The sequence below is a fragment of the Phoenix dactylifera genome, chromosome 15 (assembly GCF_051530095.1).
Source record: "Phoenix dactylifera cultivar Ajwa chromosome 15, Ajwa_hap1_PhDact_Kaust_v1.1, whole genome shotgun sequence".
NCBI classification, from domain to species: Eukaryota; Viridiplantae; Streptophyta; class Magnoliopsida; order Arecales; family Arecaceae; genus Phoenix; species Phoenix dactylifera.
This window is the reverse complement of record NC_143204.1, coordinates 6228013-6300101: the sequence shown is the minus strand read 5'-3', so window position 1 is coordinate 6300101 and position 72089 is coordinate 6228013. Positions and strand designations below refer to the sequence as shown.

Here is a 72089-nt window from a genome sequence, read left to right as displayed (position 1 = left end):
GACATTTGGAGACAATGACCAAGGTCACATCGTTGGTATAGGTAAAGTACGAATCACCTCCTCAACCTTTGTTGATAATGTACGATTAGTAGATGGTCTTAAACATAACTTACTTAGCATAAGTCAATTATGTGATAAGGGTTTTGATGTTTTATTTAAATAATCCTTATGCATTATAACCAACTCAATTGATAATAGCTTAGTATTCAAAGGAGTAAGACATGGAAATGTCTTTGTAGTAGATCTAGATGATCTTGCTAAAAACAGTCCTTACTTAGTTGCTAGTGATACTAAGGAGAATGATGCAAGTTGGTTATGGCACCGTAAATTAGGACATGCAAGTATGGATACAATATCTAAGTTAGTTAAAAGAGATTCTGTAATAGATTTGCCAAAACTAAAATTTGAGAAAAATAAAATCTGTGAAGCTTGTCAATATGGCAAACAATCAAGGAACTCCTTTAAATCCATAAATTGTGTCTCTACCTCTAGACCTCTTGAACTACTACACATGGATCTATTTGGACCAACTAGAACCACAAGTCTAGGTGGAAACAAATATGGTCTTGTTATTGTAGATGATTTTTCTAGATATACTTGGGTCATGTTTTTAGCTCATAAAGATCAAGCATTTTCAGTATTTAAGAAATTTTATAAGGAAGTAACTAATGCTAGAGATGCTTCAGTCATAGCTATTAGAAGTGACCATGGAACGGAATTTGAAAATCATCTATTTGATGAATTTTGTAGTACAAAGGGGATAACTCATAATTTTTCTGCACCTAGGACTCCACAACAAAATGGAGTTGTAGAAAGGAAGAATAGAACCCTAGAGGAAATGGCTAGAACCATGCTATGTGAAAGTAACCTCTCTAAGTATTTTTGGGAAGAAGCCATTAATACATCATGTTATATATTAAATAGAGTTTTATTGAGACCCATTATAAAGAAAACACCTTATGAACTTTGGAAAAATAGAAAGCCCAAAGTAAACTACTTTCATGTTTTTTGGATGTAGGTGTTTCATTCATAATAATGGAAAGAATAACTTAGGTAAATTTGATTCTAAATCTGATGAAGGTATCTTTTTGGGATATTCTACATCAAGTAAAGCATATAGAGTATTTAACAAAAGAAATCTTGTTATTGAAGAGTCTATACACGTTGTTTTTGATGATACTAGTGATATCTCTTCTAGCAAGAGAGTTGTTCCTGATGATGATGCAGAAATTCTTGAAGAAAAGATTGATGAGATGACATTACAAGAAGATGAACAAAAACTAATTGGAAATGCATCAACAAGCCAAGAGGCAATTGTGGATCATGGGCTGATTAAGGCTTGGAGGTATGCTCATGGGCATCCTAAGGAATTAATTTTAGATGATCCATCTCAACCTGTTAGGACTAGAGCATCTCTTAAAAACTTAAATAATCATCTAGCATTTGTCTCACACTTTGAACCTAAACACATAGAAGAAGTTGAAAAGGATGTAAATTGGATAAATGCAATGCAAGAAGAACTAAACCAATTTACTAGAAATAAGGTATGGAACCTAGTTGAACGACCCCTGAATATTCAATAATAGGTACCAAATGGATATATAAAAATAAACTTGATGAAAATGGAATTGTGATTAGGAACAAGGCTAGACTAGTAGCAAAGGGCTATAATCAAGAAGAAGGTATAGACTTTGATGAAACCTTTGCTCCTGTAGCTAGACTTGAGGCAATTAGATTGTTACTAGCATTTGCATGCTCTAAACACTTCAAATTATTTCAAATGGATGTAAAAAGTGCATTTTTGAATGGGTATATTAATGAGGAGGTGTATGTAGAACAACCTCCTGGTTTTGAAAATCATCAATACCCCAATCATGTTTACAAACTAAATAAAGCACTTTATGGTCTAAAGCAAGCTCCTAGAGCTTGGTATGAAAGACTTAGCAAATTTCTACTAGACCATGAGTTCTCTAGAGGAAATGTAGATACAACACTATTTTTAAAGAAGAAAAATAAAGAAATGTTAGTAGTGCAGATTTATGTTGATGATATTATTTTCGGTGCTACTAACAATCGCCTCTGCGAAGAATTTGCTGACTTGATGTAGAGTGAATTTGAAATGAGCATGATGGGAGAGCTGAACTATTTCCTTGGGCTACAAATCAAACAATCTAAGGAGGGCATCTTCATCAATCAAGCTAAATACATCAAGGAGATGCTTAAGAAGTTTGATATGGAAGGAAACAAGTCAATCAGCACACCCATGAGTTCATCATGCAAACTAGACCAAGATGAATCAGGTAAATCAGTAGATCAAAAGATGTATAGAGGTATGATAGGATCTTTATTGTATCTTACTGCAAGTAGACCTGATATTATGTTTAGTGTATGCATGTGTGCTAGATATCAATCTATTCCTAAGGAATCACATTTAATAGCTGTTAAGAGAATCTTTAAATACCTAATAGGAACAAAAACCATAGGTCTATGGTACTCTAAAGATTCAAGCATAAATTTAATTGGGTACACTGATTCAGACTTCGCTGGTTGTAAACTTGATAGAAAAAGCACCAGCGAATCATGTCAATTCTTAGGAGAAAATTTAATCTCTTGGTTTAGCAAGAAACAAAACTCGGTTGCATTATCTACAGCTGAAGCCGAATATGTTGCTGCCGGGAGTTGTTGTGCTCAAATCTTGTGGATTAAACAACAACTTGAAGATTATGGCATTAAACAAGATAAAATTCCCATTAATTGTGATAATACAAGTGCCATTAATCTAACTAAGAATCCAATTCAGCACTCAAGAATTAAACATATTGAGATAAGACATCACTTCATAAGAGATCATGTACTGAATGGTGATGTGACACTTCAATTTGTGTGTACTGATGATCAACTTGCTGATATCTTCACAAAACCCCTATGTGAGGATCGATTTTGCATACTTAAAAGAGGGTTAGGAGTGATTGATCCATTCTCATGATACTCTCCTCTAATTCATGGATTTTGAGGATTAGTCTAAGGTAAACATAGGACTTCTTATCTATGATCATCAATTCAGCTCCTAAATCATGGATAAGTCTATAACTATCTCTAGTGGCACGAAAATAACATGAGTTTTGGGTGCGTGCCAGAGTTCGATGGCATCATGGGGGGAGTTGACTCGCGCATATTTTGGAGTCGACTCGAGGTCGAGTCGACTCGCGACTTATTGGAGTCGACTCGAGGTCGGAAATCCGATGTTTTAATCCTAATCGAAACGTTCAATCGACACTTCTGTTCACCGCCGTCACTATTTCAAAAACCCTAGAGTCGTCTCCGACCTCGTCTCCGACCCTTGTTAGGCCATTTCCGTCGAGTTTCCCTCCGTCCCTCGTGTCCTTTCCCCCTCCTTAGGTCTAGGATGCCTCGCAAAGCCATTGTCCCGAGCCGAAAAAGGACCCATTCCGCGAGCGGCACCGAGCGACGGTCAAAGGCTCGGAATGAACCCGCGAGGCCACAACCTCCGGTTCCTTCCCCGCCGAGGCCAGTTCCCTCACGTCCGTGCGCCGGAAAGACGGTCTCCACCGGAAGAAAAGTCAACTTTGACTTCCTCTCCCGGGAAGGCTTAACCCTAGGGCATCGGTTAAGGGCTCAAGGGTTAGAAATGTTTTGTTCTCTAGATCTCCCTACTTACCCGGGGTTAGTTAGGAAATTTTACGGTACTGTAGCTAGGGGTAATGGTAGTATTCAGGAAACTGTAGCGGGTGTCCCTATATTTATTTCGGAGGACTTCATTGCTCAAATCCTCCATCTTCCCCAAGTAGGGGTGTCTCCCTCTCACCCCGCGGATAGGACTGAGGCCCTTACGGCCATACTAGAGAGTCCACCTCAGTCCCCCCTAGAAGAGGTGTCTGCAAATCAGCTATCAGCTGAAATGCGGCTCCTCTTAAGTATCATATCTAGGACCCTCTTCCCCAAGACAGGCCGTTTTGACTTTGTGTCTGAGAGGGACCTAGCCCTGATGTTCTACATACTTCAAGATACTCCAATCAACTTCCCAAAACTCATCTACAAATACCTAAGTGAGCCTCTAGACAAACCTAGGCTCAGTCTTCCCTATGGCATGCTGTATACCTTGATCTTTAGGGAGTTAGAGGTCCCCATTTCTGAGGGGGAACCCTCTCGCTCACTGCGTCACACTGACCGAATGGGTGAGGGGACTCTCCATAGGATGGGGTTCCATAAAGTCGAGGGAGTCTGGGTACAGAGACCATCCACTTCCACACCTTCTGTCCCTACTACTCGACACTCCCCCAGCCCTGATCATGACTCAGATTTTCCCACCTATCCCTCCACTTCAGCACCATCTACTTCAGCCGGACCCTCCACTGCACCACCTTCTCAGCCACTGGAGGTCCGGATATCTTCTGAGCAGCTCCGGGAGTTGCGGCAGGAGATCGTGAGGGATCTCCGAGATGATCTACTGAGGGAGCTCCAAGGTCCTCAGAGTGCTCCCTCCACCCAGCTAGTACCCTCCTTAGCAGCCGTGACAGAGATGGTTGCAAATCTGAGGGAGGAGATATTCAACATCCGAAGCCTAGTTCAAGGACAATACTGGAACATAAGTGACGTCAAGGACGACACAAAGGAGATGCGAGATAGCATCAAAAAGGAACTAGGCAACCAGAGTCATGGTGCTGAGAGACTAGCCAACGCACTGATCTTCAAGCTCGACACCCTCCAAGAAAGTGTGAACAACATATCGAGGACTCAGTCTAGAACCACCTTGGAGATACTCGAACAACTGAGGAACATCAATGAGGGGTTAAGCATGGTCATCCAACACACTAGACTGAGCAAGGGAGCCACATCCTCCACCACAAAGAAACCCTAGTATCTTTTGTTCTTTTTACTTTATGATGTACAGTCCCTTGAGGACTCACTTGATATGTAATCACACTTGTACTTAATTTTGAATAAATACAATGAGTAGAACTTCTTTTCAAAAATTGTGCATTCTTGAGTTTTTGCATCTTACTGTGCGTTCTGCCTTTTTGCTATGATGACAAAAAGAGGGAGAAAATATATTGAATAGACATGTAAAGGGAATCAATAAAAAGAAAACTTTTAAAGCACAAAATAATTTGTTCTAAGTGGATTCGATACCTCGAGGCTCATTATCTCTCTGTTGGGGCTCCTAAAGGAGTAATCTCCAGAATCTATTCAAGGGATATTCAGAGATTAGTTGAATCATACTCAAGAACAAATTGGCAGATTTTTCCTCTAAAACCAAAAATTTAAGTTCAAAAGCTTCAATACACTAAAAGAAAATTCAGAGAATCTAAACAAAGTTGAATGCATGTGTTGAGGAGGAGAATCTGAAATCTTAAGAAAGCAAACTCATTAAATATATATAAGCCAAACAATTGATTACATGACATGAAGGCTTATATAATTCCAAATGAAAGGGGGAGCTTTAACTTCAGAATTTACTGTTTCACACCTTTCAGTTTTGGATAAATTAAATGACTAGACACTTGAATTCATTTTAAAACTTTACTATAAATCTCCTTTTTGGTTGAGCAATTTACTTTACAAATACTCAATGTTTTGTCATCATCAAAAAGGGGGAGATTGTGGAGTGATTGATTATAACCCTATTTGATTTTGATAAGCTCAAAGCATTTGAGTATATCTTATGTTATACTAATGAATTCAATCTAATGTTTCAGTCAAATATTTGTAAATTTATGTTCAAGTGTCTCTAGCTTTGGTTCAATACACTTTGGATAAGTAAGGAATTCAATTTGAACCAAAGTCTGAATCTCGAGTCGACTCCGGAAGATTACGAGTCGACTCCAAGCGTATCAGAAGCACTGGCACAAGCTCGAGTCGACTCCTGCACATTACGAGTCGACTCCGACTGAGAACAGACAGCCGGATAGAAAGATTCATCTCAGAACCTGTCAACGAGTCGACTCCTAAAGAATTCGAGTCGACTCCGATGCTTGTCGAGTCGACTCCAGCATTGTACGAGTCGACTCCATGGAGTAACAGACAGAAAGACAGAGAAGCCATTTTGGACTCTGAGAGCCGAGTCGACTCCCGAAGAACTCGAGTCGACTCCGACGGTTGGCAGGTCGACTCCTAAGGAAGCAAGAGTCGACTCCCAGAGAAATGCAAGGCTAAAAGTCAGAGAGCCAACTTCGATGTCTGAGAGCCGAGTCGACTCCCGCAAAGTCCGAGTCGACTCCAAGGCAGTTCAACTCCAAAGACAGAAGACCGATAGTTCGGTGTCTGAGAGCCGAGTCGACTCCCGCAAAGTTCGAGTCGACTCCGAGACAGTTCAAGTTCAAAGACAGAAGACCTGTCTTTCCGGCTTTGAGAGCCGAGTCGACTCCAAGAAAATCCGAGTCGACTCGAGGAAGTAAAATCGAGAGGATGAGTTTTGAAGCCCTGAAGATCGAGTCATCTCCAGAAGGGAAAGTCATCTCCAGACAATTGGCGAGTCGACTCCAGGTTCAGCCGAGTCGACTCCAGAACGGGACGGCACTCGATTTCAAATTTTGAACAGTGGCCGAGTCGTCCCAGTAAAGCATGAGTCGACTCCAGCAACACTCGAGTCGACTCCTGATTGAGCGAGTCGACTCCGATCCCAACGGGCATTTTGTCAGGAGTTGCAGAATGTGCAGAACGGCCTTGAATATGTGTCTAATGGCTATTTTTCTTTGGGAATGGTTTAAATAGCTTGAGTGAACAGTAATAGGGTAAGAAAGAGAGACTCCATTCAAAGCAAAAGGGATTTCCACCAACCAAAAGCTCTCTAGAGTGATTACACGAAAAAGAAGGAAGAAGTGCATTGAAGTCGACTCTCCAACTGTCTTCCTCACATTCAAGGCGCTCCTCCTGACAGCAAGTCTACATCAAATTCAAGAGGAGTCTAAGAGTTTGAAAAGCCCCTTCCTCCATCTCCAAAATCAGTTTGAGGGCTTCTTACTCTTCCTTGCTTACATTGTTTAAATACGCTTATTGAGAAGCTTCCTTTTTATTTATTTCAAACTATTTGTTTCTTACTTGATTCAATCAGGGGATTGAATCAAGGGTGTTAAGGTTTGTTGGTGAGCCAAGGTTAAAACCAACGGTGTAAGGGTTCGATTGTGATCTCGGGAAAACAATCGGGTGGTTCTAGTCGGTGAGCCTGTGAAAACCGACCGAGTTCGTTGTGATCTCGTAAAACAACAAGTTGGGTTGTGAACTTGTAAAACAACCGGCTGTAATCCGAGGAATTATAGTGAACTCCCAAGTGAGGCTTGGGGAGTGGACGTAGGAGCAAGGGTTAGCTCCGAACCACTATAAAATTTGCTTGTGTTTGTGATTGTTTCATTGACTCTTCCTTTCCCTTCATCCACTGCATATAGCAACTAATTAATCCACTTGCAAAAAGTTTTAATTAGTTACTCACAAAGTTTTTAATTGCAATAATTATTTTAAAACCCAATTCACCCCCTCCCCTCTTGGGTTGTCTATCTGGGCAACAAAACAGAAAGTTTTTACCGCCTGAGAGAAGCTTGAAGAGTCGACCCTTGTTCAAAATGAGTCGACCCCCAAAATTAAAGAGTCGATCCTTGTGTTTGAAGAGTCAACCCCAGCTCAGTTTAAGCGACAGTCGGAAAATTAAGGTATGAGTCGATTATTGCATTTAAAGAGGCGGTTCTTGAAGACGATGAGTCGACCCTTGTGTTTAAAGAGGCGACTCCTTATGAAGATGAGACGGCCCTTAAGAATTAAGAGCCGACCCTTTGAAGATGACACAGCAAAAGCTTTCTCCATATTTTGAAGTGTCGATCTAGAATGAACATGAGCCAACCCCTGAGTTATATGAGTCAACCCTTGTACTGCTGGGACCACAACGGAAAGCTGTGAACGACTTTTATCTTCTTCTGTAACGAAAAAAGATTCTCATCAGAATGGAAAAAAAGGAATTTAAATCCTGCCTAAGAATTTGTCTATAAATACGAGGAAACCTCAGAATGGAAACAAAAAAAGGGAAAGGGAACAGATTCTATTGAAAACAAAAGGTTTCCACTGAGAAAAAGAGAAGAAAAGCTTAATAGTTCATCATCCTCACCAGCATTGTAATCTGAAACTTTCTCTTGTGAGAAGATCAGTCGAAGTTTCTCCCTGCATCATGAAGAGCTGCTGTTCGAACATTGGAACATCCTTCCACAGCCAACTTCTTTATCGGCTTCAGCTTTTACTTTCATTGATTTATTCTTTATATGCTCTAAAGCTTTAAGTTTTCTAGTTACAACATTCTTTTAGTTGGATTAATTGCTGTTGTAACAGTTCCATTGATCTGAAACTTGTAAAGGCTCTTTCAAGCCTTGATTGGAAGTTGCTGAATCGGAAATATTCAGTAAGAAAAAAGTTTCTGGTTGGTTTATCTGAAAACCAACTGGGTTGTTTGTGAGCCCGGAAAAACAAACGGTATAAAGTTTTTGGTTGGTTTATCTGAAAACCAACTAGGTTGTTTGTGATCCCGAAAAATAAAAGATTTTCGGTTGGTTGCCTGGAAAAACTAACTGGGTTTTGATTATGAGCCCGAAAAACAATCAGGCTGTAATCTGCTGGGTTATAGTGAAATCTCAAGCTAGGCTTGAGGAGTGGATGTAGGTGTTTGAAGTGCACCGAACCACTATAAACTTTGGTGTTTGTGATTGTGGTTCTTCTCTTCCTTTTCTCTGCATATTCCTGACTGCTTTCCTTACTTTATTCACTGTCGTATTTATGCAATTTTATTTCCGCTGCTGAATCTATAAGATAACAGTAACTCGTACTCTCCATACGTTTTAACTTAAATTATTTTTAAAGAGACCCAATTCACCCATCCCTCTTGGGCTGCACCTCTGGGCAACAAAATTTTTAATTCTTGTTGTGAGCTTTCAAGGAATGTTCTGATGATCTTTTTAGAGTTCCGTTTCTTGATGTGGAGCTTCAGATAGATGATCTTCTCTTGAGAGTGGTGAAGGATTTCTTCTTGCTTTCTGAAATTTATCGCTTGAACTCAAATTAAATTGACTAGTCAACTTTTGACTCAACTATTTTCCATCATCAAAATCAACCCTTTAGGTTCAATAGTAGGGATTGGTGACAATGAATTTGGTGGATTCAGTGGGTTGGCTTCTCCTTTGGTGATTTGTGGACTCCAAGCAACGAGATGGCCCTCGGTAGTAAGGTAAGGTATTAGTTATCCCTAAATAGATTTTTAGTTTCTTAATTATCTTTTGCCTTTATATTTTAAAGTTTATATTTGCTTTTCAACTTCTAAGATTAGTTTACATTATTTACATAGCAAGTTAAGTTTTGTTATATCACTTTGAAGCTCATGCTATGCCTCCTAACCTGCACCGCTCAAGGATTACTTATAGTTTGTTTTTTCTAAGTAATTATTGTTATTATTGTTATGTGTCATTCTCCTTTTCTTCTTTCTTTCTTTCGCACTTTTTTCTTTCTTTCTTTCCTCTTTGAGAAGATGTAATTCATTCTCTTAATAAATTTAAGTCCTTCCTATTTATCTTAAAAAAAGTTGGTTTATGTTTCTCTTGAAAGTTTAATTTTCTTTAATTTTTTGCGTTTCTTTTTCTTTTGATTGAATTAGGTCTTATGGAGAAAATGTAGGCTACCAAACCTTATTCTCTAAGGATGTCAAATAGTTGCAACCCTTTATCAAAACCAAGGGAGGGAAAGGCTAAGTTCTTAAACTGATCTTAGTATAAGACTTGCCATATTCAACATCTGTCTGAAAACCATTCACCAGTGGTGGTTTATAGATCCAAGCCTGATCGAAGTGTCATAGCAATTTAAGGGGTATCAACTGTCATGAACTTATAGTCTAAAAGCTTAAGCTGTTAGGAGGAGGACTAGCCTAGGCTAACGAACCCATGGAGCACACCTTTTATTATTCAAGATGGGACTATGACAACCTCCCCACTTAAGCTCAAGATGCCGTTGCATGGTTGGCTCCTACTTAAGAGAGGGGAGCTGACCATTGGCTTGGGTAATAATCAACCTTATTGGATCCTCCTCGATCTTGGTATTGAGGGGCCCACATGACTAATAAAAATTGTGATGGACAAATAGGTCTATCTCTGATACTACTTATTACAGCTCAATGTAAAAGCTTAAGCTACTGAGAGAAGGATGGCCGAGGCTAATAAACTTATGTTGGACCCCTTTTATTAGTAAATGTAGGATATAGCACAACATTTCCATAGTTATACTATGAGATCTTACCCATATTTCGCAAACAACCTTAACATTATTCTTCCATTTTTCTTTTAGTTTTCTAATTTTTTATCTTAAAAATGTCCTTTTTCCTTTTTCTTTCCCTCTTTTTTCCTTATTTTTTTTCTCTATGAGAAGATGCATTTCATTCTCTTAATAAATTTTGGTCCTACCTATTTCTCTTAAAAAAGTTGATTTATATTTCTCTTCTTGGTAGTTTAATTTTCTTTAATTTATTGCATTTCTTTTTTTTCCGATTGGATTAGGTCTTGTGGAGAAAATCTAAGCTACAAGACCCTCTTCTCCATGTTAGATGTATGTCCTAGAAGCCAATCTAGCAGACACATTATTTATTCTGGGACATAAATTTATACTTGACTTTATTATTATTGAATAATAAATGGGCATCTTTTCATTCATATTGTTTATGAGTCTATGAATCGTCCAAGAAATTAATAAGATGATGATACATATTCTCAAGAGTTGAGAATTTGAGCCATGTATCATTGGTGATTAATTTCTAAATGCTCCTGATCAATGGATCATCACGAGGATGGTGATCGATCCGATCAGTGCACAGATCGCTTTCCTTATGGATGGACGAGACTCGAGTCCACAGTGTAGGGACACTGAAGTGAGAGTGCAGGTGCTTGTTAGAGAACAAGGGTACTGAGCGTGACCAAGACAAGAAGTCACTTGGATGTCTATCCACTCGTCAGTGACTTACTTGATGTTGCAGTAGTGTGACTGGTCCTTTGACCTGCGGTGCTTCGGCTACTCACAGTGAGGTTATTGTAGTTTGACTGCACATATACATGGTCTTTAGTCATATGGGTTCTTGTTGTGTAGATTGGCTGCAGTAGGTTCACTATAGGAGTAGGGTATGCACTTACATGGAATCTATCGACCTTGATAGAAGAGGAGTGATCCTATGTGATTTATTAGACAGAGTTCTAAGACCTTGGCCAGGGCAATAATATTCAGTAGAGAAAGAGTTTTCCACTATCGAACTCAAGTTGAATAAATCTAGACATATGACAGACGACGGAGTTTGACGAATTATCCATGACCTCCGGTCTGTAGGGATCCACGATAGAAGGACTGTATCATACGATAACTGCACCTAGAGGTTCATTATTCTATTCTACTGGGTGGCCACTACATACTGCTAGGTGTCACTAGTGGATGGTGAGACTCACAGGGATCATCTTGATGGTCGATAAACCCTGATGAGTTGAGTTGAAATTGTTTCAACCCATTGAAAAGAGTTTTCAATGATATTGTGATAGAGATCGCAATATATCTCACTACCAGTCAGAATGAAACCTATGGGGTCACACACATTAGAGGTAATGACCAATCCGATGGTTGAATGTGATTAGGAATCACAAATAATCAATTATATTGATAAATAAAAACCCGCTAAGAGTTAGTGGTTAGAAGTAGGAACAATTGCAATCGGATTGCAATTTAATTTAATTAATTAAATTTGATTAATTGGACTTGATCATGAGTCCTACTTGGAGTAGGATCGTTGGAGTCCTAATTGGATTAGGATTTCAAATTAAATTAAAATCCTATTTGGAATAGGATTTCTAAAGTCCTAATTGTCTTAGGGCTGAAATTTAATAAGTCCTAATTAGATTAGGATTATTTTAAGTCCTAATTAATTTTAAATTTAATCTAATTAATTTCATGACTCCTAATTGGATTAGGATTGAAGAGTTCAACAGAGTCATGGTTCAATTAAATCCTAATTAGATTAGGATTTGGAGGAAATTGAAATGGGTTCATAAAAATCCTATTTTGACTAGGATTAGACTCATGCAGTGGACCCAAATTAAAACCCCCTTTAATTTATTTAAATAGCAGATTTAAATGAACTTGAGGGAGGGGCCCACGCCCCTCCCCTTGGGGTGTGCGTGGGAGAAAGAGGAGGGGCGCACGCCCCTCCTTGTTGGCCAAAACAAAAGATAAAGATGAGTTCCTAAAAAATAGGAACTCATCCTTATCACTTTAGGGATTGAAAGAGGAGGCGTGTGACCCCTCTTCTTCATCCTTTTCTAATGCATTTCGACAGCAACCTTTCTCCTCCATCTTCCTCCTTTGAGCCGCCATCAAGAGAAGAAAAAGAAGAGCCTTGATCGCCCTCTTCCTTCTTCATTTCGGTTTTAAAAGGGAAGAAAAAGAAAAAGGCTGTAGGGCTTTGTTCTTGTTCCTTGTGATCCATCCTTCTTCCTCCTCCTCCCTAAGCATTTAAGAGTTGATTGAAAGGGAGGACTTCCGCCATCAAAAGCCATCTCTACAAGGGAGCTAGCACCCCAGGGAGATACGTAGGCTTCGATCGAATCATTACCTCGTGTGGATACCCGTAGAGGCCGGACACGTGTGCGGCTTCCATCGAACCTTCTACAAATCCACGTGAATCAGATTTGCGGAGACCATCTACCCGCACAAGGTGAAGATCTAATCTTCTTAATGATTTAAAAATAGTTTAAAATAATTTAATTCTAATCTATCTACAAACGAATGGTTTTAAAATACGTTCATGCGATGAACGGATCTCGCATAGATTTTTCCGCTGCAATCTGAAAATTATTTCGAATTTTCATGGCATATGTGGGATCCTAACACTCCAAGGATGTCAGGTAGCAACAACCCTTCATCAAAATCTAGGGATGGAAAGGCTTAGTTTCTCAGTTTAAGTCCTGTCACATTCAGCGTCTGTTGAAAAAACATTCACTAGTTGTAGTAAAAAAAAATAAAAAATCATTCACTAGTTGTGGTTTGCAAATACAAGCCAGACGAAGTATCCTAGCGACTTTAGGGGTGCCAACCTTTCCCTACTTATACCATGGGATCTTACCTACATGCAATCCTACATTCTTCCACCATTTTCTTTTAGCTTTCTAATTTTTTTATCTTAGAAAATGATGGTGGCTCAGTCCTCTTCGGACTGTGAGCCCCTACTTAAGGACATCTGTTGACCCCCTAATAGATTTTGATGAATACAAAACACTAGAGTAAAATTCTATTATATCTTAACAATTTAATTGAGGAATTCATGTGTTTTATTAAGAATACTGTTAAGAAATGTCTAGGCAAGTTCCCATAATTTTTATGAATTTATTGAAGAATATTTTGAGTTAAAGAAAACAGATCAGGGACAGCCGAGACGTCTCCGGATAGTTTCAGAGACGTCTCTGGCACAAACAGGAAGAACCGGCACACTTGGAGACGTCCCCGACACCTGCCGAGTCGTCCCCGCGTTAGCGGAGTCGACTCTCTCAGTAGCGGAGTCGACTCTCTCAGTGGCGGCAGAAAGGCAGTTTTCAAGAGATATGCGCGAGACGTCCCCACAGTAAGCCGAGTCGTCCCCGCAAGTAAAAAGGAGACATCCCGAGTCGTCCCCAAGATAGCGGAGACGGCTCTCTCAGGGTTTTCCAGAGAATAGTTTTTTTTGGTAATAAGAAAGCGAAGTCGACCCTAAGACAGCGGAGTCGTCCCCATGCATAAAGTGCAGACAACCCGAGACGTCCCCTGAAGGAGCGGAGTCGACTCTCTCAGGAAATTTTAGAGGACATGTTCTTCGGAGATAAAGAAGCGGAGTCGTCCCCAGATCAGCGGAGTCGTCCCCATTCAAAAAGTGCAAACAAGCCGAGACGTCCCCTGAAAGTGCCGAGTCGACCCCAGACAATGGAAAAAGTAAAATCTTGTAGCCGAGACGTCTCCCGTTGAAGCGGAGACGTCCCCGGAGCGACTGGAACGCGACTAACAGCTTTTCAGGTTTGGTTTGAATTTCAAATCCTTCTTTCTTTGTCTCTAACGGCTATATTTACTTTTTGGGCTATAAAAGGGACCTCTTAAGTGCTTCTCAACAACTCTTCACCAACCCAAAGCTAGATCATTCAAGAGAGAAGTAAGAAAGAAAAGTTCAAGGGAGTGAGTGCATTCAAGTGAAGAAATCAAGTGTTTTCAAGCTTCCCAAGTGATTTTCAAGCTCAACCACTCTCGTGCACTTGGGATTCAAAGCTCACACTTAATCCTACGCGCTCCACATCGGAAGAATCAATATCTTCCATGCTTCCAACGGCAAAACGATTCTTCCAGGTTCAATTGTTCATAATTGTTATATTTGCTTTTTAGAGCTTTTATTTTCTTTTGTAAACTCTTTCATTGTGGTGCTTATTCCAGTCAAGGGACTTGGAACAAGGGAAAGGCGTCCCAAGCCTAAGTGAAATTGGGGGTTTTGGGTTTGTTGTGAGCCCGGTGTAAAACAACGAGTTGGGTAGTGAACTCGCAAAACTACCGTACTGTAATCGTGGATTATAGTGGAAATTCCCAAAGGTGATTTGGGGAGTGGATGTAGGAGCAGTGGAAGCTCCGAACCACTATAAAATCTTGTGTTTGCGATTGACCTTTCTCATTCTTCCTTCTTTACGTTAGTGCATATATTCGTGTGTTTTATTTTTTAATTAGTCAAAAGTTTTTAAAACACCCAATTCACCCCCCTCTTGGGTGACCATCTCTGGGCAACAAGTGGTATCAGAGCGGGTGCTCTGTGTATTTCTTGAAAGACCTAACCGTCTTAGCCAAAGATCTAGATGACAACACCCTTTAACAATGTTCCTGCCGAGGGGCAAGCAACCAATAGACCTCCACTCTTCAATGGGACAAATTATACCTATTGGAAGACTAGAATGAGAATCTTCATTCAAGCACAAGACTATGCCTTGTGGAGGGTTATAGTCAAGGGACCACAAGAACCATCACATGTGGTTAATGGCATTCGAGTTCCCAAACCTGAGGAGGATTGGGATGAGAATGATGATAGGATAGCTCAACTCAATTCTAGAGCCATGAACTCACTATTTTGTTCTTTAGATGTAAATGAGTTCAATAGAGTCTCTACATGTAGTTCCGCTAAGGAAATATGGGATATGCTTGAAGTTACCCACGAGGGTACAAATCAAGTCAAAGAGTCCAAAGTGAACATTCTAGTTCACAAATATGAATTGTTTAAGATGGAACCTAATGAAACCATCACATGCATGTTTACACGTTTTACCGAAATTATTAATGGCCTAAAAAGCTTGGGCAAATCTTACACTAACCCCGAACTTGTGAGTAAAATTCTCAGGTCACTGCCAAAAGCATGGGAAGCAAAGGTCACGGCGATTGTAGAAGCCAAAGACCTCAACACTTTGGGGCTAGAACAACTCTTGGGCTCATTGATGACGCATGAGCTCACGATGAAGCAGCATGAAGAAGAGTTGCCAAAGAAAAAGACAATCGCACTCAAGGCTACCTCAAGTGTATGTGAAGAAGAGAGCAGTGAGAGTGAAGAAGAAAGTCAAGATGAGGACTTGGGTTTAATAGTAAGGAAGTTTAAAAAATTCATGAGAAGAAAGAAACCCTTCCCAAGAAAGAAATTTGGAGGGAGAAATGATTGGGAAAAAGAAAAGGAAAAGGAAAGAGACCCAATCGTATGCTATGATTGCAAGAGACCGGGACATATTCGTTCCGAATGCCCTCAACAAAAGAAGTATTTTGTAAAGAAGAAGAAGAAGGCATTGAAGGCAACATGGGATGATAGTGACACATCATCCTCCGAGGAAGAGAAGGAAGAGACCGCCAATCTATGCTTCATGGCGTTCGAAGACGACGAGGTATGTCAAAACCCAACCATAAATTTTACTTTAGAAGAATTATATGAGGCTTTTCAAGAACTTATGGGTGATTGTAGTATGTTAGGAGCAAAGAATAAAGAATTAAAAGCCTCCAATCAAAAACTAAAGGAAAATATTGAAAACTTATTAATTGAAAAGGAGAGCATTAAAAATATTGACACTACTAACCTAGAAATCAAAAATTCAAAACTGAGCATTGAAAATGAAAAGGCAAAAACACTAATTAAGGAATTAAATCTAAAAGTAAAATTCCTACTCGATAATAATACCTCACTTGCACAAAATGTTGAATTTCTTAAAAAGGATAAGGAAGAACTAGTCAAAGAAAATTTGAATCTTAAGAATGAGGTACATAAATACAAACCAATTGTTGAAAAATTTACACAAAGCTCTGAAAAATTAAATCTTATTCTTTCAAATCAAAGAGCTGTTTTTAATAAAGCCGGATTAGGATATAAAACTAATGAGCAACAAAAGTATCTAAAGAATTTCTTTGTAAAAGCAAAAGACGTAAAAACTGAAAAACCAACATGCTTTCTTTGTGGAAAGAATGGACATAAAGCCTACTCTTGTATTCAAAGAAAAATCCAAACTAACAAGAATACATTTGTAAAAGCTAAAAGCATAACTAAAGTATGGGTGCCTAAGGGAACCAACTACACTAACCACGAAGGACCCAAGAAAACTTGGGTACCTAAGAGCTTCACATGATCATTTTGCAGGTATGCCTTGCAGTCGGGAATAAAAAGAGAATGTGGTATCTTGATAGTGGTTGCTCAAGGCATATGACCGGTGACAAGAGTCTCTTCGTCACCTTGGAATCAAAAGAAGGAGGAGTAGTCACATTTGGAGACAATGCTAAAGGCCGAATTATTGGTGTTGGTAAAATCTCCATATCACCCTCCTCATTTATTGATAATGTATTGTTAGTTAATGGACTAAAACATAATTTGTTAAGTATAAGTCAATTTTGTGACAAGGGCTTTAAAGTATCATTTGAATCATCACTATGCATAATTAGTAGTCCATTTGACAATGAGATCATACTCACAGGACATAGGCATGGAAATGTTTACATGGTAGATCTTGATGATCTCACCATGAAGGATGGCCAATGTCTTGTAGCCATGAATCCCAAAGTCAATGAGACTAGTTGGTTATGGCATCGTAGGTTAGGGCATGCTAGCATGGATTTAATCTCAAAATTAATTACAAAGGATCTAGTCAAAGGTCTACCAAAAATAGACTTTGAAAAGAATAAAATCTGTGCTGCATGTCAATTAGGGAAACAAACAAGAAGTTCTTTCAAGTCTAAGAACATAGTTTCAACATCAAAACCCTTAGAACTAATTCACATGGATTTGTTTGGACCCACTAGAACTGCTAGTCTAGGGGGTAAGAAATTTGGTCTTGTAATTGTTGATGATTTTTCACGTTTTACATGGGTTTCATTTCTTGCACACAAAGATGAGTCCTTTTCCGCTTTTATCAAGTTTTATAATAGGGTTTCAAATGAACTCAATCTTAAACTAAAAGCAATTAGGAGTGATCATGGTACCGAGTTTGAAAATCAGTATTTTGAAAAATTTTGTGAAGAAAATGGTATCAATCACAACTTCTCGGCACCTAGGACACCCCAACAAAATGGGGTGGTAGAAAGGAAGAATCGCACACTAGCAGATATGGCTCGTACCATGTTGTGCGAATCGGATCTACCAAAGTATTTTTGGGCTGAAGCAATAAATACTTCATGTTATATCTTAAATCGTGCTTTAGTTAGATCCATCTTAAAGAAAACACCGTATGAGTTGATAAAAGGTAAGAAACCAAATATAAGTTATTTTCATGTTTTCGGTTGTCGATGCTTTATTTTGAACAATGGAAAGGACAATCTCAGTAAATTTAGTGCTAAATCAGATGAGGGGATCTTCTTAGGTTACTCCTCATCTAGTAGAGCATACAGGGTCTTCAACAAGAGAACTCTCGTTGTTGAAGAATCCATTCATGTTGTTTTTGATGAAACTAATGGAGATTCTTCTAGAAAAGAAGAAGATGGTGATGTAGGTATACTTGAAGACCAAATGAAGAAACTCTCCACTCAAGACAAACAACATGAGGATGAGATCAAAGAAGATACAAATCAGCGAGATGAAGAAGATCAACCTCCATCAAGAAATCAAGATCTTCCTAAAGAATGGAGGTATGCACATGGTCATCCAAAGGATCTAATCCTTGGTGATCCGTCACAAGGTATAAGAACTAGATCCTCTTTAAGAAACACTAGTAATTATCTTGCTTTCGTTTCACAAATAGAGCCTAAATCACTAGAAGAAGCTGAAAAAGATGATAATTGGATGAATGCTATGCAAGAGGAATTAAACCAATTCGAAAGAAATGAAGTTTGGACTCTAATGAAAAGACCCCCTAATGTTTCAATTATAGGCACCAAATGGGTATATAGAAATAAACTAGATGAAGATGGAATAGTAATAAGAAACAAAGCTAGGCTAGTGGCCAAAGGATATAATCAGGAGGAAGGAATAGATTTTGATGAAACTTTTGCTCCTGTTGCTAGGTTAGAGGCTATTAGACTGCTTTTGGCATATGCATGCTTCATGGATTTTAAACTCTATCAAATGGATGTAAAAAGTACATTCTTAAATGGCTATATAATGGAGGAAGTTTATGTAGGACAACCTCCAGGTTTTGAAAATCACTTACATCCAGATTATGTGTATAAATTGCATAAAGCATTGTATGGACTTAAGCAAGCTCCTAGGGCATGGTATGAAAGATTAAGTAATTTCCTAATTGAGAACAAATTTAAGAGAGGAAATGTAGACAAAACCCTCTTTATTAAAAGAAAAGGAAGTGACTTATTGCTTGTACAAATTTATGTGGATGATATAATTTTTGGTGCTACTAATGATAGTCTTTGTCAAGAGTTTGCCAAGCTTATGCAGGGAGAATTTGAAATGAGCATGATGGGTGAGCTCAATTTCTTCCTTGGGCTGCAAATAAAACAATCAGAGGAAGGCATCTTCATCAGTCAGACCAAGTATATCAAAGAAATGTTGGAGAAATTCAAGATGAAGGATGCAAAAGAAATCAGCACACCCATGGGCTCAAGTTGCAAGCTTGACAAAGATGAAAAAGGTAAAAGTATAGACTGCAAATTATACAGAGGTATGATATGCTCTTTACTTTACCTTACTGCTAGTAGACCAGATATATTATTTAGTGTTTGTATGTGTGCTAGATACCAAGCATGTCCTAAGGAATCACACTTGCAAGCTGTTAAGAGAATTTTTAGATATCTAGTAGGGACATCTAATGTAGGCTTATGGTATTCTAAACAATCTGACATAAATTTAATTACTTATTCCGATGCTGATTTTGCCGGGTGCAAACTCGACAGAAAAAGCACAAGTGGCACATGTCAATTCTTGGGTGCTAATTTGGTTTCTTGGTTTAGCAAAAAACAAAATTCAGTTGCCTTGTCCACAGCTGAGGCTGAGTACATTGCAGCTGGAAACTGTTGTGCCCAAGTTCTTTGGATTAAGCAACAACTTGAAGACTTCGGTATCAAAATGGATAATATACCAATTAAGTGTGATAATACAAGTGCAATTAACTTAACAAAAAATCCTGTCCAACACTCTAAGTCAAAGCATATAGAGATTAGGCATCATTTTATTAGGGATCATGTGCTGAAAAATGATGTGATGATTGAATATGTATGTACTGAAAATCAATTAGCTGATATCTTTACAAAGCCCCTTTGTAAAGAAAGATTCAATTTCTTAAGGAATGCTTTGAGCTTGTATGATCCTAGCAAATGAATTGAACTTGTATTGCATTGTTTGCTGCGCAAACTAGTAATCAACCTCAAGGTAAACATAAGTGAAAACATGAATTCATGTAAGCTAAATGACGAACTGTTTGACTTTCCGGAGGATGGTTACCCTCCCTTGGACTCTTCATGGAGATATTTTCAGAGCCTATTTCATAGGTATTCGAAATTTGGTCAAACACTCCTCATTTCAATATTAATAATTCAAAAATCATTATCAAATTATTATAGGATGTATCATTAAGGGGGAGGATCACAAACAAATTCGCTCTAAGTTTATCAAAAGAGATCATGTTGATTAGGATGATTTAACAGAAATTGGGAGAAGATAGAATACAGTCTGAAATTTTTCAGTACCGGAGACGTCTCTGGCAAATCGCAGAGACGTCCCCCCAGGGGAGACGTCTCGCCTTAGTCGCGGAGACGTCTCGGGGACCGAATGAGGGCTTTTTAAATAGGTCGAAATTGCTCGAGCCGACTCGAGCTTTCTCCTTCATTCCCGACCAAAACGAAAAACCCTAGCCTCCATTTGCTCTCCACCTCAAATCCTAGCCTCCATTTGCTCTACATCACAAACCCTAGCATCCATGGCACCAAAGAAGGCTAGGACGACCCGTGGAAGGCGACCTAGGGTAGCGGCCGACGGTGAGGAACGACGGGAAGAACCCTCCGCGTCGTCTCCTCCGGTTGCTCCGCCAACCACGACTATTTCCTGTGCAAATCGCACAGTCACGACAGGAAGGTACATAGATTTCTCCTTTTTAGATCATGAGGGGTTCTCTATTGGAGAGAGACTCCGAGCCCAAGGGTGGGAGCACCTTTGTACCCTAAATACCTTGACCTACCCCGGCCTAGTTAGAGAACTTTTTAGCAATATGGCCTTAGGGGACCTAGGGTACACTGGATATGTCCAAGGGACATTAGTAGAAGTCAATGAAGATGTCCTATCCACTGTCCTACAAATTCCTAGGGACGGTGAGGCTCCAACCTCACATCCCCAAAGGGAGTCAGCCCTAAATTTACTTTTAGGAAGAGAGGACTGCGGCCCTCTTGATGTTGTCAATTCCCAGGACCTAAATGCAGAGATGAGACTTCTCTTAAGTATTGTCAACCGGGTCCTATTTCCTAAAACCGGTCGCTTCGATTTTGTTTCGGAGCGAGACTTAGTTATAATGCACCACATCCTACTAGGGATCCCTCTAAACCTCCCTAGACTCATGCTAAATTACATTGCCCTATGTCATAGGTATTCTAGGTTTAGTATACCCTATGGCATGATCTTTACCTTAATCTTTAAACACTTCAAGGTTCCCATTCCAACAAATGAACCTGCAAAGCCCTTGAGAAACACCGACTATTACAATGAGGGCACAATGAGAAGAATGGAATTTCATAAGATAAATGGATCGTGGGTCAAGGTACCAAAGAGAAAAATCCAAATCCTAGAGCCTGAGATCCCACATCATGAGTCTGACCATCACTCTCCTCCACCTAGCCACATGGATATCCCTGATATTTCTTCCAGCTCAGCTGGACCTTCCACATCCATGCCACCACCTCCTCCAGTTAGTGGGCCCTCCTTTCTGTCAGAGGATCAGATGCGCACCTTAGCATCTGCCATTTGCCAGCAGATGAGGGAGGAGATGAGATCCATGATCTCCACAGAGTTGGCCCCCATCAGAGCTTCACATGAAGGGCTTCTACAAGAGATGAAGGATATTAGAAGTCAAATTGAAGCTACAACACAAGAAATAATTGGTGTGGGTGCCACCCAAACCATCAGATCATTAGAGCTCAAGGACAGCTTGAAGAGCATTTCCAAGAGTCTTAAAGAGCTAACAAACCCAGATGGCAATGTGAGCACCTTAGTTGCCCAACTCAGAGGAAGAATTGAAATGGCAACTATAGAGTTTGAGGCACTTGTGGCAGGTTTCCACAAGTCACAGGGAGATCAATTTAAGACCCTCATGGATTCCATCAACACATTCATAGATGCAGCTTGTAAAGTTTATGAACAAAATACAGCTGGTAGGGGCCATGAGCAACGTCGCCGATGATGGATATCTTGTAGGATCTTCTTTTTGTAAATCCTAGGCTATTTTGAAACACTTTTGTATTAGAAATCAATACTTGTAATGATTTCTTCTTTTTGACTATGTACTGACTTCAAAGGTTCACAATGATACATGAATACAATCTCTTTTGAAAACTGTGTACATTGCCAACTCTATATATGTGTTTCTATGAATGTGAATGTGCCTCTTGATGTGTCATAAGAATCTCATAACATACATTAAGTATTCAGATTTGGCACAACGTATCAAAGCATCTGAAACAGGGGGAGCACAACCTGAATATCAAAGGGGGAGTAAAATGAACACTGAATATATTGAATATAGAGATAATTTGTCCCCTTCATTGTTGATGACAAAAAGGGGGAGTAGATATTGAATGTAGAGATATTGAAAGGGGGGAGCAGTTATATATATGGATATTGAATATGGAATGCAAAATTTATAATCATACTCCAAAGTTGATTTAGAAAAGATAAAATTGAAGAATATTGACCTTAAGATAATTGCCCTTCTGGAAAAGAAAGGGGGAGTCAAAAAGAATCTAGCTTTCAATTATCCTCAGCATCAATACTTCATTTTAACTTGATTCAAATTCAGTTGATATGCTAAAATCATTTAAGAACTATAAAGATCAATCTTATGCACAAGGAAAGAACTGAAAATTGAATACTTTGAGTGATGCACATTGTATCTAGTTCTAATCAAAACATTATACTTGTACATCTGATCAAATACTGTGTATATGTTCAAATCTCAAATTTTGCATATACTCAGTGTTTTGTCATCATCAAAAAGGGGGAGATTGTTGACCCCCTAATAGATTTTGATGAATACAAAACACTAGAGTAAAATTCCATTATATCTTAACAATTTAATTGAGGAATTCATGTGTTTTATTAAGAATACTGTTAAGAAATGTCTAGGCAAGTTCCCATAATTTTTATGAATTTATTGAAGAATATTTTGAGTTAAAGAAAACAGATCAGGGACAGCCGAGACGTCTCCGGATAGTTTCAGAGACGTCTCTGGCACAAACAGGAAGAACCGGCACACTTGGAGACGTCCCCGACACCTGCCGAGTCGTCCCCGCGTTAGCGGAGTCGACTCTCTCAGTAGCGGAGTCGACTCTCTCAGTGGCGGCAGAAAGGCAGTTTTCAAGAGATATGCGCGAGACGTCCCCACAGTAAGCCGAGTCGTCCCCGCAAGTAAAAAGGAGACATCCCGAGTCGTCCCCAAGATAGCGGAGACGGCTCTCTCAGGGTTTTCCAGAGAATAGTTTTTTTTGGTAATAAGGAAGCGGAGTCGACCCTGAGACAGCGGAGTCGTCCCCATGCATAAAGTGCAGACAACCCGAGACGTCCCCTGAAGGAGCGGAGTCGACTCTCTCAGGAAATTCCAGAGGACATGTTCTTCGGAGATAAAGAAGCGGAGTCGTCCCCAGATCAGCGGAGTCGTCCCCATTCAAAAAGTGCAAACAAGCCGAGACGTCCCCTGAAAGTGCCGAGTCGACCCCAGACAATGGAAAAAGTAAAATCTTGTAGCCGAGACGTCTCCCGTTGAAGCGGAGACGTCCCCGGAGCGACTGGAACGCGACTGACAGCTTTTCAGGTTTGGTTTGAATTTCAAATCCTTCTTTCTTTGTCTCTAACGGCTATATTTGCTTTTTGGGCTATAAAAGGGACCTCTTAAGTGCTTCTCAACAACTCTTCACCAACCCAAAGCTAGATCATTCAAGAGAGAAGTAAGAAAGAAAAGTTCAAGGGAGTGAGTGCATTCAAGTGAAGAAATCAAGTGTTTTCAAGCTTCCCAAGTGATTTTCAAGCTCAACCACTCTCGTGCACTTGGGATTCAAAGCTCACACTCAATCCTACGCGCTCCACATCGAAAGAATCAATATCTCCCACGCTTCCAACGGCAAAACGATTCTTCCGGGTTCAATTGTTCATAATTGTTATATTTGCTTTTTAGAGCTTTTATTTTCTTTTGTAAACTCTTTCATTGTGGTGCTTGTTCCAGTCAAGGGACTTGGAACAAGGGAAAGGCGTCCCAAGCCTAAGTGAAATTGGGGGTTTTGGGTTTGTTGTGAGCCCGGTGTAAAACAACGAGTTGGGTAGTGAACTCGCAAAACTACCGTACTGTAATCGTGGATTATAGTGAAAATTCCCAAAGGTGATTTGGGGAGTGGATGTAGGAGCAGTGGAAGCTCCGAACCACTATAAAACCTTGTGTTTGCGATTGACCTTTCTCATTCTTCCTTCTTTACGTTAGTGCATATATTCGTGTGTTTTATTTTTTAATTAGTCAAAAGTTTTTAAAACACCCAATTCACCCCCCTCTTGGGTGACCATCTCTGGGCAACAACATCCATTAGAGAACACAATTTTCAATTGTTAATAATTAAAACACGAGAAAAGTGAAATTCAACGATGATATCACATAGTGTTGGATAATCAAAACATGCTCTACAGTCAAGTTATTATAAACATCAATTTAGATTGTAGAAAAATCATAATGAACATTACCATCTTCTCCACGTGGTAGATAAAAATTTATGTGGGGATGCCAATCTATGATACTTCATGTACAATGCAAGATGAAAGGGGCAAATATGAAAAATTGTAGATGTGTTATAGTTTTCTATCTACGTTACATGTTCTATCCCATATCCTCATTTTTTGTTTCACACTGCTAAGGTGCACAGCGCAAACATGCAAATTAGATGACTACTTCAGGGCATCATAGCTTATGATAAATCCGCTTAAGATTTGACAATTTGAGCACCGAGAAGATAATATTGATCAAAGGTGGTTCCTACTTTATTAAATTTTTCCAAATATTACTTGAGCAGATCAAACGTTTATACTGAAAATTCTATGCAAGATGAAAACTTGATATTTGGGAATGCTGGATAAGGACGAAAAGTCTAAAATGTTTACCACGGATAATGAACTCGTGATCATATGACAGATAAAATCTAGAAATGAAAGAAAGAAAAGTATGCAATTATTATATCCATGGGCAATAGACACAAGCTGCAATGCATGGGAAAGTAGAACAACAAAGATAAAGATTTTAGAAAATTAACTAATATATCTTCATTTCACAATATTACAAGTTGCCTATGTTTGATCACATAAAGTAATTTTTATTGCAATATATTATCGGAACTATATATTTGGACCAACAGATAGACTTCCGAGTTTTGATTGTCTCATACCATTACTTAAGCACTTAAATATACCGTGTCTCCTATTACATTAATAATAAACAAGACCATTTCATCCTAGAATGGCTCTGAACGGCCTCCAAAACCACCCACCCATTTAACAACCTCCGGCTAGCATGGTGAGACCTAAGAATTCCATGGGTTTCTGCTCCCCCTCCATCAGATTTGAGGCCCTACAAGCCATGGTTTTCCCAAACTACGGAACTGAAAGTAACATACCGAAATGACCAATCCCATGGCATCAACTCCATCGCTCTCACAGATCGAGACGAACACAGTTTTTCATTCAAAACCACAGTGGGTGGGTCCTACCTAAGATGAAGCCACCCGTGTGAGGGTAGGCGGATTCTTTTATCCGGCACCGCCACCAATGTCTCTTCGTGGCATCAGATTGTCGTATTCTGCGGCCTTATCCCGAGGGCCAGGAGATCGGCTTTCAATCGTTTCCCGAGAAATGCCAACATCTCGCTTAGGTTTTCTTCTCTTCATATATTTTTGTTTTGTTCGGTTTTCAAGCTCGTTTCCCGCGCATCGAGCAAGCTGGTCCGACTCGTTGGCGAGAAAAATCGGGCATAGACGTTGCTGACACCGAGTAGCGGTGGATCCACTCACCTATAGGTGACTTTAGCTTGCGACGTTTATGCTATTTTATACTGTTGGATGGAAGTCAAGGAGGTCTGATCTACTAGCAGGTCAGGTCAAGCTCCCTCTCGATTAAAAGCCAGATGCATACTGTACACCACCATTGTCTCAAAATTTTGGTTCAGATCCATCGTAAAATTGTATTGATTTGAAGCTCAGCTAAACCTTATTTTCCACAAGTTAGTCAAGCTCAAATCAATACAAAATTGAAGCGATGTAAGATCACTTTTAGCATGGAATTAGCTTGATCTATTAGTAAATTAGGTCTAGTTCAAGTTAGACACATTTATTTAGATAATACATGTTAGAGTTCAGATTCTCTTAATGCAAACTAAATTAAAGAAGTCTAGTCTAGCAGTTAATGCAATCCATATATTATTAGTCGAAATTACGTTAGTTCTAGGAATTCATATTATATATGTAGTTACACTACATTTAAAAATAGACCTAGGAATTCATGGTCATAGCATTATACATAATATTGATGATTGTAATGCTGGACTATCAAGATTAGTCTTTTTCTGGTGCTAGTCCTAATTGGTCCTTAACTAAAGAGGATTTTGATTCAAAAAGTTATGTATTATATGCCACCACTGTATTAAAACTTTAGTCGTAATCCATAAATCTGATTTATACTTCTATACTCAACTAGGATGACCTATTGTGACGCTATGGGATTGGGCATGCCTAGGCCACTATGAAGTTGCGCATGTAGGAGGTAAGAACACTTCACGGTGAGGGGATTCTTGCCCCACTTTTAACTTCCCTCCCTCCGCCCATCCTCTAAGGAGGCACATAATAGGTAACACATTGGATACTCCTATTGTCCCGGGCTACTCTAGGGTTTTGAAAAGGGTTTTCAAGTTCTGGAGGGACTAACTTCAAAGGATCCCTTGTTGCAGACGCTGGTTTTTTATAGGGTTTGTGCTGGCTTTTTATCTCAACCTTTCGAGCTCTCAAATGTTCGCTGATTTTGGCTGTTTTTGGCAACCTTTACAGAGGTATATCCAAAGGTTGTTCCACGGGTTCTGTCTTAAATTGTTAGGTTCCGAGGCTTAGTCATAGAATTCTTTAAGGATCCTGTTATTTGAGAGTTTTTGTCAATTCTTGTCCAGTGTTAGCGAAGGTTAGCTGCTTTTTTATTCACAATAGGGTTGCTTGTTGGGTTGGCCAGATTTGGTAGAGGTTTTCTCTAGCTAACCAACTAGCCCGTAAATAAGCAAAATTTCCCTCTCTTCTGCCTTCTTCTTTTGGTTTTTAGGTGGTTTTGCTTGGATTGTAGCATCGCTTATTAAGCTCTCAAGGTCTATCCATTTTAGAGAGCTCTTGACAACCTCATAGTGTATTTTTGAGGCTTAGCAGACTACATAGCTTGTGAGCCGAAATAATTTTGTTCCAAGAAAGCTTACTGGATTTTAGGGAAGTTGATTTCTTCTGCCACCATTGAAATGACTCCAAATGGTAGAGGAGGAAGAAGAAAGACCCACTGCAAGCATTTTCTTGTTCGGCAAAAGAAGACATCAAAGCCAGCCCAAGAGCTCCAGTCCGCAGCTGATGGCCCCTCCAAACCAGCAATGCTCGAAATGGGAGAGAAGTATGGCAATGATGTCTCCACTTCTTGCTCCACACCAAAAGCCCCGAGGTTCCGAATACCCGAGCACCTGCCGTGCCCTCCGGCGCCCAAGAAACGGCGGCTTACGACCCTCCACTGCTCCTCACAAAGCCCTTCCATCTCATTCTTCAATCCTCCTGATATAGAGCTCTTCTTCTTGTTTGCCCTCCATGACATCTCAGTCTAAATCATGTGTTTTATCTTTTTTATTTATTGTCCTTTTCGTTTTGGCTTTTAAGGTTGAGATTGTTGTGCTCGTAGAATATACTGAATCTCCCTTCTTTCCTTCTATTTTTCATGAGGGGATTAGGCTGTGGTGTGAGAATCTGAATTTCAAATGAAAAATGTTAGGAATGTAGCAGCTCTTTCTTTTTGTTCTTTTTTGTTCTTTTTCTTGTTTTAAGAGTTGGGATTTGGTTTTGGGCCCTCTTTGGCCTTAGTTGTGTATCTTTTTGCTTCCCTGATATATAATATGGAAGTTTGCAAGTGGTTTGCTATGTGAGACTATGAAGTTCTAATGTTGATGAGATAGCACTCAATATTAATGGCATTTTCCGAAGCCCTTTTGGCAGTAAAACCGGTAGAGCTTCCCCATATGCTTCTCCCTTTGTAATGTTTAGTGCTCACTTTCTTCCCCTTTTGCTTTTAAAAGTAATGATGTGGGGTTGTGCATTCTAAAACTAAATAAACTTCCGTGATCTTTAAAGCATATGGATGTGGGTCATGTACACACTTATGGCTTGTGTAAGTTTCAATCATCATGGTCGGCTCTTCATTGGACAGCGATTGGAATGAGCCGCAGGTTAAAAGTCCTAACAAGCGTGAGAAAAGGTGGTCCTTTACTCCGATGTGGATCATTGTGTTTGGGAGTTGAAGAGTTTTTGACACCAGACCCACCACCACTTCCTGAGAAAACAAAACCTGGGCAAGTAGGTAATCCCAAAGCACTGTTCTTCCTGACGGGTGGAACATGGTGCTCGATAAGAGTCTGGCACTCTTTAGCAATCCAGTAATAGAAAGAGCTAGGTGTACTTCCATCAAGAAGAATATCTCTCTTGTTTTGATTTCAATGGCAACTTAGTTCATATTTAATAAAGCGTAGTTCTCTACATAAGTTTGTTGCTAATCCTTTGTTAGATTAGATGGAAATACTTCGATCAGAATGATGATAAATCATGCCACTAATCCCACATGGATGATTATTTAGAATAAAATTTTCACATTGCATTTTTAACATTTTTTTTGCTAAGATCTTGTGATTAAATAAAAACAATTGAATAATGATGGCACAATGATACTCAGGCCCATGACCTAGATCCACCATAATCAAGCACTAGGCCTGTTCCATATGAGTAGGGCTAGAAATGGGCTTGAGCCAGCCCGATGCCCATAGGGCTGAGCTTTGGTCTAGGCCCAAAAGAGTTCAAATTGAGGTTGGGCTTAAATATAAAGCCCATTTATATTTCTGGCCAGATTTGGATATATCACTGGACTAGCTCGGCCCCGACCCGAGCCCGAGCCAAAACAAAGTCCGAATTTAGGCTTGAATCAATTTATTTTTGTATTTTGTTACTTAGAGAGAATAATGAGAAAGTAAAGAACAAATTAAATGGATTTAGCTGAGAATAATGTATCATTTATCATTTATTTGTATTGTAGAAGAGAGCCTAATTTTTAATTAGCTTATTTTCTTTTGAAGCAATATTATAGAATATTAAATTATGATCGGGTTTCGGCAGAACCTATTTTTGGCCCAAATGGGTAACTCAGGCCGGTCCAATCGGGCTTGGGCCTGGATTATCCAAAAAAAATTCGGCCAAAGCCCAGCCTAAAGAGCGAAAAAATACTTAGATTGGGTTTGGATAGGGGTATATCCCGACTCGGCCCACTTCGAGCCCTACATATGATGGAACCATCTTAGGTGATCCCATAGATAAGCGCAAAGGGAGAAGGGGTGCTCTCTTTTAAAATAGATATTGTCTCTTGCTCTTTCTCACTCTCTCCCTCTCTTCCTTGCTTATTCTTCCTCTTCTTCATCTTTTCTCTCTCCCCCCTTTCTCCCGATCTCTCTCCTATCTCTGTCTCCTATTGTATGTGTACATGAGTAGTAGAAGGGAAAGGGCTATCATGCCCTCTTCTATCCCTCTCACTCATCCTCTCCTTTAACCTTTCTCACCTCTGAACTAAGCCCTAGAAGGGTTTCATTGTGTTGCCCTCTCTCTTTTATCCTGCTAAGGAAACAAGGCAAGGTGAGTGCCCATTTGCCTATTGTAACCTTAGTAGATTACAAATTCAAAATTTTAGAAATTTTGGAGATTTTTAGAAATTATTTTAAAATATTGATATATACTTGAATTGATAGATTTGTGATTTAGGGATGTTAGGTCCCAAAGGAACTTTGGGAACGATTGGATTACCCAATTGTCAACATCTATATAGTAAGTAACATTTACAATTTGTAGTTTGTTAAAATCAATTGTGCAAATTGTTATCATGATTCCAAAATAAATTGCATATAAAATTCTCTAATAATATTAAATTTTATTTATTATTGTAGTTTTGATGATTAACTATATGATTGAATCATCACCATGGGATCAAGCATGTAAAATTATATTTGTGGCATTTTCGGTTGCAAGGTTTGAAGAGATCCTATAAAAGGTGTTGCCCAAGGTAACAACCCAAAAGGGGAGGTTAATTGGGTTATCTAAATTTGAGAATTTTAAATTTTATTTATAAATGAACAATTTGGGTTGAGTGAAGCGTATAAGTGTGTTGCCCAGAGGTGCAGCCCAAGAGGGCAGGTGAATTGGGTCTTTTAAAATTAATAGTGTGAAGAATGTGAGTTACTGTTATTTTTCAATAACTTGTAGATTTAGCAGCGGAATTAAAGTTGCACAAATAAAGTAATGGACGAAGAGAAACAAACCATACACACAAACACCAGAATTTATAGTGGTTCAGTGCACTCCCAGCACCTACATCTACTTCCCAAGTCTAGCTTGAGATTTCACTATAACCCAGTAGATTACAGCCTGATTGTTTTTCGGGTTCACAATCAAAAATTCAGTTAGTTTTGCCAGGCAACCAACCGAAAATCTATCACCGTTTGTTTTCCGGGCTCACAAACAACCCAGTTGGTTTTCAGACAAACCAACCCAAAATTTTATACCGTTTGTTTTTTTAGGCTCACAAACAACCCAGTTGGTTTTTAGACAAACCAACCAAAAATTTTTTTCTCTTGCTGATTACTCCCGATTCAGCAACTTCCAATCGAGGCTTGGATGAGCCTTTACAAGTTTCAAATGAATGAAACTATTACAGCAACAGTTAATCCAAAAAAATGAATATTGTAACCAGAAAACTTAAAGCTTCAGAGTATATAGAATGAATCAATAAAAATAAAAGCTGAAGCCGATGAAGAAGTTGGTTGTGGAAGAATGTCCCAATGCTTGAGCAGCGGCTCTTCTCGATTCAATGAGAAGCTTCGACTGATTTCCTCACAGAAGTAAGTTTCAGAAGAATGCCGGTGAGGATGATGAACTGTTTAGCTTTTTCTTTTCTTTTTCTTAGTGGAAACTTTTCTTTCTTAATAGAATTTTTTTCACTTTCCTTATTGTTTTTCTTCTAAGGTTCCTTTGAATTTATAGACGAGTTCTTCAGAGGGATTTGAATTCCTTTCTTTCTGTTTTGATGGAAATCTTTTCTACTACAGAAAAAGATAAAAGTTGTTGCAAGCTTCCCGTTGTGGTCCCAGCAGTACAGGGGTCAACTTATGTAACTCAGGGGTCGACTCATGTTTATCCTGGATCAGTACTTCAAGATATTGAGACGACTCTTACTGTGATAATTTCAAAGGGTTGACTCTTTAACCTTAAGGGTTGACTCATCTTCTTCAGGAATCACCTCTTTAAACACAAGGGTCGACTCATCTTCTCCAGGAGTCGTCTCTTTAAACATAAGAATCGACTCATGTAGTAATTTTTTTGACTGACGCTGAGACTAAACTGGGGTCGACTCTTCAAACGCAAGGGTCGACTCTTCAATTTCAGGGGTCGACTCATTTGAAATATGGGTTGACTCTCCAAATTTTGTCTCAGGCTGTAAAAGATCTTTGTTTAATTTGAACTATACACAGGTCGACTCATGTTTTGCGGGGGTCGACTCATTGACTATGCCACTTGAAGAAAACAAGCCAGAGTCAACTCAAACTTGTCCTTTTTGCTTAGGGTCAACTCAAATTTTTCAAAAAGAAAACTTTAGACTTCATCTTTAATCTCCATGGATTAGATTAGAATCATTTTCCTTTTAGAACTTATCCAATAAAGTATTTGCGAAGAACTTATGATATTGCAGTGCTTCATTTTTTCTAATTTTTCTTGACTTATAAAACTTCACAATTAAGCCAACATCATTAGTACACAACATAATCTCAAGTATTTTGTAATTATCAAAATTCATCCTTTAGGGTTGACAATCTTCCTCTTTTTGATGATGACAAAACCATTGAGTTTAAAAAAATTTTGCAATAAATTTCACAGCAATTATAAGAATTTTGTAATGAAGTTTAGAGCAAATATAACATTCAGAGATATATGCATAATTTCAACAAGTTAAGAAAAAAAAAATTTCCTATCAGTTACAAACATTTAAATTATGCAGAGTTCTTTTTCTTCTTCTTTTCTTAAGTTTTTTTAATAGTGCAGTACTACAGTACCATTACCATTCCATATCTGTATATTATAATTTAAATTTTCTCCTATATATTATCTTTAGTGTAGAGATTGGAATTCTGAATACTTTTCACATTTCTTATTTTTCATTTCTCAGATTGGAATTCTTTTCACATTTTTCCCCTTTTTGTCATCAACAAAAGGAAGAAAAAAAAAATTTCAATTTTCCTTTTTTTGTGAGCTTAAACATTAAGGATTAGTTAACAGTTATGTTAAGGAGAAAGAATATCAGATTCAATATATGTATCAGAGCAACATATAGTCCAAGAAAACATAATTTTCAAGATGGGTAAGTATTCATTGCAATTGATAAATGAAGTATACTTGATAAATCAAAAAAATACAAATGGAATCAATTGGTATTAGTTAGTATACAAGTGTGCCAAATAGACATGAAACAAAGTTGTGTTTTGAAAATATGGGGTTCATTATAAGTTCAGTCTAGGTTAAAGGTTTTGAGGATGAAGGTCCAGACTGATCTTCCTTTTGTTCTTCCATCAGCTTCTCAATCTTGCTATTTAGTGCAGAGATAGAGTCAGTGAGCTGAGTGTGTTCTTCCTTCAGTTTTTGGATAGAGCCTTGAACAGAATTTTTCTGAGACTTCAATTGCTCTTCAATTGCAGCAATTCTTCTTTGCTGATTAGCTGCTAGTTGCCTCAATTCTTCGTGTTCAGCTTTTACTTCTTGGGTCAAGTCACTACTAGAAAACACGCGTATAGTGACGGAAAATTAGTGACGGCCCATTATCAGTCACCATTTATGACGGATTAGTGACAGATAGAAATTTGGTCACCGTGGCGTGAACTTAGTGACAGGTTTGTGACCGACCGGTCAGAAAATACGCGGGTAGGGTGGGCGCCAAAACTTAGTGACCATCGTAGTGACGGAATATCTGTCACAAAATTGGTAACCGAAATTGCAACGAGACAGCGACAAATTCACCCGTCACAAAAATCGTAACCCAAATGTTTATAAATTTTTAAAAGATTATTTTTGATAGTGACGGATTATTGACAGAAATTTCCGTCACCAAATTTAATTTCTAATTCCAAAAATATTAAAAATAATATTTTGAGTAATTATAAATAAAAAAGAAAAAAAGATAAAAGGAGGAAATCTAAAATGAACTAAGTGTGCCGCACTTAATTTCTAATCCCCCCCCCGACCCGCCCGGCCGCCCGGCGCCAACACCAAAATTCTAATCCCCCTAAATCCTAGCCCTTGCAGCCGCCCCTCAACCCCCCCACACCACACCCACACCCCCCCCCCCCCCCGGGCGATCCCTAACCCCTCCTCCTCCCTCCCAACCCAAGTCCAACAAATCCCTAACCGAAAGGCCGTCTACGGCAGGGATGACCGTCCTGATTTTCTAACCCCTTCTCCTCCTCCCTACGCCGACGAGAGCTACCTGATCTCCTTCGAGTCTCCTCAAATACGGATTTCCGCTTCGAGAGCTCACGTCCGAGGCCAGCATCGCGGGATTTCATTCTGTATCTCTCGTGAAATGCTCGAGATCGGGGCGGTCTTTCTAATAAGATCTCTACGCCTCGGATTTTTGATGAAATGCTTGTAATATTGCTTGAGGTACCCGTGCTTGTCCCTTTGTTACTATTTTGATTTTTTTTTCTGGGTGATTTCGGTGTCTGGTTCATATAAAATGGTGGAACGTAAGCTTAATTTATTGGGTTTTTTTTTCTTGTGATGCAATTTGTGGATATACAGTAGAGATTTGGATGATTCTGTGGTTTTTGATTGAGGATGATAGTGTTATTTTGATGATTAACAAGCAATTATCTAGAGCATGCTATAAGTTAAATTGATACTTCATTTATAAGTTCATTACTCTCAGTATATTTGTTTAATTGATATAGATACATGTCTTTGTTCATTTGAATGAATCTAACCTTGAGAATGCAGCAAAGTGTGGATTGAGTCGACCCAAAGATTGTTTGAGTCGACCCCGGCACATCAAGAAAGCATTTGGCACACTTCTGCAAAAATGACACAGATGAACAGTGAGTTGGGTCGACCCAAGGAAAGCATGAGTCGACCCAAACATCAAGATCCTCAAACAACTCAGAAAATGGTTCTCTGGATTTACTGAGAGGGTCGACCCAAGATGAAGTTGAGTCGACCCAAGCTTGAGTCGACCCAAAGAAAGGTTGAGTCGACCCAAGTGAAGAAAGGCTGAAATTCAAGGTTCTGATTTTCCTGAGTTTGGGTCGACCCAAGAAAAATGTTGAGCTGACCCAAGGTTTGAGTCGACCCAAAGAAATGTTGGGTCGACCCAAGGCAACAGAAGGCTGAATTTCAAGTTTCTGTATTTTCTGAGAGGGTCGACCCAAGGAATGTTTGAGTCGACCCAAGTGAAGGTTGGGTCGACCCAAGGACAGGTTGAGCCGACCCAAACACGGGCTGAACATAACGGCTAGTTGTGCAGAAATGCTTTTTGGACTCCCAACGGCTATAAACGGCTAGTTTCTTCAATCCAACGGTCAGAAAGGACTATTTGGAGGTTGGAGAAGTATTTAAGAGGGAGTATTCATCAGAGGAAGCAAGCTTTTGGGGAAAATACATCAAGTGCATTCAAGAAAGAACCCTAGCAAGACAAGCTTCATCAAGAGCTTCATTCAAGAATCAAAGAAAGGGATTGAGCAGATTCAAAGAGGCATTAAGAGCTCCTTCCCCCATTGAAGAGTGAAGCTTCCTTGACCAAGAAGAGCAAAGCGACTTCAAAGCGATAATTTCTTTCTAACTCTTCTTGTTGTTCATATTGCTTTATATGCTCATCTAGGAGTTTAAATCTTTTCTTTTCATTTGTATAAACACTTTGTAAAGGTTCGTTGGTAAGCCCGCAAAACCAACAAAGGTTCGTTGGTAAGCCCGCAAAACCAACAAAGGTTTTTGGTGAACCCGGAAAACCAAAGTTGTATAGGTTCGTTGGTGAGCCCGCAAAACCAACAAGGTTCTTGGTGAGCCCGGAAAACCAAGTGTATAGGTTCGTTGGTGAGCCCGTAAAACCAACAAGGTTTTTGGATTGTGAGCCCGGAAAACAATCCAACTGTAATCCGCGAGATTATAGTGAATTCCCAAGGGGACGCTTGGGGAGTGGACGTAGGTGCTAAGGAGAGCACCGAACCACTATATATTGTTGTGTTTGTGTTGTGCTTGTGTTTCCGTTTATTCTTGCATCATCTTCTATCTTTGCACTAGTTTAAATCATTCTAATAGCTTAAGAAAGCATCCACCGCACTTATTTGAGAAAACGTTTAAAGCACCGAAAATTAGAAGAAACCAATTCACCCCCCCCCCCCTCTTGGCTTGTCACCTTGGGCAACAAGTGGTATCAGAGCGAGGTGCTCTAATAGTACTCATTGATCTCACAATCAAGAGTTAAAGATCATGACAACCCAAGTGGGATGTTCTATGAGTGAGGGACAATTAATTGATAGACCTCCACTATTTGATGGTATAAACTACACATATTGGAAAGCACGCATGCGCATTTTCATTCAAGCACATGACTACGATTTATGGAGTATCATAGTCAATGGGCTACACACAAACACTAATCATGATAAAGAAAGGTTTCAGCAAAATGCAAAAGCCATGAATATTCTATATTGTGCATTGGATGATAGTGAACTTAATAGCATATCTTTTTGCATAACTGCTAAGGAAATATGGAATATGCTTGAAGTTAAATATGAATGCACTAACGTTTCTAGTGAATTTGAAACTAGTTCCGAAGAAGAAGAGCATCAAACTGAAACTGAAAATCTATACTTTGGAGCACATGAAGATGAGGTATGTACTCGAACACAAAGTGATTTCTCATTCAAAAATCAAGTACATACTGAAGCTCAATCTGATTTTACATTCGATGAACTTCATGATGCTTTTTCTGATTTGTATTTAGAACATAAGAAACTTATTTGTAGGAACAAGAACTTGAAGAATGAAAATCAAATTCTAATAGATGAAAAACTAAAACTAAATAATAAAATTGAAATCTTAATTAAAGAAAATAAAGAACTAAATCAGAGAAATCAACTTCTCACTGAAAGCCATGATAAACTTAAGAAAAACAATGAATTGCTTTCAGAAGATAATGAAAAATTAACTAAAGAAGTTGATAATTTGAAACCTACTGTTGAAAGATTCACTCCCAGCTCTGAAAAACTGAATTTAATGATAGAAAACTCAAGAGCTGTATATGACAAAGCTGGATTGGGATATCAACCTTGGTACACTCAAAAATCTTTCGAGAATATATTTCTGAAATCCTCCACTATTCATCCTAAAACGATTTTTCACAAATCTGGTGAAACTAATAAACAAAAACAGAAAACTGAAAATTCATTATCTATTTTTGCTAAATCTATGTTGTTTAAATTTAGCAAGAGTATGCAGAAGTATATTACTTGTACTCCTAAAACCTGCAAACTAATAGACAAAATGGTAATTAAGAGAATATGGGTTCCAAAAGGAACAATTATAGCTAACCTGCAAGGACCCAAAAGAGCTTGGGTTTCTAAGTTGAAAACATGATCATTGTTAGCAAATGTGTCTAGCTACCCAAGATTCCAATGAAAGATGTTATCTGGACAATGGGTTCTCTAGACACGTGTTAAAGAATAGAACTTAAAATATAATTAAGAAGAGTGACCAAAATGGAAGAAATAATGAAATTAGTAATCCTTGCATCCTCTCATATTGAAATTGTAGCTAGTATTAATCATTTATGTGATATAGGTGATACTTTTGGTATGAAATGAAAATATATCCAAATCACTCCATCTTTCTATATTATGCTTCAGTTATTGATGGATAATTTGCTTAATCAATACTCTTAGAATAACTCTTTGAATTATCTATATGCTTGATTGAGAGTTCTTATCCATGGCATTATCCTTTATTGATCATAAACATAAGAATGTCTACTTGGTATATTTTTTTTTTAATATATGTATTAAGAATACCAAGATTAAAGAGTCTAGTTTTGGCATATAAAATCAACTCATACTAGTATGGACTTAATCTCAAAAGACCTTGTCATTGGTTCACTTAGATTAATTTTTGCAAGGTCAAAGTTTGCTATGTATGTCATCTAGAAAAATAAACTAGAATCATTTCTAAATTTGAAAACATTGTTTCCACCTTTTAGCCTTTGGAAATTCTCCATAAGAACTTATTTGGATCTCTAGGATTGTGAACCTAGGAGATAAGCTCTCTAATTTTGTAATTATGGATGATTTCTCAAAGCTAATGTTGGTTTTATTCTTGGCACTTAAATTGAAATATTTTCTGCTTTGGCACAAACTTACAAAAGGTTTCAAATGAAAAAGGTTTGCAAACTATGAAAATTCATGGCACAGCTTTGAAAACCAATTTGTTGATAAGTTTTGTACAGAAAATGGTATTGAATACAATTGTGCTTGCACCAAGAACACTATTGCATATAGGGGTTATAAAAATATAAAAATAGAACCTTTGTTGTGTAAGGACAATGCTTTGTGATTGCAGTTGATTAATACTATCATCACAGCTTGTCATATTATAAGGTTTCTATTAAATCTATTTTTAAAGAAAACCCCATGTGAACTCATGAAAAACAGAAAATCAAATGTTGCATACCTTCATGTTTTTCAGTTATACATATTATGTTCTCAAGAATGAAATATATGCCAAATCTGATAAAACAAGTATTTCTTTGGATATTACTCTTTGAACAATGCATATAGAATATTCAATGAAAAGATACTAGTTGTAGAAAGATCAATTTATATTATTCTTATTAAAATTAGATCTTTTATTGAGAATATAGTTTATCACTTTGATTCTATGTAACAATCTGAATTTTGATAGAAACAATTGTTTAAGATAATTTGATTAAAACTCAACTTGTATATCTTATTGATAATTATCTTAAGCAAATAGAATCTAAGCTAAATTAATTCTGAAAATAAAAAAAAAAATTGATTTGACCTTGATAAATCCTTCTATTACCTCACATGCTTGTCCTTGAACCATTTTACTTAATGAAGTTATCTCTTTAGTTCAAGTGACTTGTGCTTGCTTATATTTAGACAATCTCTTGAGTGAAGTGACTTAATATTCAATTATTGTCATATCTTATGTTGAGTCATCTAGCTAAGGAATATATTGTATGAATGTTTTGTATCTTGAAGAAACTAATGACTTTCCTTCAAGAAAGAAAAAGATTTTATTAATGATACAGAATTTATGAGCAAGAAATTTCAACTTGAAGAACACCTCGATGAAAGATACAATAAACATTCCCTTGCAAATAAAAAAAAAAGGGAGAGATTTTCTTCAGCCAAGGGTGTAAAGAATCTAAAAGGTATTTGGCTTGAAGAATGCTAAATGCACTGGTAATCTAAACTCTTCTCTTGTAAGTTAGTTGAGCAAAATCAATAGTTTGAAATTATATGGTAGCATGATTAAACCTTTAATTGCTGATCATCTTGATATCATGCTTCATTCTCATGCTAGTGATGATTGTTTCATGGTGTGATTAAATTGAAGTTTACCTTTTCCTATATAATGCATAACCATGAAATACACAAGTTTATGCCTCAAATCTCTAATTCAAAATAACTTGTGATAAGCTATGAATCATTGGGTATAATGAAAATGCTGTTTGCATGATATTCATTTATATGCAGCATATAAGATTATTTCTTTATTCTGCTCTTTCATGTAAATTACTTGAGAATAACAAAAAGAGAGAGAGAGATAAAGAAAAGAAAATGGATATTATTCAAGAGAAGTAAAATCTAAGTAAAGGCAAATACTTCAATCTTAAGGAAAAGCAGCGCAAGCATAATATATTCAGCATATTTGTGAGACTTGTGTGAACATTCTTTTGGAAGGGATAAAATCCGTAATTAATTATATTTAAATAGGGAGAGTTTGGAGTGAATATCTTGTTGCTAAATAGAACAGTTTAACATTTCTACATTGCTCATTATAGGGATGGTGCCAATGGGGAGGCTAGTGGTAGTACCCGGTACTATTTGACCCAACTATTCGGTGTAGGGCATATTAGGGACGGCACAAGAGGGAGGCTAGTGGTAGTACCTCGTGCCCCTTCCAACTCCACCGGATAGGGAGCAAATAGAATATAGAGCATAGAAAAGTAAAATCAAAAGAAATGAAGATTACAATGTTCACTAAGTGGTTAAAGGAAGCAATTCAAAAATGAGGAAATGAATGACAAGATAAATGAAAGTATATAAAAAGCTTGTGAAAAGCCAAATGAAGTTTCGATCACTTGAAAACACACCTTAAGGATAAAATCAGTGTAGAACTATAGGGAGAGTTTATTTGAAAAGAATTAATTTTGATCCTTGATATGCTTGCTCTTAATGTTTTAATACATGATGTTTTGAATTATGTATTTTCAATATTCAAATAGCAAAGATTTTTCCTGAATATAACTTGTAATGCTTCATGCCTATAAAATTTGATTGAAACATATTACTACCAACAACAACATCATTTTGTTTTAATGAATATATTTTGAAAAATAAAAGAAAAGAATAATTTGAATTTGCAAATTAGGCAAAATGGATTGATTCTGATTTATCTTTTATCTTGCCTAACATTAGTACATAATATCCTCCAATTTGTACCAAAATTCAATATGAATTACAAAGATTCTGGATGTGCTCTAATGTTCTTGAAATATGTGTTTTCAATCTTAATAATTTAAGATGAGCTACAATGTAGAAGATGCATATCTCAAATTATAATCCTGAAAGCCTCCTTGAGAATCTTTATGAAATTCAGAATCTGATTTTATATAAAAGCTTAAACTCAATATGAATTTCTAGATAAAATTACAGCTTAAGAAAAATAGAATAATTCTGATGCCTTGATTGCTTGCCCCGATACGCATCTGAAACATATCATTTCTTATCTTCAAAGTGTACTAATATTGGTCTGAATGATGTGTCTTTTGATGATCTTGATTGCAAACAAATATTTTTAATATATGATTTTATTTTGATATTGAAAAGATTTATTGTGCTTCATATATACATTGCTGAAAAACCTTGATTAAGAAATTGAGTTCTATAAATACATATACTTCAATGATCATCTATATATTTTTTTCTCTTCTACATTGTTAAAGACTTTCATCAAAATATATATGTATATATATTATTAAAAGAGTGAATGATCTCAAGTCTAGAAATATTTCAGCTCACTCAAATGATTCTTAAAAGAAAGAAAATGTAAATGCTTTTGAAAGAATTTGAGCTTCAAATGAATCATTTTCTGATTAATATTTCAGTACATTTTCTCAAAGATTAAGAGGAAGCATAACTTGTTCTTAAAAGATTAAAAAGAGTGATTGCTATAAATTTTGAATAATTCTAGATCACTCTACATTCTTGATATCATAAAGGTTCAGTTTTATTCACGTTTATCATTAAAATCTGAAATTCAACTAAAGATAAGAGAAAGAATACTAAATGTAAAGTGGTATTAAACTTTGTGCTTCATTGAATATCTTTTGAAAGTTGGATTTTTATCTGTACTTAATTGGTAAATCACTTGTTTTGAAAACTAAGTGAAAAGGATTCCATTTGTCTTAGTATTGGAAATTTACCTTGGAATCTACTAATGAGCTCTTATTGGCTTGCACTTTAGTGTTTCAATCATGAGCCAATTCATTTTAATTGATTTTGATGCTATGATCTTTAAAGGAGTAAAAGAACTCTAAAAGAACTTTCAAAGCCTTGAATTTTATATCCTACACTGCATAAATTCATGTTTTGGTATATATGCCCCAATACTTTTATATCATGAAAGAGTTTTGAAGTCATTAAGAATTAAGGATTCAACATAATCTTATGCTTTTCGAGTATATAAGTTTTGATCTTTATCTGCTCTTATACTATACTCTGAAAATTAATTAGATTGCTCTCATCTTGTTATATACTTAATATATATATATATATAAAGATGTTGAGTTTTTATTCGTGCCTTCTTTGAATATTATTCTTGATACTCCTTGAAATAACTTGAAAAAGATTCCATCTACACTTGATTTGAAAAATATCTTTGGAATCTACATTTAGAGATCACTTCTGGCTTACATCCTTAATATCTCATTCCTAAAGCCAAACACATAGAAATAAGATATCATTTTATTAGGGATCGTGTGCAAAATGGAAACATATGTATTGAGCATATATGTACTGAAAAAAAACTATTAGCCGACATATTTACAAAACCCTTGAGTGAAGTTAGATTCTGCACGCTAAGGAGGGAATTAGGCATATGTGATCCTTTTTATTGAAGAAATATAAAAGGGAGCAAGTAGCCTCATGATACATTCCTCCAATTTCTAAAAACCCATGAAACATGAGTCAAACTTGTTATCTATAGATTTCTTACTCATGTATCATTGTCCCAGAAAGAATTTATAAGGATTGGAAGCAAGGAAAATTTTTAGAAGCAAAAAAAAGGAAGAGAAAAGGAAAATTCTGCACTTGGGCCGACCCAACCCAGAACAGGGTCGACCCAACGTTGAGTCGACCCAAGAAATTTCTTGAGTCGACCCAACGTCGGGACCCCACTGTTAAAAGGGGGACCCGAGAGCTCTATTAGGGCACTGTTTGCCCTTGTCCTCTTCTGAAAACCCTATTCCCCACTCTCAAATCTTCTCCAATCATCTCCAAACAGTAGATTACTTCAAAATCTTGGAAAAATAGGACCCAAGAGAGCCGTAGCCAAGCGATCCGGAAGAGTCTCACGATCTTGTTTAGAGCCTAGGATATGTATCTTGCTTTTTCTCATATGTATCTTGCTTTTCCCTTATATCTTTAAATCTTGATTGAGGAACATTGTACCTATCTTTATTTTGGGCATTAATGTATGAAAATGTTCCTATTGTGATCAATGAAGTCTGAAGTTTGTTCTTAATTGCATCTTTTCCCATATATATGTTTTTGATGATAACAAAAAGGGGGAGAAGAGAAGGAAAGAGTATATAAAGGAGAAGAGAAGAAAAGAGTATATAAAGGGGGGAAGAAAAGAAAGAGAAGAAAAGAGTATATAAAGGGGGAGAAGAAAAGAAAGAGTATTTCATTTGAGAAGTTAAGAAAGAGTATTAATTTTGGGAGAAGTAAAGATAGTGTTTAAAGAAAGAGTATTTTATTTGAGAAGTAAAGATAGTGTTTAGAGCATGTAAAGAAAAGAGAAATAAATGGGCAAACAAATTGAAAATCATATAAGAAAGCTTATACATCTAAGGGGGAGCAATTTGTAACAATGAAAATGATCAACTCAAAAATTTATATCAAATTTCAGAATTTGGCACACATAATTTCAGAATTTGGCACGCACCTTTCACACCTCGATACATAATCTGAAACTCATGTTTTATCTCAAATTTTTGGAGTTTCATCTTTAATGAATTATAAATGAAAGGGGGAGCAATTCAAAAAGTCAAATTGGCAACATTTGAATGATATAGGGGGAGATTTCACAAGTAAATATGAAAAGCTGAAATTCAGCAACTTAATCCCTTTTATAAACTGATTTTAAAGACAAGTATCAATAGGCTTATACTCTTTATTTTGTAATCATCAAAAAGGGGGAGATTGAGGATGATAGTGTTATTTTGATGATTAACAAGCAATTATCTAGAGCATGCTATAAGTTAAATTGATACTTCATTTATAAGTTCATTACTCTCAGTATATTTGTTTAATTGATATAGATACATGTCTTTGTTCATTTGAATGAATCTAACCTTGAGAATGCAGCAAAGTGTGGATTGAGTCGACCCAAAGATTGTTTGAGTCGACCCCGGCACATCAAGAAAGCATTTGGCACACTTCTGCAAAAATGACACAGATGAACAGTGAGTTGGGTCGACCCAAGGAAAGCATGAGTCGACCCAAACATCAAGATCCTCAAACAACTCAGAAAATGGTTCTCTGGATTTACTGAGAGGGTCGACCCAAGATGAAGTTGAGTCGACCCAAGCTTGAGTCGACCCAAAGAAAGGTTGAGTCGACCCAAGTGAAGAAAGGCTGAAATTCAAGGTTCTGATTTTCCTGAGTTTGGGTCGACCCAAGAAAAATGTTGAGCTGACCCAAGGTTTGAGTCGACCCAAAGAAATGTTGGGTCGACCCAAGGCAACAGAAGGCTGAATTTCAAGTTTCTGTATTTTCTGAGAGGGTCGACCCAAGGAATGTTTGAGTCGACCCAAGTGAAGGTTGGGTCGACCCAAGGACAGGTTGAGCCGACCCAAACACGGGCTGAACATAACGGCTAGTTGTGCAGAAATGCTTTTTGGACTCCCAACGGCTATAAACGGCTAGTTTCTTCAATCCAACGGTCAGAAAGGACTATTTGGAGGTTGGAGAAGTATTTAAGAGGGAGTATTCATCAGAGGAAGCAAGCTTTTGGGAAAAATACATCAAGTGCATTCAAGAGAGAACCCTAGCAAGACAAGCTTCATCAAGAGCTTCATTCAAGAATCAAAGAAAGGGATTGAGCAGATTCAAAGAGGCATTAAGAGCTCCTTCCCCCATTGAAGAGTGAAGCTTCCTTGACCAAGAAGAGCAAAGCGACTTCAAAGCGATAATTTCTTTCTAACTCTTCTTGTTGTTCATATTGCTTTATATGCTCATCTAGGAGTTTAAATCTTTTCTTTTCATTTGTATAAACACTTTGTAAAGGTTCGTTGGTAAGCCCGCAAAACCAACAAAGGTTCGTTGGTAAGCCCGCAAAACCAACAAAGGTTTTTGGTGAACCCGGAAAACCAAAGTTGTATAGGTTCGTTGGTGAGCCCGCAAAACCAACAAGGTTCTTGGTGAGCCCGGAAAACCAAGTGTATAGGTTCGTTGGTGAGCCCGTAAAACCAACAAGGTTTTTGGATTGTGAGCCCGGAAAACAATCCAACTGTAATCCGCGAGATTATAGTGAATTCCCAAGGGGACGCTTGGGGAGTGGACGTAGGTGCTAAGGAGAGCACCGAACCACTATATATTGTTGTGTTTTTGTTGTGCTTGTGTTTCCGTTTATTCTTGCATCATCTTCTATCTTTGTACTAGTTTAAATCATTCTAATAGCTTAAGAAAGCATCCACCGCACTTATTTGAGAAAACGTTTAAAGCACCGAAAATTAGAAGAAACCAATTCACCCCCCCCTCTTGGCTTGTCACCTTGGGCAACATTGATGTAATGGGGTAATTTTTTGGTTGAAGAAAAAGGTCTCCGCCGCTTTCAGGAGGCCGCAATTTGAGAATATACAGCAGAGATTTTTGTTTAGCGCTATATTTCATAATTTTTTTTGGTTGGGACGGCCTCCGCCACTCCCAGGAGGCTGAGGGATCGAGCTCCGGCTTGTCTTCATTTTCGTCTGCGAAACGTTTCTCTAAGAAAATTTCATAGTGCATTTCCCTATCTGACTATTTATCCAATAGAGGAAGTGCTTGTAATCATATTGAACCTTTACATATTTAGTATCCTTTCTACTACAAAATTTCATTTCTCTATCGTAAATGAGCTTGAAAATTTGCATGGATGATCAGCTCAATTAGTCATCTAGATCAGGTAGAGCTGGAACATGCCTTGAAAATTTCCCCCCTTCTTTCCATGAGAAGCACCTAATGGAGCATATTATTGCAGGTCCCTTTGGACCAGGGCTATTTGAGGATGAGAGTGGATCCTCAGTTGACTGTTACATCAAATTGGACTATTGATGTTTCAGATGTGAGAGATTTTTTTTTTTAACAATTTAATTTACTGATGTTAGTGAAAATAGTGCATAATGTCTCAGCTAACTGCTGCTAGATAGTCCATCTAGATCCATCTCTTGTTCCTCAACAAAGCATGGTTATTCAAATTGGCGCCAACGAGTAGGATCTTTTAGTAAGAAGGATATTGTGTCCTTTTTTACTGAAATTTGTATTTGATCTAACATTATATCTATCAGTTCCCTATGACTTCCCATCACTGTTTTAATAATTTTCCCCAAGAAAGCTCATTTTCAATAGTTTTTAATTTACCTTTTTGTGTCACTGACACATATAATTTGCCTTTGATAGGATTCCTATGGCACAACCATTCATGGCATGTGCACTTCAATGTGTGCTAAGTTAATTGGTTGTGAGATAAATCTAATTGGTTGTGAGATAAATCAATTGCGTGGTGGATAACTGCAGCGTTCATGAAATATTGTCCTTGTCTCCTATTGCAGGTAAGAACAGTGAAAGTCAACAAAATTTCCCTGGCTGCATCAGAAAGGGACATCAAGGAATTCTTTTCCTTCTCAGGGGACATTCAATATATTGAATTGCGGAGGTCATTGTCCTTCTAATTATGTCTTATGCATTTCTCTTGTGGGAAATCATTATCAAAATCATGTTGTTTTCACTTCGGCAGCGAATCTGAAAGGTCTCAAATTGCTTGTCACTTTCAAGGAGTCACAGGGAGCAGACACAGCAATGCTTCTCTCGGTGAGTTAAATTTTAATAATGCAAATTACTCGCTAACATGTTCCAATCTCAGGAAAAGAAATTTTATAAATAACCTTCATGTCCTTAATAGTGCACCATTTCAGTTCTTTATGGATGCAGGGAGCAACTATAGCTGATCTTTGTGTCAGCATTACGCCAGTTGAGGATTACCAGCTTCCTCCTGAAGCTTACAAAGAGATACCGGTAAATCTGACTCCCTGATGTTTGTGCAGATTATGCTCTCAGGTTTCTGTATGACATGAAAGCCATATTGTGACTTTTTGCTTTTAATTTTGTATGCATGGTGGTTTTCTCCTTGAAAAAAGATGAATGAAAAAACAAAGCCGCGTGGGCCACGTTCATTAGCATTTCATCGTTCGAGTGTTACTTTATAATTGTACCAGTAGGTTGTGGTGATAATTTTTAAAAACAAAAGTTCTGAACTAGTGGACCAATTTTTTTCCTGTGTCTTTCATTTTTGGGATTATAGGTCTTGCTCGCATGTTATGTTTCAGCAAGAAGAAACATGTCAGAGATAACGACCTTTTATATATTACTGTCTTAGGGATTGGGAACCATTTAGTGAGATTATCTGGCTTGTAATTGTTGGTTCTTTTGTTTCGCTTTGTATTTCCAGTTCCAGTTTTGTAATTTCAACCTACTTATATTAATTCAAAAGGTTTCACTATTTTTGGCTTCCCATCTTCTTTTTTTTCTGGTGCTGCAGAAGGAAGGGAAGCTCTCGTCAACTGAGTCTGCAGTGAGGAAGGTAGAGGATGTGGTGAGCAGCATGCTGGCCAAGGGTTTTGTCCTGAGCAAGGATGCCTTAAGAGAGCCAGGTCCTTTGACGAATGGCACCATTTTATGTCCAGCGCCTCAGCTATGGCTTTAGTCCAAAATAGGATCTCACTGGAATTATTGGGCAATCATCATCCTCTTCTACCTCTACAAGTCAAGCTCCAGAGCTGTACATGCGTGAAGACCTTCTAGGTATTCTTGAGCACTAAAAGAAAAAATGGCCAGAGGAGGTTCTTCAAAAGATGAGAGAAGAGATTGGCTTTGGACCAAGGCATGCAGATCGGGAGAGGGGGTAATGGTGATTCTGGTTCTGCTGATTATGCTTCATTATAATTGCTTTTGCCTTAGATGATAGGTCTTTGCATTCCTAGGAGGAATGAAATCTCCGTTATGACATACTTTTTGTACTTTGATTTTGATGGATTTAGGACATGTTGATGCCTATTTTGAATGACATTTTAAAAAAACTTTTGCATAATGTTGAATGCCTTTGCTATTAATGATATTATTATTATTATTATGAGCTAATCAATATACCAAATGTACCAGGTTACTGGAATGTGATCAGTGACTAAATTTGGTTACTGAATTGTTTACCAAGTATTGTGACGAGCAGCCATAAACTTAGTGACAGAATTTTGGTTAATAAAAATTGATTTTGCTCAGTGAGTTGTGACAAATTAGTGACGGTAACCTTGTCACTAGATCAGTGACGGAATTAATAACAAATTTAGTGATAAAATTTGTGACCATGTCTGTGACGACTAAATTTGTCACTGAAGGTTGTGACAGATCAGTGACCAAATTTGTGACCGAATTCTGTAACAAAATCAATGACCAAGTTACCTTCGTCACTAACTCAATGACTGGTTAGTGACGGAAAATACAAAATTTCTTAAATATTTAATTTTTAGATTTGTAACGGTTTAGTGACAGTGATTCTGTCACGGAGTTTAGTAACAAAAATCGCCGCCGTCACTGAGAATTTAGTGACGCGTGTTTTTGTAACCAATTCAGTGACGGAAGCTCCGGTCACAAATTCCGTATTAGTGACCAGAAACATGGTATAGTGACGGAAATTTCGGTCACTATACGCTTGTTTTCTGGTAGTGAGTTAGTGAGATGATGGACTTCGCTAAAACAGACTCCAGAATTAATCAGTGCGGTAATGATGTTGTCCCCAATAGCTTTTAATTGCCACTTCTCAAATCGTAGTGGAGGATCTGATGGTCTTTGAATTGGTGGAGGTTGACTAATTGGAGACTCTTTTGGAGGTGCCTGAGTAGGGATTCTTTTATCTTTAAGTGGTGTTGGAGTGTCTTGACCACTTTCATCTTGAATTCTTTTTCCTTTATGAATCCATTTGCCCTCAGTTTTGATAAATCTCATTCTCTTCAGTGATTTGTCATTGTAGACATCTGAATATAGAAGCTCTTTCTTTGTCTCCCCTTCTAAATTCACATTGAAGTAAATGAAGACTAATGTCAGAACTATACCATAGGGAAGTGAAGCTCCCTTTCTATGTCCTTGAGCTTCCATGTATTTAACCATTAAACAGGGTAGGTTTAGTGGGAGTCCTTGAATAACATGATGCATTACGAGTATGTCCCTTTCTGAGACATGATCAAATTTTTCTATCTTTGAAAATAGCATCTCGGCATTCAGTTGATTGGCACTGACCTCAGTCCAATCTTCTGTAACTTCTTTATTTAGAATAGTGCTTATGCCTTCGTTCCTATTTTCTAAGTGATCTCCATTCTCTCCATCATTTGGAATCCGAAGAGCATCTCTGAGAATCTCATCTATAATCAAAATAGGAATATCTTTAACCTTGGATGAGATCTGACCTTGTCCAAATCTGGCATTGTTGTAGAACTCTCATACTAAGTTTGGATAGGTTGGCACATTCAGTAAACAGAGATATTCCCAATCCATCTTCTTTAAATTTTGCCCTAATGGAAAGTTCTATTTCTCCAAAAACTCGAAATCCACTCTTCTTTCAGTGGAGACATTTCTTATGGAGAGAGGACCTTGCTTTGAAACCGAGGATAGAGGTGACAGAGGGGCCGAAACGAGTTGAGGTGAAGGCGTTTCTTGTCTTTTTGGATTCATGTCTTTGATAGTCAACTTTAAAGACCACGCAATAGCACGTATCTGATAGGATAGTGATTACGGGTATCGATCCACAGGGATTGGGGTATAGTTGTTTTTCTTTTAAAAAAAATAAAATATTTAAAAAGGAAGAGTTGGTGAAGAAAATTAAACTAAGGAATTTTAATAAAGCAAAATGCAATTAAAAAGATATCAGTTTGGGGGAAATCTAGGGCAAGGAATTCACCACTAACATCGGAACAAGGGTTATTTATATTTTAATTCATTCTTGGATTAACATGCAAATTGGCTACAAGCCTAATAAGCATTCGAATAAAATTTCACAGAAGTAATTTAGGCATAATCCATCTTTAGTTTAGCATGAAATGTCTACCCTAATCTATGGTGGTAGCACATCGCATCTTCCTTAAGCATGAACTATCTTATTTTTACGTCAATGATCATGAAGAGCAGTTGTATAAACTTCATATTTAAAATCACAGAAATTAAATATGAGATGAAATAAAATATTCATTAGAAGCAAAATAAGGTTTATACAACTCCAAGAATAGAAATTAAAAATATAAAAACCCTTGGCCCTTTGTTAGGGCTGCATCCAGCCCTGGAGAAGAGATCAGCCCTGCATGGAGTTGGAGATGGCAGCAGCAGCACAGCAGCAGGCTCCCATCTCTTCCTTCATGATTTCTTTCTTTGAAATATTCCCAAAATAACAAAACTCTTCTCTCTCCTCTTATTTTTTTATTCTCTCATGTTCCCGTGGCTCACTCCCTCCCCTGTTTCCTCTTCTTCTTCCCGTGGGACTTGCCTCCGAGAGATTCATCCATCCATGGGATCCGTCTCCTCCTCCTTTTATAGCCTTCCCGAATGAAGAGATAAGGGTAGATGAACGGCTGACATGTGCGTAGATGATTTGGACGACGCGGGATAAAGATTGGAGCCGATCTGGAGGTTGGTATGCTGTTGGGATCGAGGACGACGCGGAAGAAGGTGATGATGTTGAGCATATCCCGGGATGAATGCGGATGCAGTTGGTTCGTTGAAGCTTTGGAAATGAAGACACGGAGTAGGATGCTTGATTTGCGAACGGGTTTGTGGTGTTGGTTGGGATTTTGTGGGAGGAGGGAACGGGAGAAGGAAGATCCTGGGAAATGGTTGGTTTGGTGGAACCGTGGAGCTGGGATTTGATTCCGAAGCAGAGGAATGATGCTGTTGAAGCTCTTGCGGATGAGGTTGATCCGTGAAGCTCGGGTTGCTGGGAACAAACGCGTGAGCTGGGAGATGTGATTCGGAAACAGGGGAGATGAACTGGTTCGGATTTGGAAGTTGGGGAAGATGTAACGGCTGGGAACGAACTCTGTTTTGGGATGTTGATCCACTCAGAGCAGGGGAGACTACGAACGGCTGGGAGATGAAGCTTATCCGGGTCAAAATGCAGGGGATTTGGCTGAGAGATAGCTGGTTGCGGCTGGGAGGAAATCTGGAAATGAATGATCCGTGGGAATGGAACCAATCCGGGCTAGCTACGGGATCATGATGGAACAACATCGTGGATGAAACGGTTGAAGCTGGGATGCTGGGTTTATGCGGTTAGAAGGAATATTGAGATGCTGGGAGATTCGTTGGGAGAGACGTTGGGAGGATCAACGTGGAGGAGATGACGGAGAACAGGGGATGTTTCGGTTTTGTTATGGGACACGGGATTAATCTAGAAGATGGCTGGATTTGTGAGCGTGGATATGGATGAAATGAATCCGGAAGAGAAGGATCACGGGATAAGCTTTCATCCGGCTATGAGCTGGGATTTGATCTCATTCGGAAGACGAGTTCTGTTTTGAGGGAATGATATGGATGAAGCTCATGGCTGAGAAGATGATGCTGGATGCGAAGAAGACACGTAGATGGAATGCTTGGCTTGATCCTTGGAGCTCGGATGGTGAGGACGTGGAGCAGTTGGATTCAGAAGTTGGGAGGAAGTTGGATACGGTTCGGAAGATGACGAGAGGATCTCGGCTTTGTTTATGGACGTGTGATCGTGGGATAAGGCTTGGTTTGTTCGTGGGAGCTAGGGAGTTGGAATGCGATGAAGACGGGATGAGCTGGGGGAGGCTGGTTTGATTCTGTTCGTGGGAGACCTGGAGGATGAACTTGATTCGGTTGAGAACAAGATCTTTGGATGCTCACGGAATGGGAAGAGATCTTGGGTGATGCAGATGAAATCTGGGAGTAGGTGTCGTGGAAGATGAACACGGAATGGACTCGGTTCTGGTTGAATGTCGTGGAACAGGGGAGTTGGATTTGGTTCGTGGATCACGGAGAAGATGGGATTTGAAGATGGATGCTGAGGCTTTGAACGCGGGTCACGGGAGGATGAAGCTGAGGAAGCTGGGGAGCAGGGGATCTTTGGATAAGGCTTGGATTCGTGAGCTGAATGGGAAGAAGGGGATTTGATGCGCTGGGAGATTTCTTGCGGATACAAGGAATACGGGAGCTGTGGATAGACTCGGGAGGTTGACGCTGGAATAGTCGCGGACGCGAGATGAACTCGGGACGTTGGAAAACTAGACTCTATTTTGAAGCTTAAAACAGGGGAGGAAAGGGATGACGTGGAAGCTTGTTCTCTAAGCATTTAAAGGGTGACGTGGACATGGGTTCAGCTGTAAACGTGACCTGCACACATTAGTTTAGACATCATCCCAATTAGTTCGATTCGACCTGCACACATTAATTTTGACCAGTAAATAAATAAGTAAAACACTAATTACCTTTAATTTTGCAATGATGAGGGTAACACAATTTTTTTAGTTAAATATTTAAAATATGTGAATTAAAATAATGATAAGTGCTATGAATAAGATATTAATTTATGCATTATTTAGCACTTATCACACCCCCCCAACCTACATTTTGCTAGTCCTCAAGCAAAATGAAATAAAAAACTAACTCACTTTCGCAGGAATCGCGATTGCATTTACCGTATGCAATAAGGCCAGGTCCCTAGTGGACGAGTTTTGTCTCGTGAGGGTTTCCGGCTCAGATACCCACAAACTATTTATCTCTACTCAAAGAGTTTATTGTTTTATAAAATCTATTTTCAAATGCATTAATGCTAAAAATTTCAAAAGCACACAAAGTTTTAATTACTAAGTCAGCCCGAATCCTAAGTCAGTATGCAACTTAAGTTGAAGTCATTAAGTTTTCGTTAGGGAGTTGTAAGACTTATTTATACTTGGGTGCTTGGTGATATCTGGACCATACACAAGCTAAGGCTTTAGATCTCCAAAATACTGCTAAAGCTGGTAGTTTCCAAGAATTGGTCAGATATGACCTAATCACTGATTCAAAATCATCCTACCTTGCAGAATTTCGAGAGTTGTGGATGTTTACTTTAATACCTCATGGGCTTTATCTGTAATATTCCAGTTTACTCGAATTTTTACAATGACGGCTTTCACACTATCGTCTTTTTCAAGGTCAATATTATTTTCTCTTTTTCTTTTTCTTTTTTTTTTATTTTTTTTTTATTTTTTATTTATTATTATTTTTTTTATTTTATATTTATTACGCACTTTTACTCTTGTAATGATTCCTCCATGTAACGAGCATTCAGTCAACACTCCCACACCAGATGGCATAAGGTGTTAGGCATCAAGACTCCCCTACGGACCTATGCTCGGATTCATCATTGCAAGCCCGCTGACCTTTGACAATAGGTAGCCCTTTTCGATGTACCTGACTAACTCGCTTCTTTTTTTTTTTTTTTAATAGCGAATTAGATAGGTATGATTCATCAGGACTCAAGGTTGCTACCAGACTTAACAACATCATGTTAAACCTAACCCTTAGAAGTGCAGGCCATACGTGTTGTGAAATTGCAAAGTAAAAATTATTTTACAACTCGCTAAAAGAATTTTTAATGAAAAGAACTCAAATTGTCTTATTCCTGACTAGTTATTGGGCTTTTTAGATTTTATATACTTTGTGTGTTTATCATTTCAGCACTAAAGCATAGAAATTAGGTTTTTTTTTTTTGAAATTCATTTTTTTTTTTGAAATTAACTTAAAAATGTGAAAATGCAAAAAATTTCTTCAAAAATTTGAATCCTATACCCCCCAACCTAGATCAGACATTGTCCTCAATGTTTTTTTTTTGATGAATTTTTTTTTTGAATATTATATTATTATTTTTATTGTTTTATATTTTTTTATTTTGGACGAAAATATGATGCATATGGAGGATAGAAGCATTTTACCGTAGTTGCATCAGTAATATAAGGGATCCTGTTAAGAAAATAAAAAAATGCGACAAGAAAATATGCAAAAATTAACCTACGAGAATTGGGTTGCCTCCCAACAAGCGCTAAGTTTAACGTCTTCAGCCAGACGCAGTGCATCCTTATCAAATCATACCGGGTTCATGCGGAGTTCTCCAAGGAAGAAAATTCATGGGAAACTGATTGTCGGACAGAAAATTGACTGCTTCTATGGTCTTTTCTATAGTAACGTCAAAATGGGTCAAGCATGTTTTCAGAGGTTCATCTACCAAAATATAGGGAAGGGCTTCTTTTAAAAGATCGTCCATTTTATCTATTAGGAAGCACTCAACTTCCTTTGCAGGTTGATCAGAGGCACGAAATATATTTAACTTGACCTTCATATTTCCAAAGGATATATTCATCACCCCAGTTCTACAATTTATACTCGCATTGGCTGTAGCTAAAAAGGGACGCCCAAGGATCACGGGGATTTGTTTCTTAGGATTAGGCTCATGTTCCATATCAAGAACGATAAAATCTACTGGAAAATAGAATTTGTCTACCTTGACAAGAACATCTTCAATTATCCCACGTGGTGTTTTTACAGATCGATCAGCCAATTGAAGGGATACCGAGGTTGGTTTTAACTCACCTAACCCAAGTTTCTCATAAACTGAGTAAGGTAAAATGTTGACACTTGCCCCTAGATCTAAGAGTGCTCGATCAATAAAATTATTTCCTAAGACACAGGAGATGGTGGGAGCACCAGGATCTTTGAATTTCGGAGGGGTGTTGTGTTGGAGAATAGAACTCACTTGCTCAGTTAGGAAGACCTTTTTAGGTACATGTGTCCTAGATTTTCACTTTTGGGTACAAAGATCTTTGAGAAATTTGGCATAAGATGGAACTTGTCTAATAGCATCAAGAAGCGGGAGGTTGATTTTGACTTGTTTGAAAACCTCCATCATCTCCTCTAGTGAAGTTCCTTTCTTGCCAAAGGGTGCATTAAGAGCTTCAGGAAATGGAGCCTTTGGGATGTGAGTTTTGGCCGAAGGTGGACTAACTGAGGAAGAGGAAGGTTTTGGATTTTCATGTGATACATTTCTCTCCTCCTCTTTACCTTCCTTATTGTTTCCCTCCCCAATCATATTGTCTACTACACGTCCACTCCTTAGGGTAGTCAAAGCATTGGCTTGTTCATGATGAATTGTATTTAGTTGATTTTCTTGAGCCATGTATTGTCCCCTAGGATTACTCACTGGTTAGCTTGGAAGCTTTCCTTCCTCTCGCTTGTTCAGTGCATTAGCTAGTTGCCCCATTTGGGATTCTAGCTTGGCGATAGATTGCGTGTGAGAGTGCACCAATTGTGTAATGGTTTCCAAACCTTGAAGGGAGGTCAACACTTTCTCCTCAAAGGCTGTGTTTCTTTGGGGTGGAGGAGGAGTGTGTTGAAATTGAGTCGAAGGACGGTAGGGATTAACATTCTGGAATGGTTGAAAGTTTTGGGAATAAGGTTGGGAAGTATTGGGAGTCTGCTGCTTCCAGGAGAAATTTGGATGGTTGCGCCACCCCGGGTTATAAGTGTTAGAATACGGATCATTACCCGGTCGGGATTGTGTTTGGGCAGCATTTACTTGTTCTTGCACAAATTCGGGGAATTGTGCTGCCGAAGGACACTCAAAGACAGTGTGAGATGGACTAGAACAGAGAGTACATACTTGTGCTTGATGAAAGTTTGGAAGCTGTTCTTTAGACATTAGTTGGTCCAATTTGCGGGATAATGCATCTACTTTCTCAGATAGACCTATGGACTGGCTAACTTCATATATGGTCCCTTTTCTTTGAGAACTCGGGGGTGCTTGACGAGCGGAGGAGGCATGGTGGAGGGAATTTTCATTAAGGTTCTCAAACAATTGCCATGCCTCATGTTCACTTTTAAGCATGAAAGTACCCCCACAAGAAGCATCAACCATTTGACGATTTCGTTCGGATAGTCCGTCATAAAAGCATTGCACTAATTGCCATTTGGGTATTTGATGATGCGGGCATTTTCGGAGTAAATCTCTAAATTTTTCCCAAGTTTCATGAAATTCTTCCCCATCAGATTGGGAGAAGCTCGTGATAGCACGCCTAAATTGGTTTGTTCTTCCTATGGGAAAATATTTCTTTAGAAATTCATGTTGCATTTGAGCCCAAGAGAGAATAGAATTGGCTTCTAATGAATGGAGCCACTGCTTAGCTCTATCCTTAAGGGAAAAAGGAAACAGCCTAAGTTTCAGAGCATCATCAGTGAAGTTCTGAATTTTGACAGTAGTGCAGATCTCAAGGAACTCATCCAAGTGTTTATATGGGTCTTCATTGTTAAGTCCATAAAAAGAGGGAAGCATTTGGATGACACTAGACTTAATTTCAAAATGTGCAGCAGCGGTGGTATCAGGTAGTCGAATACAAGATGGAGAGGTATAAATGGAAGGAGTGAAGTACTCCTTTAACAGTTTGGGTTGCTCTTCAGCCATCTCTATAAGTGGAGCAGATCCTATGGTTCTATAGGTACGGATTTCGGCTCGAAGGGTCCTAATAGAACGCTCTAATTCAGGGTCAAAAGGTACTAATTCGGGAGATTTGGAACGACACCCTAGCATACACTAAGACTCCTCTGATTAGTCAAATACAGTCAAGCATGCACTAAAAAGAAAAACACATCAATTCCTTAAGTTCACCCTAAAACCACTAGACAGCTCCTAACTGGTTTGAAGAGGGCACCTAAGCCTCCAATCCGGTCTAATGACTGAGCTGACCAGGTAAGCTCCCAGGTAAGTGGGGGGGTCACGATGCGTTGCAAAGGTCCCACTTAAAAACCACTTGCCTCGAACAGATGAACTGTCTCCCTTAGAGGGACAAAGCTTGCCTAGACATCAACTTAGCCACAGAGCGAAATTGGTGCAACTTTCGGTGATCTTCGTCCTATTGAGCTCGAATGTCCCTAGGGGCCAACGTCTAATTGATTTTAATTAAGGTGAAAGCTATGTGAGAATTGGTTCACCTAATTTGGGCAAGAATCTGGTGATGAAATCCAGTTCTTATCTTGTTGGGGTGATTGCCCTTACTATGTGCAAATTAATTGGTGTATGTGTATCAAGCATGCATTCACACTTTTGCTGAATTTAAAATCAAACAATCACCACACAAGGAAATTTAAATAAGAAAGGTTCAGATGTTACCAAGAGGAATTTTTCCAGCAATTTTTAAAGCAAACCTTTACAGCATTCCTTTGCCAATAGTTCCCTTTTTGATCGCTCCAGATTTTTCTTTGATTTCTGATCAAATAACACCAAAATAAAAATCAAGAATTAGTAAGAAAGAAGAAGGAGATAAGGAAAGTAAAAAATAGAAACTATTTTTATTTTATTTTTTTTTAAAATTTTTTTTTTTTAAAAAAAAAATTTTAATAAAAAGAAAAACAACTATGCTACCAATCTCCGGCAACGGCGCCAAAAATTGATAGTCAACTTTAAAGACCACGCAATAGCACGTATCTGATAGGATAGTGATTACGGGTATCGATCCACAGGGATTGGGGTATAGTTGTTTTTTTTTTAAAAAAATAAAATATTTAAAAAGGAAGAGTTGGTGAAGAAAATTAAACTAAGGAATTTTAATAAAGCAAAATGCAATTAAAAAGATATCAGTTTGGGAGAAATCTAGGGCAAGGAATTCACCACTAACATCGGAACAAGGGTTATTTATATTTTAATTCATTCTTGGATTAACATGCAAATTGGCTACAAGCCTAATAAGCATTCGAATAAAATTTCACAGAAGTAATTTAGGCATAATCTATCTTTAGTTTAGCATGAAATGTCTACCCTAATCTATGGTGGTAGCACATCGCATCTTCCTTAAGCATGAACTATCTTATTTTTACGTCAATGATCATGAAGAGCAGTTGTATAAACTTCATATTTAAAATCACAAAAATTAAATATGAGATGAAATAAAATATTCATTAGAAGCAAAATAAGGTTTATACAACTCCAAGAATAGAAATTAAAAATATAAAAACCCTTGGCCCTTTGTTAGGGCTGCATCCAGCCCTGGAGAAGAGATCAGCCCTGCATGGAGTTGGAGACGGCAGCAGCAGCACAGCAGCAGGCTCTCATCTCTTCCTTCATGATTTCTTTCTTTGAAATATTCCCAAAATAACAAAACTCTTCTCTCTCCTCTTTTTTTTTTATTCTCTCATGTTCCCGTGGCTCACTCCCTCCCCTGTTTCCTCTTCTTCTTCCCGTGGGACTTGCCTCCGAGAGATTCATCCATCCATGGGATCCGTCTCCTCCTCCTTTTATAGCCTTCCCGAATGAAGAGATAAGGGTAGATGAACGGCTGACATGTGCGTAGATGATTTGGACGACACGGGATAAAGATTGGAGCCGATCTGGAGATTGGTATGCTGTTGGGATCGAGGACGACGCGGAAGAAGGTGATGATGTTGAGCATATCCCGGGATGAATGCGGATGCAGTTGGTTCGTTGAAGCTTTGGAAATGAAGACACGGAGTAGGATGCTTGATTTGCGAACGGGTTTGTGGTGTTGGTTGGGATTTTGTGGGAGGAGGGAACGGGAGAAGGAAGATCCTGGGAAATGGTTGGTTTGGTGGAACCGTGGAGCTGGGATTTGATTCCGAAGCAGAGGAATGATGCTGTTGAAGCTCTTGCGGATGAGGTTGATCCGTGAAGCTCGGGTTGCTGGGAACAAACGCGTGAGCTGGGAGATGTGATTCGGAAACAGGGGAGATGAACTGGTTCGGATTTGGAAGTTGGGGAAGATGTAACGGCTGGGAACGAACTCTGTTTTGGGATGTTGATCCACTCAGAGCAGGGGAGACTACGAACGGCTGGGAGATGAAGCTTATCCGGGTCGAAATGCAGGGGATTTGGCTGAGAGATAGCTGGTTGCGGCTGGGAGGAAATCTGGAAATGAATGATCCGTGGGAATGGAACCAATCCGGGCTAGCTACGGGATCATGATGGAACAACATCGTGGATGAAACGGTTGAAGCTGGGACGCTGGGTTTATGCGGTTAGAAGGAATATTGAGATGCTGGGAGATTCGTTGGGAGAGACGTTGGGAGGATCAACGTGGAGGAGATGACGGAGAACAGGTGATGTTTCGGTTTTGTTATGGGACACGGGATTAATCTAGAAGATGGCTGGATTTGTGAGCGTGGATATGGATGAAATGAATCCGGAAGAGAAGGATCACGGGATAAGCTTTCATCCGGCTATGAGCTGGGATTTGATCTCATTCGGAAGACGAGTTCTGTTTTGAGGGAATGATATGGATGAAGCTCATGGCTGAGAAGATGATGCTGGATGCGAAGAAGACACGTAGATGGAATGCTTGGCTTGATCCTTGGAGCTCGGATGGTGAGGACGTGGAGCAGTTGGATTCAGAAGTTGGGAGGAAGTTGGATACGGTTCGGAAGATGACGAGAGGATCTCGGCTTTGTTTATGGACGTGTGATCGTGGGATAAGGCTTGGTTTGTTCGTGGGAGCTAGGGAGTTGGAATGCGATGAAGACGGGACGAGCTGGGGGAGGCTGGTTTGATTCTGTTCGTGGGAGACCTGGAGGATGAACTTGATTCGGTTGAGAACAAGATCTTTGGATGCTCACGGAATGGGAAGAGATCTTGGGTGATGCAGATGAAATCTGGGAGTAGGTGTCGTGGAAGATGAACACGGAATGGACTCGGTTTTGGTTGAATGTCGTGGAACAGGGGAGTTGGATTTGGTTCGTGGATCACGGGGAAGATGGGATTTGAAGATGGATGCTGAGGCTTTGAACGCGGGTCACGGGAGGATGAAGCTGAGGAAGCTGGGGAGCAGGGGATCTTTGGATAAGGCTTGGATTCGTGAGCTGAATGGGAAGAAGGGGATTTGATGCGCTGGGAGATTTCTTGCGGATACAAGGAATACGGGAGCTATGGATAGACTCGGGAGGTTGACGCTGGAACAGTCGCGGACGCGAGATGAACTCGGGACGTTGGAAAACTAGACTCTATTTTGAAGCTTAAAACAGGGGAGGAAAGGGATGACGTGGAAGCTTGTTCTCTAAGCATTTAAAGGGTGACGTGGACATGGGTTCAGCTGTAAACGTGACCTGCACACATTAGTTTAGACATCATCCCAATTAGTTCGATTCGACCTGCACACATTAATTTTGACCAGGAAATAAATAAGTAAAACACTAATTACCTTTAATTTTGCAATGATGAAGGTAACACAATTTTTTTAGTTAAATATTTAAAATATGTGAATTAAAATAATGATAAGTGCTATGAATAAGATATTAATTTATGCATTATTTAGCACTTATCAGTCTTTCTCTACCCTAGCCTTTGTTCTCCTCTTTGTTTGTGGAGTGGTATTCTTCCTCTTTGGTCCGAATGTAAGTTATTTTCTTCTCACCATTGTAAGATAAATCGGGACCTCAGAAAGGTTTTCTAGGGTTTTGGAGGTTTTTGTTTGAAAGAGAGTTTGAAAACTGAAAACGCTCTAAGGGGTATGAAACATTTCAGGTTCAACGTTTCGGAGAGAGAGAGTCCTTAGAATCCGTTTCAAATAGTTCCACTTTAGTCGACTCATTCAGCTTATGAGTCGTTTCCTGTAGATTAGGGGTCGACTCTTTTAACTTAAGAGTCGTCCCTTACTACATGAGTCGATTCCTTATTTACATGAGTCGTCTCCTCAGACAGTTCAAGAGACAAAATCTTTTTAAATAAGATTTAAAAATCGATTGTAAACCACATATCAAATCAACTAAAATTCAACCAATAATAGTCAATCAAAATATGCAATTTATCATTCATAATCAATCATCAAAAAGGATCACAAATGCATAATTCACCTCTAAATTTATAAAAGACTTCTTCATTAAGAGGTTTAGTAAAATATCTGCAATTTGTTTATCAGTATTTATAAATTCCATTTTTATATCCCCATTTTGAGCATGATCTTTTATGAAATGATGTCTAATTTCTATATGTTTAGATCTTGAGTGTTGTATGAGATTTTTAGTCAAATTTATGGCACTAGTGTTGTCACACCTTATAGAAATTTTATTTTGTTTTATGCCATAATCCTCAAGTTGTTGCTTAATCCATAGGATTTGGGCACAACAACTTCCTACAGCAATATATTCAGCCACAGCTGTAGATAGTGCTACGAAATTTTGCTTCTTGCTAAACCAAGAGATTAAATTTGTTCTAAAAAATTGACAAGTTTCACTTGTACTTTTTCTATCTAATCTACAATCAGCAAAATTAGTATCTGAATATCCAATTAAATCAATTGTAGATTTCTTAGAATACCATAAACCTCAATGTTGTGTTCCTTTTAAGTATTTTAATATCCTTTTAACAGCAATTAAGTGTGATTCTTTAGGAATTACTTGATATCTTGCACACATATAAACATTATGCATTATATCAGGTCTACTTGCTGTAAGATAAAGTAAAGATCCAATCATTCCTCTATACAGCTTTGAATCAAAGGATTTACCATGCTCATCTTTTTCTAACTTACAAGAGAGGCTCATAGGAGTACCTAATGATTTTGAATCTTTCATACCAAACTTTCTTAAGATTTTCTTTATGTATTTGCTTTGGTAGATAAAGATTCCATCTCTTGTTTGCTTGATTTGGAGTCCAAGGAAGAAGTTGAGTTCATCCATCAAACTCATCTCGAACTCACTTTGGATGAGCTTAGCAAATTCTTCACATAAACTTTCATTAGTAGCACCAAATATAATATCATCAACAAATATTCGAACAATCAGAATATCAGCATTTTTCTTTTTAATAAACAGAGTTTTATCAACATTTTTTCTTGAAAAATTATTCTTTATTAAAAAGTTGCTTAATCTATCATACCAAGCTCTAGGAGTTTGCTTCAAGCCATAAAGTGCTTTGTTTAATTTAAAAATATGATCTGAAAGTTTATGATTTTCAAATCCGAATGACTGTTCTACATAAACTTCTTCAGTTATGAAACCATTTAGAAATGCACTTTTGACATCCATCTGAAATAATTTAAAGTCCATAAAGCATGCAAATGCAAGTAATAGCCTAATAGCTTCAAGTCTAGCTACAGGTGCAAAAGTTTCATCAAAATCAATTCCTTCTTCTTGATTATATCCTTTAGCAACTAATCTAGCATTATTTCTAATTACAATTCCATCTTCATTTAATTTATTTCTGAAAATCCATTTTGTCCCAATTACAGAATATTTTCAGACCTTCTAATCAATTCCAAATATTGTTTTTTTCAAATTGATTTAGTTCTTCTTGCATAGCTATTAACCAATTGTTATCTTTTTTAACTTCTTCAAAAGATTTTGGTTCTATTTGAGAAACAAATGCAAGGTGATTACAAACATCTCTAATAGAAGATCTAGTCCTAATGCCTTGGAAAGGATCACCAATTATTAAGTCTCTAAGATGACTATGTGCATACCTCCATTCTTTTGGTAGACTAGTTTTATCTTTAAGCATTTGATCTTCTTCTCCTTGATTTTCATCATGTTCTGAATTTTCAGATGCAGAAACATCCTTTAGGGTTAATTTTTTGATTTGCTTGTTGGGTTTTTCTGCATCATCATCGAGATCTACATTCTTTCTTGAAGAAGGGTCATTAGATTCATCAAAAATAACATGCATTGACTCTTCTATGACTAGAGTTCTCTTATTGAATATTCTATATATGCTTTGCTTGATAAAGAATATCCAAGAAAAATGGCTTTATCTGATTTAGAATCAAACTTTCCCAAGTTGTCTTTGTCATTATTTAGAACAAAATAATTGAACCAAAAACATGAAAGTATAAAAGATTTGGTTTCTTATTTTTCCATACCTCATAAGGAGTTTTCTTTAGAATTGACCTAATAGTAACTCTGTTAAGAACATGACAGGCTGTGTTTATAACTTCAGCCCAAAGATACTTAGGTAAGTTACTTTCACATAACATAGTCCTAGCCATTTCAGTAAGAGTTCTATTCTTTCTCTCTACAAAGGTGTTTGGTTTGGTTATGGAGGTCAGGTATTGGATGCCATCTCTGAGGTCAGGGATGGGATTCAATACCGGGTAGGTAAGGCTTCACCGTTTGAGAACACTGGGGGGTTCGGGGGCTGGAACCCCCTGGCGTATCATCGGTTAATATAAATATCCTAATCCCCCCCGAGGGGGGCTTTAGGGGGGGTAACGTTCCATTTTGTTGTGGTATTCTTGGTGCAGAAAATTTATGATCAATACCATTTTTAGTGTATAAATTTTTAAAGTTATAATTTTCAAATTTAGTTCCATGATCACTTCTAATCTTGATAGTTTGCAGTCCATGTTCATTTGAAATCTTTTTATATAGTTTAGTGAAAGCTAAAAATGCTTCACTTTTGTGTGCCAAAAATAAAATCCATATATATCTCGAAAAATCATCCACAATAACAAAGCCATAAAGTTTTCCACCTAGGCTTGTAGTATTAGTTGGTCCAAATAAGTCCATGTGTAGAAGCTCTAGGGGTCTAGTTGTGGAGACAACATTTTTAGATTTGAAAGAAACTCTAGTCTGTTTTTCTAGTTGGCATGGAGAGCAGATTTTATCTTTTTCAAATGATAATTTAGGCAAGCCGAAAACAAGTTCTTTTCGGATAAGTTTTGAAATTAAATCCATACCTGCATGAGCTAACTTTCGATGCCATAACCGGCTAGCTTCACTATTTTTTATTTTCATAGCTACCAAATAATCCATGTTTTTTATGAGTATTTGATCTAAATCAATCAAATACACATTTTCATGTCTATGTCCAGTAAATATTACACTACTGTCATTAGTACTAGAAACTAAGCACATAGATGATTCAAAATTCACAACATATCCTTTATCATAGAATTGACTAATTCTTAGTAAATTATGTTTTAATCCATCTACCAATAAAATATTTTCAATAAAAGTTGTTGGAGTGATCCGAATGTTACCAATGCCAATGATTTTGTCTTTTCTATTATCACCAAATGTAACCATTCCTTCATCTTTCTTTTTGAGGGACATGAATTGGGATTCATCCCCTGTCATGTGTCTAGAGCACCCACTGCCCAAATACCATTTTCTGTTTGATACTTGGGATGCTAGACACACCTGCAAAATAGAAATTTAATTCTTTATTTTTCGTACCTAAGCTTTCTTAGGTCCTTGAATGTTAGCAATGATGGTTTCCTTTGGAACCCATATTTTCTTTATTGAAACATTGCTCATAAGATTCTAGCTTATAGGATTGCATGTAGTGTATTTCTATTTAGTTTGTCTAATATGAATAGTGCAAATTTCGGTTGAACATAAATTGGCTTCACAAATATGTTTTTCAATGATTTCTATTTTCTCCAAGGATTATATCCTAAACCAGCTTTATCATAGATAGCTTTTTGACTTTAAAGAATTAGATTTAATTTCTCAGAACTTAGGGTGAATTTGTCTACTATAGGTTTTCAGTTTTCCAACTTCTTTAGCTAACTTCTGATTTTCTTCTTGCAGTTCTTTTCTGTTTTTCAGAAGCAGAATATTTTCTTTTTCCAATAATTGGCTCCTATTTTTTAAGCTAAGTTTTTTATATTTAGTCATTAGTTCAGAAAAAGCATCTTGAAGTTCATCAAAAGTGAAATCATATTCAGTATTCAAATATACCTCATTTTTGTGTGCGATTAGACACAGATTTACAGCTTCTTGTTGTTGTTCTTCTTCTGCAGAGCTGAATTCGTCACTGTCACTCCAAGTATCCAGCATAGATTTTTTTCTTAACCTTTTTGGAGCCTTTTTCAATAGAGGACAGTCAGTTATGAAGTGTCCTGGTTTTTTTGCACTCATAGCAAACATATTGCTCCTTATGATTATTTTTCTTGCTTTGCTCCTCCTTGATTACGGGCCTTTTCTTGAAGTTTTCTCTATTTCTTCTGAAAAACTTTTTGAATCTTCTTATAATCAGGGCCATTTTCTCACTGTTATTGGATTCAGAATCCTCGCTCTCATCTTCATGTAGAGTGGACTTAAGAGCAATGGTTTTGTGCTTCTTATGTTTGTCCTCCTCAAAGTTCTGTTTCATTGAAAGCTCATGAGTCATTAAGGAACTCAGTAGTTCTTCCAGTGGGAGAGAGTTGAGATCTTTGGCTTCTTGGATGGCAGTGACCTTTGCTTCCCATGTTTTAGGAAGAGACCTAAGTATTTTTCGAACAAGATCACTGTTAGAGTAAGATCTACTAAGGCTTTTCAAGCTGTTTATAATATCAGTAAATCTAGTAAACATTTCAGTTATAGACTCACTGTTTTTCATTTTAAATAGTTCATATTTATGCACTAGCATACTGATTTTAAATTCTTTTACCTGGTTAGTGCCTTCATGTGTAATTTCCAGCCTATCCCAGATTTCTTTAGCAGTCATGCATTTAGATATACGATTAAACTCATTTGCATCTAAAGAACAGTAAAGAACATTCATGGCTTTTGCATTCAGCTAAGCCATTCTTCTATCATGGTCATCCCATTCAATTTCAGATTTGAATAAGGTGATGCCATTAATAATCTTAGTTGGTGTGTGAGATCCATTGACAATAACAGTCCATAAATCATAGTCAAGTGCTTGAATAAAAATACGCATACGTGCTTTCCAATAAGTAAAGTGTGTGCCATTGAAAAGAGGTGGTCTGTTGGTAGATTGCCCTTCGGCAATAGAAATTTCCATAGAGGCTGCAATGATTTTTAACTCTTGATTGTTAGATCAATAAGTTACTGTGAGTACCAGGCTCTGATACCACTTGTTGCCCAGAGGTGCAGCCCAAGAGGGGAGGTGAATTGGGTCTCTTAAAATTAATAGTATCAAGAATGTGAGTTACTGTTATCTTTCAATAACTTGTAGATTTAGCAGCAGAATTAAAGTTGCACAAATAAAGCAATGGACGAAAAAAAACAAACCATACACACAAATACCAGAATTTATAGTGGTTCAGTACACTCCCAGCACCTACATCCACTCCCTAAGCCTAGCTTGAGATTTCACTATAACCCAGCAGATTACAGCCTGATTATTTTCCGGGCTCACAAATCAAAAACCCAGTTGGTTTTCCCAGGCAACCAACCGAAAATCTATTACGGTTTGTTTTCCGGGCTTACAAACAATCCAGTTGGTTTTTAGACAAACCAACCAAAAATTTTACACCGTTTGTTTTTCCAGACTCACAAACAACCTAGTTGGTTTTCAGACAAACCAACCAAAAACTTTTTTCTCTTGCTGAATACTTCCGATTCAGCAACTTCCAATTAAGGCTTGGAAGAGCCTTTACAAGTTTCAAATGAATGAAACTGTTACAGCAACAATTAATCCAAATAAATGAATGTTGTAACCAGAAAACTTAAAGCTTCAGAGTATATAGAATGAATCAATAAAAATAAAAGCTGATGCCAATGAAGAAGTTGGCTGTGGAAGAATGTTCCAATGCTTGAGCAGCAGCTCTTCTCGATTCAATGAGAAGCTTCGACTGATTTCCTCACAGAAGTAAGTTTCAGAAGAATGCCGGTGAGGATGATGAACTATTTAGCTTTTTCTTCTCTTTTCATTAGTGAAAACTTTTCTTTCTTAATAGAATCCTTTTCACTTTCCTTGTTGTTTTCCTTCTAGGGTTCCCTTGAATTTATAGACGAGTTCTTCAGAGGAATTTGAATTCCTTTCTTTCCGTTCTGATGGAAATTTTTCTATTATAGAATAAAACAAAAGTTGTTTCAAGCTTTCCGTTGTAGTCCCAGCGGTACAGGGGTCGACTCATGTAACTCAGGGGTCGATTCATGTTTATCCTGGGTCGGCACTTCAAGATATTAAGATGGCTCTTGCTGTGATAACTTCAAAAGGTCGACTCTTTAACCTTAAGGGTCGACTCATGTTCTTCAGGAGTCGCCTTTTTAAACACAAGAGTCGACTCATTTTCTTTAGAAGTCGCCTCTTTAAACACAAGGGTCGACTTATGCAGTAATTTTTCTGACTGATGTTGAGACTGAACTGGGGTCGACTCTTCAAATGCAAGGGTCGACTCTTCAATTTCGGAGGTCAACTCATTTGGAATAAGGGTCGACTCTTCAAACTTTGTCTCAGGGTGTAAAAGCTCTCTGTTTAATTTGAACTACATACGGGTCGACTCATGTTTTGTGGGGGTCGACTCATTGACTATGTCACTTAAAGAAAACATGCCAGAGTCAACTCAAACTTGTCCTTTTGCTTAGGGGTCGACTCAACTTTTTCAAACAGAAAACTTTAGACTTCATCTTTGATCTCCATGGATTAGATTAGAATCATTTTCCTTTTAGAACTTACCCAATGAAGTGTTTGCGAAGAACTAAAGATTTTGCAGTGCTTCATTTCTTCTGATTTTTCTTGACTTATAAAACTTCACAATTAAGCCAACATCATTAGTACACAACATCATCTCAAGTGTTTTGTAATTATTAAAATTCATCCTTTAGGGTTGACAAAGTGTAGTGGAAGCAAACTTAGTTAAGCTCTTGTTAAGCACACTTAAACTACTTTTAGAAATCAAGCTAGAGCAATTATACAATATAATAAAAGAAATAAGGCAAGAGGCACAAAATGAACACAATACAAACACAAGCATATATAGTGGTTTGGTGCACCCCAAGGCACCTACGTACACTCCCCAAGCGTATCCTTGAGAATTTACTATAATAACCCTTCGGATTACAGTTGGATTGTTTTGCCAAGCTCACAATCCAAAAATCCTACAGTTGATTTTACGGGATCACCAACAAAACCTAACCATTGGTTTTACGGGCTCACCAACAAACCTACACCATTGGTTTTACAGGCTCATTAACAAACCTCACAAAGGAATAAGAGAATCAAGGTATAAAGCTGTTAAAAGAGCAAATAATACAAGTATGCACAAAGTAAAGAGAAGAGAGAATAGTTATCGATTTGAGGATGCTCTTCTTCTCTTACTGAAATTGCTTCACTTCTTAATGGATTGGTAGAGCTCTTGAAGTCACTTGAATTCTGCTCAATAACCTTCCTTTGGATTTTGAAATAAAGAAATGAATGAAGTCATCTAGATTTGCTTTTTCTCTTGAATGCTCACTCTAATTTCCCAAAAGATTATTTCCTTGAGGAATAGTGGCTCTTAAATACTTCTCCAATCCCCAAAAATCAGTTTTTAGTCATTGGATTGAAGAAATTAGCCGTTTATAGCCGTTGGAGCCTTAAAATGTACTTCTACAGAACTAGCCGTTATGCTGTCTGTGGAGTGATCGATTAAAACCCCGTTTGATTTTGATGAGCTCAAAGCATTTGAGTATATCTTGTGATTACTAATGAATTCAATTGAGTGTTTCAGTGAAAATCCTGTCCAAGTGTCTCTAGACTTGGTTCATAGCATTTTGGATAAGTTAAGAAGTCTGCATGAACCAATGTCTGAGATACGAGTCGACTCCCGAGTTTCACGAGTCGACTCCAAGCGTATCAAGGTCACTGGCACGAGCTCGAGTCGACTCCTGATCAGTACGAGTCGACTCCGACTGAAAACAGACAGAAGGACAGAAGAGCAGTTTTTCAGGTCTGAGATTCGAGTCGACTCCAGTGGAATGCGAGTCGACTCCCAGCGGTACACACAGAAAAAGTCAGAGAGCGTTTTATGGACTCTGAGATTCGAGTCGACTCCAGTGGAACGCGAGTCGACTCCCAGCGGTACACAAAGAAAAAGTCAGAGAGCGTTTTATGGACTCTGAGATTCGAGTCGACTCCCGCAGTACGCGAGTCGACTCCGAGACTGTGCGACCATCGACAGACAGAAGACTATGTTACTGCCTCTGAGATTCGAGTCGACTCCCAGACAGCTCGAGTCGACTCCAAGACAAGCTTCACGTCAAAAGGCAGAAGACCAACTTTCGGAAACTGAGAGCCGAGTCGACTCCAAGGAAGTTCGAGCCGACTCCAAGACTGGATGAGCCAAAAGACAGAGAATCGGGAGTTCGGGCTCTAAGATTCGAGTCGACTCCCAGGACAGTCGAGTCGACTCGAGTGGACAAAATTCAAATTTGGATCCACGGACTACAGAGGATGAGCCGACTCCAAAATTGCCAGGTCAGCGCCAGAAGTTGGCGAGTCGACTCCGGGTCAAGACGAGTCGACTCCCAGTCAAGACGGCAACTTTAATTCAAACTGGGAACAGTTGCCGAGTCGACTCCGGAGAAGCTCGAGTCGACTCCTGCTACAGCCGAGTCGACTCCTGATCGCGCGAGTCGACTCCAACCCACCAACGGTCACATTGTCAGGCTGCGCAGAGTGTGCAGAACGGCCAGAAAAAGCAGAGTAACGGCTAGTTTCCGTGGGGGTTGACTTAAATAGCCACAGAAGACTGTAGCAAGGTAGAGAACACATATTCCACTCCTAGCATTCAAGTCTTCAAGCTCTCTAAGTGCTCTTCAACGAGAAAAAGGGAAGATCTGCATTTACTGCTCCACCAACATCTTCCCAGCATTCAAAGCTTCCTCCTCCTGCTTTCAAGTCGATCACTCTTTCAAGAGGAGACCGGAGTTCCAGAAGCCACACCTCTTCACCATCTTAAAAGCGTTTGAGGGCTTCTAACTCCTTTACGATTATATTGTTTTAAATCTGCTTTTTGAGAAGCTATTTTCTGTTTTCTTCTATCTCGTGTATTTACTTGATTCAATCGGGAGATTGAATCAAGGGGATTAAGGTTGGTTGGTGAGCCGGTTTAAAACCAACGAGTGTAAGGGTTTGATTGTGAGCCCGGGAAAACAATCGGGGTTGGTTCTAGTCGGTGAGCCTGGGAAAACCGACCGAGTTTATTGTGAGCTCGTAAAACAACAAGTTCGGTTGTGAGCTTGCAAAACAACCGGCTGTAATCCAAGGGGGTTATAGTAAAATTCCCAAGTGAGACTTGGAGAGTGGACGTAGGAGCAAGGGTTAGCTCCGAACCACTATAAAACTTTGTGTTTGTAGTGCATTGTCTCTCATCTTCTTCCCCACACATTACTCACAGCACTTAGCTTTAATTAAATAACTGGCTATAGTATTTCGTTAATCATCCACAAAGTTTTAATTAGCTAAGTTAATTTAAAAACCCAATTCACCCCCCCCTCTTGGGTTGTCTATCTGGGCAACAAGTGGTATCAGAGCCAAAAACTCTTCCACTCAAGAGTTAAAAGATCAAAATGACAACCCCATTTGGATCTTCTCACATTGAGGGTCAGTCCACCCAAAGACCTCCTTTCTTCAATGGATCCGACTACTCATACTGGAAGGCTAGGATGAGAATATTCATCCAAGCCCAAGACTATGAGATGTGGACCATTGTAGTGAATGGCCCATACATCCCATCCACATATGTAGAGGGTGTTAAGGTACCCAAACTAGAAACGGATTGGGATGAACATGACATGAGGAAGGCACAACTAAACTCTAAAGCAATGAATGTGTTTTATTGTGCCTTAGACCGTAATGAATTCAATAGAGTTTCAACTTGTAATTCTGCAAAAGAAATTTGGGACAGACTTGAAGTGACCCATGAGGGCACGAATCAAGTCAAGGAATCCAAAATAAACATCTTGGTTCATAAATATGAACTATTTAAAATGGATTCAAATGAAACAATCACAAGCATGTTCACTAGGTTTACTGATATTGTCAATAGCCTAAAAAGCCTTGGCAAGAACTATACTAACAGTGAACTTGTCAGGAAAATCCTTCGGTGTCTACCAAGGTTGTGGGAAGCCAAGGTGACGGCGATCCAAGAAGCTAAAGACTTGAACAAGCTTCAACTTGAAGAGCTCCTTGGATCCCTGATGACGCATGAGCTTACCATGAAACAACACAACGAGGAAGAGTCCTCCCATAAGAAAAAGGTAATAGCTTTAAAATCTACTTCTTCTAACAAGGACCTGTCTTGCAGCAGCAGCAGTGAAGAGGAAGAAGATGAGGAAGATGGTGGTGAGGCACTTCTTGTGCGCAAGTTCAAGAAGTTTATCAACCACAAGAAGACGTATCATCAAAGGAGAGGTCCCTCAAATTCCTACCGCAGAGACAAAGGTAAGGAAAGGGAAAATGAGGGGATTGGGTGTTACGAGTGCAAGAAGCCGGGACACATAAGAGCAGAGTGCCCCTTATTGAAGAAGGGGAGTAAGTACAAGAAGAAGAAGGCACTTGTCACCACCCTATCGGACTCCGACACATCATCTTCATCATCGGATGAAGAACAAGAAGAGAAGGCCAATTTCTGTTTCATGGCCAACGAAAATGAGGTAATTTCCGATACGCATTTTGATTTTACATTTGATGAACTTTATGATGCGTTCAATGAATTAATGATTGAGTATAAGAATATAAATGTTAAAAACAAAGAACTAAAAGTAACTAACCAAAGTTATATTCATAAGCATGATTCATTAATTAAGGATAAAGATAATCTCACCAAAGAAAATCTAGAACTTAAGACAAGCAACCAACTCCTAATTAAGAAGACTAACACCTTAACGAAAGATATTGAGAAACTAACAAAGGAATTTTCAGATCTCAAAAACCATAAACAAGTCTTAAACAAGGATCTAACTAAAGAGCTAAATGATCTAAAAACCGAAAATCAGACATTAACTAAAGAACTAAACAAATACAAACCCTTAGTTGAAAAATTCACATATAGTTCTGAAAAGTTAAACATGATACTTAATAATCAACGAGCCGTATTTAATAAAGCGGGTTTAGGGTATAAACCAAGGAATAAGCAAAAACTTCTTAGTAACTTCTTTGTTAAAGCTGGAAAAACTAAAATTAAGAAAATAACTTGCTTTTGTTGTGGAATAGTAGGACATAAAGCAAATGCATGTAATTTTAGGAAAAGTAAAACTAAAAGAAAAAATAAAAGGGTATGGATTCCAAAAGGAACCAACTTGACTAACCATGAAGGACCCAAGAAAACTTGGGTACCTAAGATGACATGATTTGCTTGTGTAGGAGTGTCTTGCAGCCAAGGTCAACAAAAACTGCTGGTATTTGGATAGTGGCTGTTCAAGGCACATGACGGGTGATAAAGATCAATTTTTCACCCTTGAAGCTAAGAAGGGAGGTGCTGTGATTTTTGGAGACAACAACCAAGGTCACATCATTGGTATTGGTAAAGTTCAAATCACCCCTTCTACCTTTATAGATAATGTTAGATATGTTGATGGTCTTAAGCATAACTTGTTAAGCATTAGTCAATTATGTGATAAAGGATATGATGTTATGTTTAAACCATCACTATGTATTATAACAAATCCTAATGATAATAGTTTAGTTTTTAAAGGGATGAGACGTGGAAATGTATATGTGGTAGATCTAGAAGACCTTACAAAACATAACCAATGTTTAGTTGTTAATGAAACTAAAGAAAATGATGCTAGTTGGTTATGGCACCGTAAGTTAGGTCATGCAAGCATGGACACAATAACTAAACTAGTTAAAAGAGACTCCGTGATAGGTTTGCCAAAATTAAAATTTGAAAAGAACAAAATATGTGAAGCATGTCAATTTGGCAAACAATCTAGAAACTCTTTTAAATCCATAAAATGTGTCTCTACTTCTAGGCCTCTAGAATTACTACACATGGACCTATTTGGTCCAACTAGAACAACAAGCCTAGGTGGAAATAAATATGGTCTAGTTATAGTAGATGATTACTCTAGGTACACATGGGTCATGTTTCTAGCGCATAAGGATCAAGCATTTTCTATGTTTAAGAAGTTCCATAAGGAAGTAACAAATGCTAGAGAGTCCTCAGTTATAGCTATTAGAAGTGACCATGGTACTGAATTCGAAAATCAATTATTTGATGAATTTTGTAGTAAAAAGGGGATAACCCATAATTTCTCAGCACCAAGGACACCACAACAAAATGGAGTTGTGGAAAGGAAAAATAGAACCCTAGAGGAAATGGCTAGAACGATGTTATGTGAAAGTAACCTCCCTAAGTACTTTTGGGGAGAAGCCATTAATACTTCTTGCCATGTATTAAATAGAGTTCTATTAAGACCCATCATAAAGAAAACACCATATGAACTGTGGAAAAACAGAAAACCAAAGGTTAACTATTTTCATGTTTTCGGATGTAGGTGTTTTGTACATAATAATGGGAAAGATAATCTAGAAAAATTTGATCCAAAATCTGATGAAGGAATATTCCTAGGTTATTCTACAACTAGTAAAGCCTATAGAATCTTTAA

The 72089-nt window shown here is 38.2% G+C and overlaps 1 long non-coding RNA gene and 1 pseudogene across 1 annotated transcript; one reads left to right on the top strand and one right to left on the bottom strand.

The window, feature by feature from the left end:
• Nucleotides 1–34462: 34462 nt before the first annotated feature.
• On the top strand, nt 34463–44019 carry LOC149751204 (uncharacterized). Its single transcript, XR_016398538.1, has 2 exons — nt 34463–35000; nt 43858–44019. It is a non-coding gene; the product is annotated as an uncharacterized LOC149751204 (long non-coding RNA).
• A 19629-nt stretch (nt 44020–63648) lies between these two features.
• On the bottom strand, nt 63649–64874 carry LOC148699839 (uncharacterized; annotated as a pseudogene).
• Nucleotides 64875–72089: the final 7215 nt, after the last annotated feature.